The sequence below is a fragment of the Elephas maximus genome, chromosome 1 (genome assembly GCF_024166365.1).
Source record: "Elephas maximus indicus isolate mEleMax1 chromosome 1, mEleMax1 primary haplotype, whole genome shotgun sequence".
Classification (NCBI taxonomy): Eukaryota; Metazoa; Chordata; class Mammalia; order Proboscidea; family Elephantidae; genus Elephas; species Elephas maximus.
In genome coordinates, this window is record NC_064819.1 from 83649469 (window position 1) to 83721557 (window position 72089).

General features: G+C 40.0%; 3 non-coding genes across 3 annotated transcripts; 2 read left to right on the forward strand and 1 right to left on the reverse strand.

The window, feature by feature from the left end:
• Window positions 1–762: 762 nt before the first annotated feature.
• Window positions 763–834, forward strand: TRNAA-UGC (transfer RNA alanine (anticodon UGC)). The gene has a single exon. It is a non-coding gene; the product is annotated as a tRNA-Ala (tRNA).
• Window positions 835–21137: 20303 nt separating this feature from the next.
• TRNAL-AAG (transfer RNA leucine (anticodon AAG)) lies at window positions 21138–21219 on the forward strand. The gene has a single exon. It is a non-coding gene; the product is annotated as a tRNA-Leu (tRNA).
• Window positions 21220–41295: 20076 nt separating this feature from the next.
• On the reverse strand, window positions 41296–41368 carry TRNAF-GAA (transfer RNA phenylalanine (anticodon GAA)). Its single transcript has one exon. It is a non-coding gene; the product is annotated as a tRNA-Phe (tRNA).
• Between the last annotated feature and the right edge of the window lie 30721 nt (window positions 41369–72089).

The following is a 72089-nucleotide window of genomic DNA, read 5'->3' on the forward strand; positions in this document are numbered from 1 at the left end:
ACTGGGTTGTCAGAGGGAAAGGAGTTTGACAGGTTTGCTTTGTTTTTGCTATGCAGTTCCTGACTGTGCATTTGACCTGTAGATTCTACCAGTCTAGAAAAAAGTCACTTCATGCAAAGCTGATGGAGTTTTGAAGTTTCCCCAACTTTAAAATCATTTGTGGACATGATCCTCAAGCGAGGGATAGAGATGGAGTGTGGAAGCAGATCTAAGGACCAGCTCAGAAGGTGTGAAGTGACAGGAGCAATGAGAGTCAGCTGGAAAGGATGGTGGCAGGGCACCGACCCAAGTCGAAAAAAAGTAGAAGTGAAGTTCAATTAACCATTTCCACTAACGTCTGCGGCTGCCAGTGATCTAAGGAGCTACCCATTTGGAGTCATTATCAGTGTGATAGATATTAAAGAGATGTGATTTTTGTAGGACTTTCCTGGTGGAGGCAAGTAACTTTCATTTAAAGAGTCTGCTGGCAAGTATACCTTGGAGAGGACTACCGGAGTGGAAAGATCCTAGGACCAGAAAAGGTTATTCAAACAATAATCCAGTTAACCTTCTCCATCTATCACCACTAGACAGTATCCACATTACTAATTCCAGAAAGTGTGGAATTTAACCCTGTCGTTTTATTTATTTATTTTAGTGGGTTGATCTTATTCTAGGGAACGTTTTGTTTTGTTTTGGGGGGATGCGAAGAAGGAACCACACAGAAAAATATCAGTATGCTTTTATGAAAAGAAAAGTCATCATCAAGCTAGTCAGTCTTCAGGGGGTGTAGCTCAGTGGTAGAGCATGTGCTTTGCATGTACAAGGTCCCTGGTTCAATTCCTGGCACCTCCACTTCACCATTTAGCAACCTCAACCTCTAATTTCTTTATCATGTTTGTTCTGCTCACAGGAAAAGAAAGCCAATGGTCCAAACAGTTGCTTTTAGTATTCTTCCATTTATACTTGTTGGGGCTTAACATCTCCCTGGGCAGGATGTCAGCAGAAGGAAGACAAGAAGGAAGAGACAGAGAAGGAACCAGCCCTTGCCCCAAAGCAAGAAGACTTTCACCACAACATGTAATCAATTAATATTCAGTTTTAGTTAGCATATCATGGATAATCAAGGTAGAAGAACAAGGACAGAGAGAAAGGAGAAAAGGAAATGGCCCTCCGAAAACCCCTTAATGCTTTTAATCATTGAAAGTCAGACTAGAGGAAAGTTTCCAGCTGATTTTCTTTTTTTAGTGGCACAGTGGTTAAGAGTTCGTCTGCTAACCAAAAGGTGGACAGTTCCAGTCCTTCAGCCTCTCCTTGGAAACCCTATGGGGCAGTTCTCTCTGCCCAATATGGACTTTAGGAGTCAGAATTGACTCAGTCCCAATGGGTTAAAATGGCCCTCTATTGCAATCTTTAACAGAGCTGTCAATGGGGGATGAGTGATTAGAGGACACTGGACAACCCAAACAACAGCTCTCAAGAAACACAGAGATATTCAACATGAACATTGCAACTTTAATCCAAATTTTAGCGACCAACAGTATCACTGGCCACAATAGTTCAATTTGGGAGTAGATTAGCTTTAAGGTCTTAAAAGTTTCTTGTGCCACTCCTGGTTTTAGCAGAGCAGTTATTCTTGTTCATCGTAAAATGACTTTCATTGGAGGATTTCAAACACCATGTTGTAGAAAATATCCCACACTGCACACACACCTAGCTGAATTAAAATGACATATGAGCATTGGCCAGTACCCTATTAAAATTCCTTCCCTTCTACATTTCTTATATTTGGCTACAGAATTCCACTTTCTTGTCTTTAGAACTTTAAATAAAGTCACATAACGTATTCATTTCACACCACACCAAAGATTTTGAGGGAGATGCATCCAAAGGACTATGTAGAGGGGTGAGGAGAAAGAGAGCAGAGAAGGGTAAAAATAGATAGATGCATCTCAGTTGCTTGTGTTTCCTATAACAAACACTCTCAATTGGAAGCCATTTCAAGAAGCTTCTACTTCTTGCCAAACCAGAAGTAAGGCACTAAGAAGGGGTTCCAACCCTCAATATCTGACCTGGAATCAGAGGCCTTATCCTTCAGGCCACAGGACTGATACACTAAAAAAGTAGTCCAAATCTGAAAGGAAAGTGTTGCTGGGGAGCATGTGGTTTCTGTTTTCAAATGCTTAACTTTGAAATTGAAAGAAAATTTAACGACATTCAAAAAGGAATCAAGTAGCAGCTGAAACCACTGAAAACAATTACATAGCATTAATAAACTTTGCAATGATCAGGAGTGATGTATTTCTTCCAGGGTGTTCTTCTCTAAGTCACTGATAATAATGATACTTTGGGTGGAGAAATACAAGCCAAGAAGTAAACTCTTTGAAAAAGGGGTGCAGATGACAGCATGAGGAGAAGGAGCTCCAAAGGTTAGTATGTTCAGGCCTCTCCTGCCTCAAAGATAAGATGGCAATGCCCCAAGGAGAATGGTCTGGAAGCTCAAACAAGAGCTTCCCCTCTCAGAAATGCCTATTTTTAAAGCCAGGAAAAAATTGTATTTTAATCCATTTGTAACATGGATTTTAACAACTTGATCCTCTATCAACAAGTAGAAGAATCACCTGACACGGAGGTAGAACTAAACAGTGGGTCCCTTACCTCACTTGGTGAGAGGTTTAGAGGTCTGATGTGCAATTGGGTGACTTCCAAGCTACTTCAAGTGGGAGAAGAGAGCCAAAATAGCTTGGAGGGGTCCTTCTCTCATTGAAATGCTAACCTCTGAGGTACTTTGCTTAAAAGTCATCCCTGAATTGTCTTGGTATTGACCTACAAAGGAATCCAAGGCACTTATGTGTGACCCACCCCCAACTATGCGTTATAAGGCCATAGACTAGGAGAAAAGAGAAATCCACAAATAACTAAAGTAGAGCAATTACAAATTCTCTCAGTTTTCAATATAGCCTTGGTTTCTTGGAAGTACTGAGATTTTTTTTTAGAAGTAAACAATACCCTTTTCCGAGAGGAAATACTCTGTCTTTCCTCCCCAGAGAGGTTAGTCATTCCTTCACAACAAAACTTCCCCATTTGTTCCCAGATTCCCTGCACATTATTTTCCCCAGGTTTAGGTCAAGACTAATGAACTGTCTTGGGTCATACTCTGGAAGACATGGAATAATGTACATTAATTCCTCAAGATAAATACCCTTTTTTCTTTGAATGTGGCAGCAAAAAGTGCATAAAGACGTGAAGAAGGAAGAGGAAGGAGAGAAAGAAACTGAGAAGGAGTGGCTCACATTGGTAGGCAAGGTGCATCATCAAGAAAGGCAAGTACAGAAATGTAGAATATTAAATCCAGGCTTCTTTGCATCTGCATCGTTATTGTACATTCTGGTAGGTCTTTGAATTCTCTCCACCTCTTTTCTCCTGTTTCCCAAAGCTGCAAGAAAGAGGTACAAGGCAATGCAGAGGGATAAGAAGAAGAGTAGCATTCATGTTGCTTTCAGAAAAATACGTGCAGGTGGGGAACTAAGAACAAAGGGATAAAATCACAGCATTTGGCAAGTAATGAAGTCCTCCTTGTCTAGCTGTATGATCATGAACTGGCAGTGATTTGTTTAGGGGTCACCACTCTGGTTATTAAAATCTAAAGAGATACAAGGCAAAGACAGAAGGAAGACCAATGATCCGATGAATGACAGCACCTCTTTCAAACAAAATATTCTTCCCAACAAAGAGAATTCAAAGAAAACTATCTGAACACTTGAAATAAGAAACCAATTGGCCACATATAACCAAAAAAACAAACCTGCTACCATCGAGTCAATTCTGACTCATAGAGAACCTGTAGCACAGAGAAGGCCACCACAGGATTACGAAAGAGCAGCTAGTGCATTGCAACTGCCATATAAAAGCCTAAAGGAGGTAGTCAGAAATACCATATACATAGGCCTGGGTAGCACAGTTGGTAGAGTAGGAGACTTTTAATCTGAGGGTTCAGGGTTCAAGTCCCTGTTCACGCAATCTTTATTCTACTCTCAATTATTTCTCTTACATAAAAGCCCTTCATTTTACCCTAGTTACCTATTCTGGAAGCTTTGCTTCTTCACTCCTCTCTTCCTGCTCTTAGCTCTGAAGAAAACCAGAACAGAAAAAGAAATGGTAGCCATTCCTAACTCTGTGTTTAAGTCTTTAATTCAAATCTGTAGATAAACATCAGCTTGAGAACAGAAGAACTAGATGTTGCCCAGCTACAACCAATAACTTCCCTAACAGGGAACACAACAGAGAATCCTTGAAGAAGTAGGAGAGAAGTGGGATGCAGACCTCAAATTCTCCTAAAAAGACCAGACTTAATGGTCTGGCTGAGACTAGAAGGACCCCACAGATCATGGTCTGCAGACCTGTTAGCCCAACACAGGAACCATTCCCAAAGCCAACTCTTCAGATAGGGATTGGACTGGAGTATAAGATAGAAAATGGTACTGGTGAGGAGTGAGCTTCCTGGATCAAGTAGACACATGAGACTATATGAGCAGCTCCTGTCTGAAGGGGAGATAAGAAGGCAGAGGGGGACAGAAGCTGACAGAATGGGTATGGAAATACAGGGGAGAAAGAAGGACTGTGCTGTCTCATTAAGGGGAAGAAAAACTAGGAGTATATAAAAAAAAAAACCCAGTGCCGAGTTGATTCCGACTCATAGCAACCCTACAGGACAGGGTAGAACTGCCCCATAGAGTTTCCAAGGAGCACCTGGCGGATTTGAACTGCTTACCCTTTGGTGTAGCAGCTGTAGTACTTACCATTATGCCACCAGAGTTTCCAGAGTATATAGCATGGTGTATATAAATTTTTATGAGAGACTGACTTGATTTGTAAACTTTCACTTACAGCACAATAAAATTTTTTTTTTTAAATGTGTAGATAAGTCAAAACAAGTGCCTATGGTTCTTATTTAGACTTCTTTTAGTGCAAGAAAAGGCTAGAAACCTTTTCAATGATTTAAAAGCTGTACATGCAGCATGTAAATGTGATTGTGGTGAAAAATTTGGTGGAGTAGGATTGACTCAGTCATTTCCAAGTGAGAGCAAATTTACCCAACACAAAAGGGCAAAAGGAGTTCTCCTGAAGTCAGAGGTGTATAACCTGGGGACTGCCTGTATAAGTTCTCTACAAAGAACTCATTTCATATATGTAACTATATTCCAAAACCAAACCTGCTGCCATCAAGTCGATTCCGACTCATAGCTAACCTATAGGACAGACTAGAACTACCCCATGGAGTTTCCAAGGAGTGCCTGGCAGATTTGAACTGCTGACCTCTTGGTTAGCAGCCGAAGCACTTAGCCACTACACAACCAGGGTTTCCCCGTGTAACTATATAGTTAGGTAGAAATTAAAGAGAATTTTTAAAAAGATATATCATACAAACAATCAAGAGAAAACACAAGTGGGTATATTTATATTAAATAATGAAAACTTCAGAACAAAAAATTAACAGGGACAGAGATAGCTTAATGATAAAAGGATCAATCCACAAAAGGAATAGGAAGTCATTATTTTTTACTGCTGTCATATTCCACTGAATTAGTACTGTCGTTGATGTTGTCAGTTGCCTATGTAAAGAATAGCTGCTTCCTCTGTTCCTTCACAGTCAATCTGATCACTTGGTAAACAGTGCTGAAAAGAACATGGGTGTGCATATGTCTGTTCGTGTACACGCTCTTATTTCTCTAGGGTGTATTCCAAGGAGTGTGACTGTTGGATCATATGGTAGTTCTATTTCTAGCTTTTTGAGGAAGCACCAAATTTATTTCCAAAGTGGTTGTACCATTTTAGGTTCCCATCAGCAGTGTATAAGTGTTCCAGCCTCTCCACAATCTCTCCAACATTTATTATTTTGTGTTTTCTGGATTAATGCCAGCCTTGTTGGAGTGAGATGGAAGCTCATTGTGGTTTTGATTTGCATTTCTCTAATCGCTAATGATCTTGAGCAATTCCCCATGTATCTCTTAGCTCCCTGAATGTCTTCTTTAGTGAAGTGCCTGTTCATATCCTTTCCACATTTTTTGACTGGGTTACTTGTCTTTTTGTTTTTGAGTTTTGGCAGTATCATGTAGATTTTAGAGATAAGGCGCTGATCAGAAATGTCATAGCTAAGAACTTTTTCCCAGTCTGTAGGTAATCTTTTTACTCTTTTGGTGAAGTCTTGGGTTGAGCATAGGTGTTTGATTTTCAGGAACTCCCAGTTATCTAGTTTCTCTTCTGCTGTTTTTGCGTTGTTAGTAATGATTTGTATACTGCTTATGCCATGCATTAGGGCTCCTAGCATAGTCCCTATTTTTTCTTCCAAGATCTTTATCATTTCAGATTTTATATTTAAGTCTCTGATCCATTTTGAGTTCATTTTTGTGGCTGGTGTGGGGTATGCATCTTCTTTCATTTTTTTGCAGATGGATATCCAGTTATGCCAGCACCATTTGTTAAGGAAACTGTCTTTTCCCCATTTAACTGACTTTGGGCCTTTGTCAAATGTCAGCTGCTCTTATGTGGATGGATTTATGTCTGGGTTCTCAATTCCGTTCCATCGGTCTATGTATCTGTTGTTGTAGCATTACCAGGCTGTTTTGACTACTGTGGTGGTGTAATAGGTTCTAAAATCAGGTAGTTCGAGGCCTCCCACTTTGTTCTTCTTTTTCAGTAAGACGTTACTTATCTGGAGCCTCTTTCCCTTCCATATGAAGTTGGTGATTTGTTTCTCCATCCCATTAAAAAATGCTGTTGGAATTGGGATCAGAATTGCATCGCATTTATACATCACTTTTGTCAGTATAGACATTTTTACAATGTTCAGTCTTCCTATCCATGAGCAGCGCATGTTTTTCCACTTATGTAGGTCTCTTTTGATTTCTTGCAGTAGTGTCTTCTAGTTTTCTTTCTATAGGTCTTTTACATTTCTGGTTAGATTTATTCTTAAGTATTTTATCTTCTTGGATGCTACTGTAAATGGTACCCATTTGGTGATTTCCTCTTCAATGTTCTTTTTGTTGGTGCAGAGAAATCCAACTGATTTTTGTATGTTTATCTTGTATCCTAATACTCTGCTGAACTCTTCTATTAGTCTCAGTAGTTTTCTTGAGGAAAACAGTAGTTTTCTGTGTATAAGATCATGTCATCTGCAAATAGAGATACTTTCACTACTTCCTTACCTATCTGGATTCCCTTTATTTCGTTATCTAGCCTAATTGCTCTGGCTGGAATCTCCAGCACAATGTTGAATAAGAGTGTTGATAAAGGGCATCATTGTCTGTTTCCTGATCCAAAGGGGAATGCTTTCAGACTCTCTCCATTTAGGATGATGTTGGCTGTTGGCTTTGTAGAAATAAATGCCCTTTATAATGTTCAGGAATTTTCCCTCTATTCCTATTTTGCTGAGAGTTTTTATCATGAACCCATGTTGGACTTTGTCAAATGCCTTTTCCACATCAATTGATAAGTTCATGTGGTTCTTGTCTTTTGTTTTATTTATATGATGGATCCCATTAATTGTTTTTCTCATACCTGGTATGAATCCCCCTTGGTCATGGTGAATTATTTTTTTGATATGTTGTTGAATCTATTGCCTAGAATTTTGTTGAGGATTTTTGCATCTAAATTCATGAGGGATATAGGTCTGTAATTTGTGTGTGTGTGTGTGTGTGTGTGTGTGTGTGGTGTTTTTACCTGGTTTTGGTATCAGGGGTATGCTGGCTTCCTAGAATGAGTGTGGCAGTATTCCGTCTTTTTCTATGCTCTGAAATACCTTCAGTAGAGGTAGTGTTAACTCTTCTCTGAAAGTTTGGTAGAAACCTGCAGTGACGCCATCAGGGCCAGGGTTTTTTTTTTTTTCCTGAGTGTTTCTTATTTACCTTTTCAATCTGTTCTTTCGTTATGGGTTTGTTTAGTTGTTCTACCTCTGTTTGTGTTAGTTTAGGTAGATAGTGTGTTTCTAGAAATTCATCCATTTTTTCTAGGTTTTCAAATTTGTTGAAGCACAGTTTTTCATAGTAATCTCATATGATTCTTTTAATTTCAGTTGAGTTCTGCTGTGATATTGCCATCTCATTTCTTATTCAGGTTATGTGCTTCCTCTCCTGTTTTTCTTTTCTCAGTTTGGCCAATGGCTTATAAGTTTTGTTAATTTTTTTAAAGAACCAGTTTTGGTCTTGTTAACTCTTTCAATTGTTTTTCTGTTTTCTATTTCATTGAATTCTGCTCTAATTTTTATTGCTTGCTTTCTCCTGGTGCCTGAGGGTTTCTTTTTTTTGCTCTCTTTCTATTTGTTCGGGTTGTAGGGACAATTCTTTGATTCTGACCCTTTCTTCTTCTTGCATGTGTGCATTTATTGATGTAAATTTACCTCTGAACTCTGCTTTTGCTGTGTCCCAAAGGTTCTGATAGGAAGTGTTTTCATCCTCATTGGATTCCATGAATTTCTTTATTTCATCCTTAATGTCTTCTACAACTCAGTGGTTTTTAAGCAGGATATCATTCAGTTTCCAAGTGTTTGATTTTTTTTCCTGCTTTTTCTTTTATTGATTTCTACTTTTACGGCCTTATTGTCAGAGAAAATGCTTTGTAATATTTCGATGTTTTGGATTCTGCCAAGGCTTGCTTTATGACCTAATATGTGGTCTATTCTAAGGAATGTTGCATGTGCACTGGAAAAGAAAGTATACTTGACTGCTGTTGGGTGGCAAATCTAGTACCGTTGAGCCAATTCCAACTCATAGCAACCCTATAGGACAGAGTAGAACTGCTCCATAGAGTTTCCAAGGAGCTTCTGGCAGATTTGAACTGCCAAACCTTTGGTTAGTAGCTGTAGCACTTAACCACTATGCCACCAGGGTTTCTGCTTTGGGCGGAGTGTTCAGTATATGTCTATGAGGTCAAGTTGGTTGATTGTGGGGTTTAGATCTCCCATGTCTTTACTGAGCTACTTTCTGGATATTCTGTCCTTCACTGAAAGTGGTGTATTGAAGTCTGCTACTATTATTGTGCTATTATTATTATTGTGGAGCTGTCTATCTCAATTTTCAATGCTGTTAGAGTTTGTTTTACATGTCTTGAAGCTCTGTCATTGGGTGCATAAATACGAAATAGGGTTTTATCCTCCTGGTATATTGTCCATTTAATCATTATATAGTGTCCTTCCTTATCCTGGGAAACCCTGGTGGTGTAGTGGTTAAGAGCTATGGCTGCTAACCAAAGGTTGGCAGTTCGAATCCACCAGGAGCCCCTCGGAAACTCTGTGGGACAGTTCTTCTCTGTTCTATAGGGCCGCTATGGGCTGGAATCAACTCAGTCGTAGTGGGTTTGGTTTGGTTTTCGTTTTCCTTATCCTTTGTGGGAGATTTAACTTTAAAGTCTATTTTGCCAGAAGTTAATATTGGCACTCCTGCTCTTTTTTGACTGTTGTTTGCTTGATATATTTTTTCCATCCTTTGAGTTTTTGTTTGTTTGTGTCTCTAAGTTTAAGGTGTGTCTCTTGTAGGCAATATATAGACAGATCATGTTTTTTCATCCATTCTGTCACTTTTTTGTCTCTTTGTTGGTGCATTTACTCCATTTACATTCAGCGTAATTATGGATAGGTGTGTGTTTAGTGGTGTCATTTTGATGTCTTTTTTTGTGTGTGTTGTTGACATTTTCTTTTTCCCACTTAATTTTTTGTGCTGAGTAGTTTATCTTTATATATTGTCTTTTCCTCTTATTTGTTGTTGTTGATTTTGATTTTGCTGCGACTTAATTTTTTTTCTATGTGTTTTATTTTTATGAGTAGGATTGTTAGTCTCCTTTGGGGTTACCTTAATATTTACCCCTATTTTTCTTAGTTTAACCCTAATTTTTATTGCTTTATGTCATCTTGACTTCCTCTCTGTATGAAAGATCTATGACTGCATTTCTTAATCCCTGTGTATTGATTTAACGCTGTCTTCTTCAACATAAATGACATAATTTTTTCCCTGTTTTGTGTATTTTTTTTTTATCTTGATTTATTTGTCTCATTTCCCTATCTGGGTTGACTACTGGATACTCTGTCCTGTGTTCTAGTCTTGGGTCGTTATCTGATATTATTGATTTTCTAACTGGAGATCTCCTTTTGTAGTTCTTGTAGTTTGGGTTTGGATTTTATAAATTCCCTAAACTTCTGTTTATCTAAAAATGTCCTAATTTCTCCTTCATATTTGAGAGACAGTTTTGCTGTCCCTCAAATTTTGATTCTTGGCTGACAATTTTTTTCCTTCAACACTTTGTATAAGTTATCCCTTTGACTTTGTGCCTGCGTGGTTTCTGCAGAGAAGGCTGAGCTTATTCCTATTGACTCTCCGTTTTTAGGTGAGTTTTCATTTATCCCTAGCCACTCTTAAAATTCTCTCTTTATCTCTGGTTTTGGCAAGTTTGATTATAATATGTCTTGGCAACTTTCTTTTGAGATCTACCTTACATGGAGTTTGATGAGCATCTTGGATAGATATCTTCTCATCTTTCACGATATCAGGGCAGTTTTCTGCCAACAAATCAGCTAAACAGGGAAGTAAAATAAATATTTATAAGTAATTTGAATTTCCATGTGGGAAACAAGGTTAGGAAGGCTAGAGAACCCAGAAGACATCTAGTGTATGTGCTAGAGTGTTGTAGTCTGAAAACAGGCCTTGGTGTGACTGAAAATAAAGACAATAGAGAACTAATAAAAGTGTTCATCTGGGTGACAGCTCATCTTTCAGAATTGGCCTCTCTGGAATGAATGAGGAAATTGCACCAACAGAGATCTCCCAATTTCTGTGTACGGATGTGGTAGGAGCAGAGTTGAGAGTAATATCAGATGACCCAGCTGCTTTGAGATTAATCACCACCACAACTGATGAAATTTGTTAGATTTTGCTTGAAATGCAAAGAGTAAAAAAACCAAATTCTTGTCTGTTTCTTCCACGTATTTCTACACTTAGATGAAATCTACTGAAAATGAACTTTTTCCTAAAGAATTCTTTCTGGCTCCTCTACACTTCACATACTGCTCTTAGCTCAAAAGGAGTCTAAAGAGGGAGACTGTAGCCACAGAAAGTCAGAGACTCTGTACAATCAATAATAACTACATACTCAGGCACCTTTTCCTCAGTCCTATTTTTTTTTTTTATCCCTGGTAGAGCAATGGTTAAGCCTTCAGTCTGCTAACCAAAAGGTCAGTAGTTCAAATCAATTACCCAATCCATTGAAACTTTTGGGAATAGTTCTACTCTATCCTGTAGGATCCCTATGAGTTGGAATTGATTCAAAGGCAACTTTTTTTAAAAAAAAAAAATATAGGTGTGGACCCGGTGTTGGTGGTTAATAGTTTGGCTGCTAACTGTAAGGACAGCAGTTTAAATCTATCAGTTTTTGGAAGGCCAATGGATAGGGTCGTTATAACTCGGAATTCACTTGACGGTATCAGGTCAGTTTTTTTGTTTGTTTTTGTTTTTTTTTGGTTAGTATAGGTGCAGAAGCAAAGTAGGTGAGTCCTTTGCAAGTCAAGTAGGTGACCTCAAAATGGGCTTAGGGGTGGCCTGTGACAGAAGGATAGAAGGTGGATAGTTGCAGCTTTTGGAAAGAAGAGAAAAGGGGATGATGCAGTATGAAAGGTTTCCAGTCTCTTGGATTCTCACCTCCAGTATCATAACCGATCCCCGCTTTCCTATGGACAAACTAGCCTTTTTTCACCTTTGAGCCTTCCTCTACAAGGTCTCTCTATAGGATTTTCTCCAAGTTTAGGTAAAAACACAAAGAAGCCTTTTAGTTCATCTTCTGGACTGCAGGATCAAATTTACATTGATTCATCAAGGTTATTTTTATTCTCAGCTCAACAATTGAAAATGTTTATAAGGAAACTAAGATCATTCAACAAGGATGTGGCAACTGTCCTGAAACAATGTAGACCTTATCTGAGGTCTTTGGGTTAATGTGACTGTTCTCTCTTCTTTTGACCCTTGAGTGTTTAGGATTTGTACTCCATTTCTGTTTTGTAGCTTCTTCAAAGATGGGACTCCCCCAACCACACCCAGACACTGAGTTCACTCAGGTCAGGTAGACAAAGAAGTTGCTATGCACTTCAATGGCTTATTTCTGCTCCATATCCATGACCATGAATGAGAGGTAGGCAAGACAGGGTGTTGAGTCTTTGCATCTCCAGCTCAAATCTGGGTTGGACATCTACTTCTCAACATCTTAGAACATGCCAGAAGACAAAATAGGATGAGAAAATGGCTCTCCTCTTTGGCAGGAATGAATTCTTCTTCACCTAACATTATTTCAGAATTTTCTGTTGTCCATCCCAAAGAAGGAACCATGGTATTTCCGAAGCGCTGGAACAGGTTTCGCTTCTTTCAAATTCTCTGTCTTCTTGACACTCGATGTTTCCCCAAATTGCCTTAACAGTCTGCTTAGTCTTTGGGATGTGCAGCTGGTGGCCCATGTACCACTGAGTAATGTGAGTGCTTGGAGAGAATGCATGAATAAGAATGACACCAAATAACTTTATGAGAGCACCAATGTCCCGACAAGTCAGTAAAGATTAAAACACCAAGGACAAAATGAGTCAGATTAAGAAAGAAGCAACTTTCTGAGACTAAGACGATGAATGACCAGGCTTTGACAGGAAAGAAGGATGGAGGTACTAGGGATCCGACCCAGGACCTCTTGCATGCTAAGCACGTGCTCTTCCACTGAGGTATACCCCGGGTAAAAACAATATTTCAGAGGAATCAGCATGACTGTTGGCCTAATCTTAGAGGACTGTTGTTAAGATAAAATTACCTCATGGTCAGCTTTCCTGTTTCCAAACTCCCTACACTGCACCCTCTCAGACACCGATACACCAAGAGAAGGATGTCTTAGTGCTAGAAAGAAAGACATTGTTCCTGGTCGGTGGTCCTCCACCAGACTGCCCGGAACCTGCTTCCATTCTTCCCATCACCTGGCTGAGTTCTGGGATATAACATTCTTTTGTAACTTGTCTGAATGTAACTTTCTGTATCCTTTTGAGTCTTGGAAACATATTAATGTTTCACAGGCAAATAAATAAATAAAACTAAGTCAAGTGTGTGTGCCAGAATGCTCTAAATATGAATGCAAATGGAACACATCTAAAATATTTCAAAGGAATTACATGTCCATATATGAGAAAAAAGAGAGAACTGATTCAAGAAAATGCTTTACACAATGTTTCATCCTCATTGTAAGAAAAAAAAACTCAAATATTAAACTCTACTTAGCTGAGTTTTGTTTTTGCTTTTAATAGTGCTATGGGTGTAACAATTCTGATATTACTTCGTGTAAGTTTTAGGCTTCAGTAAATGAGTACACATATTGAGGTTCTCGGAAACCAGGGCTCTCACTGTGGGAGATAGAAGGAAAACACGAAACTGGAATGGGGGAAGGTAAGAAATTCCGTTGTTGTTCTGGATGGGTGTTCCTGTTCCCATCAAGGTTGATTTTGACTCATGGAGACCCCACGTGTAAACAGAAGAGAACTGCTGCTCAGTAGGGTTTCCTAGGCTTCAGTCTTTATGGGGAAACCTGGTGGTACACTGGTTAAGCGCTCAGCTGCCAGCTAAAAAGATCTCTGGCTGGAACCCACCACTGCGCTCTGCGGGTGAAAGACTTGGCAGTCTACTTCTGCAAAGGTTACAGCTCTGAATAGACTCCAAGGTAGTGGGCGCGGTTTCTTGGATTTCACCTTTAATGGAACCAGAGGGGGAAAATTGCGCTAGAGTGCTAACCTAGATTGTTAGTTCCAGCGGTAGTAAAGGCCTGGTCTTCTGCTTATGTTAAGATTTCAGCCAACACATGGAGTCACCTTGAGTCGGTAACATCTCCATAAAGAAACCAAAACCAAACCCAGTGCAGTAAAATCGATTCCCACTCATAGGGACATGTGGATAAAAAAATAATAATAATTCATAAAGAAGCAGATGTCCAAGGTTTTTCTTCCACGGTGCCGCTGAGTGAATTCCAACTGGCCACCTTTCCATTACCAATAGGTACCGAGCCCAAACCTTCCGCGCCACGCAGAAACCTTCTTCGTACAGTGTACTGATTCTTTTTCTACACAACTTTCTCACATTTCTTATGATTAAAAACATTCCTCATCCCCCCCACACACACATAATACGTAATATCAAAGCAGAAATGGATCTTAAGTGCAAAAGCATGTAGCATAATGGAATTTATTCCAACAGTTCCTAGGTATTCTCACTGAATTTCAATTCCTTTTTTTTTGTTAATTTTAAATAAAATACACAAAACTTCTCTTAGCACTTCGTGTAAGACCTCAAAACCAAACCATACTCCTCGCTGTCCAGTCCGTTCCGACTCATAACGACCCAAGGAACAAGTAAATAAGGGAGGGGATGATAAAAATATGTATGCATACACCTTGATTGCATTTGCCAAAATAAGTAAAAAGTGTCAAAACCTACCATTTGCTGTCGAGTCCGTTCCGATTCATAAGGATTTGGAAGATTTACTCGGTAGGGTTTGCAGACCTGGCACAGCGGTTAAATCTATCGACCACTAACTGTAAAGCTCCGCGGCCCGAAACTGATACTGGCTTCCGCAGGAGGAAAAATGCGAAACTCTGCTTCTGTAAAGGTTGACCGTATTGGAAACCCTAGGGGGTAGCTATGAGTCGGACTTGACAGCAGTGAGTTTGCTTCTGTTGTTTTAATTTTTCCGGAAGCGCTGCCACCTTAATCACTGAGCCACCAGGGCTCCTAAACATAGATACAGACTTAAACAAAAACCACATAGTTCTGTGTTGTATAGATGTACTACTCTGTTCCATTAGAATCCTAAGCCTTGTAATGCACCTGTTTTATAAGAAAGTAATTATGCAAAACTAACAAAAGCCTCTGAAATCCAGGATCTTTAGATCTTCCAGTCCAATGGTCTGTCACTTCAGCACTTTCCTCTACCTGTAAAGGCTATTTCAGTCATTCCTAAAAATATTATCAAGGTTCCTGTGTTTTCAAATACTGTCTTAACTTATTCCATATTATCCACTCAGCCAAAATTATATGGATTCAGTTGCTATCCATGTCTGAAAATGGGATCCAATTTCAAGAGATGGTGAATGATTGGTAGAGTAGGAGAAGGGCAAGACATGGGAGGAATAGGTAAAACAGGAAGAAGCTTTGCTTCTTGGTAAACGCAGGTGGTTCCTTACGCTAAACACTGCTCATCAACCTAAAGAAATTTCCATTGAAATGATCCAGCCTGTTCTTTCTCCCTTCTTTCAATCTTTCTTTTTCTGTCTTGCTCTTCAATGACACTGGAAAGGGTAACAAGTGATTACTGAGCACACTGAAAACTTGGCATCAGGATTGGAGGAAGACTACTTAACAGCCTGAGATATGCAGATGAAACAACCTTGCTAGCTGAAAGCCAAAGGATTTTAAAGTACTTACTGATGAAGATCAAAGACTATAGCCTTCAGTATGAATTACCTCTCTATGTAAAGAAAACAAAAACCCTCAAAATTGAACCAGTAAGGCAAATCATGATAAATGGAGAAACTATTGAAGTTGTCAAGGACTTCATTTTACCTGGACCCACAACCAACACTGATGGAAGCAGCAATCAAGAAATCAAATGATGGATTGCACTGGGCAAAACTGCTACAAAGAAATTCTTTAAAGTGTTACAAAGCAAAAATGTCACCTTGAAGACCAAGGTGCACCTGACCCAAGCAGAGGTGTTTTCAGTCGCCTCCTATGCATACAAAAGCTGAACAATGTATAAGGAAGATCGAAGAAGAATTGAGGACTTTGATTATGGTGTTGGCCAAGAATATTGACTATACCATGGACTGCCAGAAGAAAGAACATATCTGTCTTGGAAAAACTACAGCCAGAATGCTCATTAGAAGGAAGGATGGCTAGATTCGGTCTCACATGCTTTAGACGTGTTATCAGGAGGGACCAGTTCCTGGAGAAGGACATCAGTCTTGATAAAATAGAGGGTCATTAAAAAAGAGGAAGACCCTCGATGGGATGGATTGACACAGTGGCTACAATATCGGGTTCAAGCATAACACTGATTGTGACGATGGCACAGGACCAGGCAGCTTTTCATTTTGTTTTGTATAGGGTCACTATGAGTCAAAATTAATTTGACAGCACCAAATAACAACAGTACATGATCTTGGTACTTCAAAAAACTATTTTCCCATTTTCTTTTTACAACGACTGGACCCAACCACCCCATGGTTTATCTGTATTACCTTCTCCAGTAAATTGCCCTTGGTTTGGAGTCATCTGGTAGATTATGCCACCACTCCATTTCCAGCAGCAGCTAATGACTGACTGGAGGGAATAGAAGGTGCAAAATTTCAAACCCCTTGACTCAAGGACAACTGTGCTATGGGATTTACATCCCAGCACCCCTGTCACATGGGTCGTGCTAACTCTAGGCTTCACCCAAGAGCACATTATTGTTTGGCTTCTTTCCTTCTCCCATCCTGAAGAGCACTCCCTTAATAAATCATGTACCCCTGAATTCCTGTAGCAGACTCCTAATATTCTATGGACAGGAAATAGGCTGATAAAACTACTCGGAAGCAAACACATGCTTTGTTGTTATTCTTGTTAGGTGCTGTCCAATCAGTTCCAACTCATAGCAACCCTAGTTATAACAGAAAGAAACACTTCCCAGACTTACACTATCTTCACAATGTTTAAGCCCATTGTTGCAGCCACTGTGTCAATCTATGTCATTGAGGGCCTTCTTTTTTTGTCTACCTGCTTTATCAAGCTAGATATCCTGCTCCAGCGATAAGTCCCTCCTGAAAACATGTCCAAAATATGTCAGATGAAGTCTTGCCATCCTTGCCTCTAAGGAACATTCTGCTTGTATTTCTTCCAAGACAGATTTGTTCTTTCTTCTGGCAGTCTATAGTATATTCAAAATTCTTCACCAACATCATACTTCAAAGGTATCAGTTCTTCTCCGCCTTCCTTACTCATTGTCCAGCTCTCACATGCTTATGAGGTAATTGAAAATACTATGGCTTGGGTCAGGTGCACCTCAGTCCTCCTCAAAGTGACATCATTGCTTTTTAACAGTTTAAAGAGGCCTTTTGCAGCAGATTTGCCCAACACAGTGCGTCTTTTGATTTCTTGACTGTTGTTTCCATGGGCGTTGATTGTGGATCCAAGTAAAATGAAATCCTTAACAGCTTCATTATTTTCTCACTTTTTCATGACTTCTCTTATTGGTCCGACTGTGAGGATTTGTCATTTCCTTATCTTGAGGTTTAATCCATACTGAAGGCTGTGGTCTTTGATTTTCATCAGTAAGTGCTTCAGATCCCCCCTCTCCTTTCAGCAAGCAAAGTTGTGTCATCTGCATATGGAAAGTCCTTAATGAGTCTTTCTTCAATCCTTATGCTCTGTGTTTCTTCATATAGTACATTTTCTGGTATTATTTGCTCAGCACTGAGTTTGAATAAGTATGGTGAAAGAATACAACCTTCATACACACTTCTTCTGATTTTAAAACACGCAGTATCCCCTTCTTCTGTTCAAACTACTGTCTGTTGGTCTATGCACAGGTTCTCCGTGAACACAGTTGAATGTTCCAGAATTCCCATTTTTCACAATGCCATCCATAATTTGTTATGATCCACACAGTTAAATGTCTTTGCATAGTTAATAAAACACAGGGGAACATCTTTCTGGTATTCTCTGGTTTCAGCCGAGATCCATCTAACATCAGCAATGATGTCCTTTGTTCCATGTCCTATTTTGAATCTGGCTTAAATTTCTGCTGGTTCCTTGTCGATGTACTGCTGCCACCATTTTAGAAATAGCTTCAGCAAAATTTTACTTTTGAGTGCTATTAATGATATTGCTCAATAATTTCTGCATTCTATTGGATCACCTTTCTTTGGAATGGGAACAAATATGGATCACTTCTAGGAGGTGGACCAGGTAACTGTCTTCCAAATTTTCTGGCAGAGATGAGTGAGTGCTTTCAGGGTTGCATCTGTTTTTCTTTTTTTTTTTTAAATATCTCTATTGGTATTCTGTCAGTTCTGGAGACTTGGTTTTTTTTTTTTTCAATATATTCAGAGCAGCTTAGACTTGTTCTTTCAATCTCCTTGGCTCTTGATCACATGCTACCTCCTGAAATGGTTGAAATTTGTACAATTTTCTTTGCTATACTGACTCTATGTATTCCTTCCATCTTCTTCTGATGCTTCCTGCATCAGTCAATATTTTGCCCATACAACCCTTCAATATTACAACTTGAGACTTGAATTTTTTCCTCAGTTCTTTCAGCTTGAGAAAAGCCAAGTGCGTTCTTCCCTTTTGGTTTTCTAACACCGGGACTTTGCACATTTCATCACAATACTTTGCTTTATCTCCCTGAGCTGCCCCTTGAAAACTTCTATTTAGATTTCACTTGAGTTCTTTTGCTTCATCATTTCCTCCATTCTCTTTAGCTAGTCAACATTCAAGGACAAGTTTCAGAGTCTCTTCTGGCATTCATTTTTGTCTTTCCTATCTTTTTAATGACTTCTTGCTTTCTTCACGTATGATGTCCTTGATGTCATCCCATAACTTTTCTGGTCCTTGGTCATTAGTGTTCAATGTGTCAAATCTATTCTTGAGATGGTTTCAAAATGTGGATAGGATATGCTCAAGGTCACACTTTGTTCTCATGGACTTGTTTTAATTTTCTTCAGCTTCACCTTGAACTTGCAAATAATAAATTCACCGATTATTCCTCCGTCTGCCCCGGCCTTGTTCTGACTGTTGATATTCAGCTTCTCCATCATTTCCTCCCACAGATTTATTCAGTTTGATTCCTATGTATTCCATCTGGTTAGTTTCATGTGTATGGTAACCATTTATGTTGGTGAAAAAAAGGTAAGTACAATGAAGAATTCTTTGGTCTTGCAAAATTCTGTCATGCGATCTTCAGCAGTATTTCTATCTCCAAGGCCATATGTTACAGCTACTTGTCCTTCTTCTTTGTTTCCAACTTTCACAATTCAATTACCAGTAAAAAACTTTTTTTCAAGGTACATTGATTGCATGTTCGATCGATTTCAGAATGCAGAAGTTGGTAAAAACATGTGCTCTTCACTTTTCATGTAAGTGGAAAGATGATTTTGGGAGGATGACTCTGATGGCAGAGCCATAAAACCACAGAGCATTAACTCCAAGCCTTGATAACTAATGTTATTTACCTGGCTGGATTTAGACACTTCTTGGGACCAGTGGCTCCTTTTTGTCTTTCAATTTCTTCCCTTCTTTAATCGAAATGTCTAAAACTCTTACTCTATGCCTGTCCCACACTGCATTTTGAGGAGCAGATAGTTTGTTTTTTGAATTTCACAGATTCACAGAAAAACAGTAATTGTATCTCAGGAGGGATTATACCAGAGCCTCACCCATACTTATTTAGAGGATATAGATAATAGAAGATTTAGGACTTTTGAGCTGATGAGATTTAGATGAGAATTTTGGTCTTTGAGTTGTTGCTGTAATGGGTTGCTATTTGGGGGGATGCTGGGATGAAGTGAATGTTTTTACATGTGGGACAGTTGTGAATCTTCGTAGACCAGAAGGAAGACTGTACCATGTGTAGTTATGTCCCCATAAACTATCCTCATCCTAGTATCCAAAAACTGTGAATCTGTTACCTTACATGGCAAAAGGTATTTTGCACACTTGATTAAGTGAAGGATGTTTAGATGGAAAAAAATGTCTGCATTTTCTGGGTGGGCCCAATATAGTCACAAGATCCTTATCAGAGGTAGACAGGTGGTTCACTGTTAGAAAAAGCAATGCGACAACAGAACCACAGATCAGCATAAAGTAGACTTGAGCAAAAGAGTGTGAGTGGAGTCAGATGCCGGGAACCACAAGGAGTGACTTCTCTACCATAGTCTCCAGAGACAATGCAACTCTGCCAATATTTTGAGTTTAGTTCCCTAGGACCCATTTCAGGCTTCTGACCTCCAGAACTGAAAATAATAATTTTGTGTATTTTGAAGCCACTAAATTTGTGATAATTTCCTACAGTAGCAATAGGTAACTAATCCAGAGTTTGGTATTAGGTTGTACTGTAGTCAGCGTATTGAAAAGCTGTCTGGCTACAAAAAGAAATTGATAAAGTTTTTTAAGGATTCCTTGGCAGAGTGTTAAAAATTACAGGTCCTGCTCCCTACCTATAATCACATCACTCAGGATTACTCGGAGATACTTCTGGAATCTGCGTTTTGTACTCAAAAACTTGATCAGTGTTACAATTTTTCTTACTACGTTTCTTTTTCAAAAGAGTTTAGTAGAAGAGACAAGAAAAACCTTGGTACTCTCTCTAAGGCTTGAAATCAGGATCCTCAGATTATGAGACTGACTGGCTACCTGCTGTGCTAAGAAGGCACCACTTAAATTCCTTTTAGTAAATTTCTCCACACTGGAAACATTTCAAGCATCAGTGAAATTACCGAAATATTAGACTTCCATATACCATGCTGCGACCAGTGGAACACTGATTGCCCAGTGATCGAGAGTTGGGTTAGTAACCAAAAGGCCAAGCAGTTGGAGTCCATCAGCTCCTCCTTGGGAGCCCTTTGGGTAGTCCTGCTCTGTCCTATAAGGTCCACTGGATGACAACGGCTTTCCTGTTTTTTTTTAATACGTCTCCATTCCCCAAAAGCAATCAATGCTAAGTCATACATAAGTTTGCTGTTGCTCTGTTTGTCACATAGCCTTCATCAAAATCATTTCAGAATTTTACCACCGACTGAATAAATATACAACACAGTGAAGTTTGCCACTACTGCTTTAAACATCACTTACAGCCGGGTGACATTCAGCAGGTTACTCATTATCTCTGTATCTCCTAATCTCCATCAGGAAAATGCAGATCATAGTAACAGTACCTATCACTGAGGCAGTTTATAGGACTGAATGACAGTAAATGTAAGGAAAGTGCATGGCACGTAATAAATTTCCAATAAATTTCAGTTTTGGACCAGTACCGTGTAGAAATGTTCTAGGAAAAGTATAACGTCATGGAAAACACTCTTGTATCTTTCTAAATATAATGATTTAAGAGTTTCTTGGTAGCATGGTAGCGTGGCCGAGCGGTCCAAGGCGCTGCATTAAGGTTCCAGTCTCTGCGCGGACGTGGGTTCGAATCCCACCGCTGCCAACTCTATTGGAAATGGAATCCATCAGAGAACGAAATTACCAAAAACTTGACCCGCTTTGATTCAGTCACTTCCGACTCGTAGCGAGCCTATACAGCACAGCGCGAAACTGCCCCATAAAGTTTCCAAGGAGCTGCTGCTGAATTTAGGCTTCTGTTTGGCAGCCGAGCCCTCAACCAGGGAGCCCTTGAAGAACATAAGCAAGACATTTATCTCCCTAATAATAGGTTGAGATCAATCTAAGAGCAGTAGTTCGTGTCCAAGGATTAAATCTTTATGGTTTTTAAAATGTTTATATATTTAAACAAATATAACTCATATATTTCCAAATTACAAAAACGTAAGACTTTATACACGGTGAAACTCTTCCACCACCTCCCCTCCCCATTCCACCTGCGTCGGATTCTGCCTACGCAAACCCAAAAAACCAATCCCATTGCCGCCGAGTCGATTGCGGCTCATAGCGCCCCTATAGGACAGTGTAGAACTGCCACCATGGAGTTTCCAAGGAGCGCCTGTTGGATTCGAACTGCCAAGCTTTTGGTGAGCAGCCATAGCACTTAACCGGTATGGCGCCAGCGCTCCCTTTACCTACCCGGGCAAGTAGCCTGGGGTTAGTCTGGGGTTACCTGCACCGAATATTATTTGCATAAGCAAGCTAATATGCAGTTGCCATGGAGTCAGCTCTGACTCCTGAAGACTCCCGGTACATCAGAGTTGAACTGTGCTCCCTAAGGTTTCCTTTCGTTTTTTTTTTTTTTTTTTTTTTTTTTTTTTTTACAGCGTTCTTTTCATAGGCTCTGTGCTTGGAGTAGCTGGGCCGGAAGTTTCTAGTTTAAAACAGCAACGAATACGAAGTCCTACCAATTGCTAAGGTTTTGATTACACAATCAGGGCCTCTGAAAAAGCTTCCACATAATAAAACAAGCAGGGCCAATGGGCTGGGTTTCAGTTTCTCCTTCTTTTTCCTCTACTGGAAGCCTCTGGGGGCAACGTGGCTCTCCTCCATTAGCCTGGAGAACCCGTGGTGGCCCTTCCCCTCTGGCTTTCTTGCTTAATCTGAAGATGGACTCATGTGACATAGCACTTCTTTTCAGAGTCTAAACCCATTGGTAATAATTCAAGTCCGCTTCAATGCCAGATTGATTTCATTACCTAATGCTAAGTAAAAATGAACAACTCGCCTGCCTGTTGAAGGCTGCGTATAGCAGCATCATTGGACAGGGTGTTTGGAGGTGAGTATTCCATATGGTTTTTGATGGCTGATTTTTTGAAAGTAGATGACCAGGGTTTTCTTCTGAGGTGCCTATGGGTGGACTCCAACTTCCATTCTTTCAGTTAACATCCCAGCCAATTAATAGTTTGCTCCACTCAGGGACAAATAAGCCAATAGGAATCTTTTTTTTTTTTTTTTCCCCCACATTTCGGACTTTCCAACCTACTCTATTGCACATTACACGTTAGGGAAACTAATATTTCCCAATTATGTAGTAGGGAAATTACAAATATTTTTTCCACGAGGTATTCTTTTTTTTTTTTTTTTTTCCAGTCTTCTTGTAGGTTGTTTGGATTTTTGGTTGTTGTTTCTTTTTGTCTCATCTTGTGTTTTTTTTTTTTTAAGAGAATGGAGGTGTATTCAGGCAGAATTTTTTTAACGTACTGAGTTATGTCAAGGTTCATTGTTTCTACGTTTTGTGTAAAAATTGGTTTTCTACCCAAAGCTGTGTAATCTCTCCAGTACTTATATTGTGTTTTATTTTTCTTTTTTTACCTTTAAATTTTATATGTGTTTTCAATTTAAGTATCATCGATGACATATTGATATAAACTTTTATCTTCCTAGACGGCTACCTAGTTAGTCCAACATCATTTATCTGAAGTTTGCATTTTGCTACATCAATTACACGTGGAACTTAAATAGCGATTTATTTTCCAATTTCTGGGTGGCTCCACTGGACCAAGTAAGATCAGGTGGATGAACAATGGCTTGTTTACTGTATGCTATACTATCTGAAAGTGTTATTTACCCAAAGAATCCACTTGACTGCAACTGGTTTGGATTGTTCCGTTTGTTTGTGTTATGTCGACATAAAGGTCTCTTAGTGACAAAAACGGTTTGCACTCAACTAGTACCCTAAAGATTAGTGGCTGGGACCCACACAGTGGCACTGCAGAAGAAAGGCCTGGCAATCTAACTCCATGAACATTAAAGCAACAGTTTGAAAGTGAAGTCTCCCACTACCGTTTTAAACATCACTTACTGCTGGATGACATTCAGCAAGTTACTTAACATCTCTGTTCCTCATATTCTTCATCAGGAAAATGGAAATCATAGTAAAAAGCACCTATCACTGTGGCAATTTAGAGGACTGAATGACAGTAAAAGTAACGACAATGCATGGCAGGTACTAAATTTCCAATAAGTTTTAGTTATTATTTGTTGGTGTTTTGGATGAGTACCATGTAGAAATATTCTAGGAAAAGAATAAGGTGGTGGATAACAATCTTGTGTCTTGGTAAATATGATTGAAACGTCCTGGGCATTATGGCAGTCTGTCTGAGAGGTCTAAGGCCTTGGATTAAGGCTCCAGTCTCTGTGGGACCATTCAGTTGGAATCCCACCGATGCCAAAACTATTGTAAATTGAATCTATCTGAGGACGAAATTTCCAGAAACTTAGCCCGTTGTGATCGAGTCCTCTAACTGGACGATAAAAAATCCAGGGGTTTGAACTTTTGGTTGGCAGCCAAGCTCTCAACTAGGGCACCCTTGGAGAACATAAGTGAGCTCTCAACTAGGGTGCCTTTGGAGAACATAAGCAAAGTAACTATCTCCCTAATAGTAGGTTAAGATCGATTATGGTCTATTAAAGAAAATGAGACTCTTGTCATTTCTGACTATTCTTTATATCTAAGAACGGTATTTCGTGTCCAAAGGATAAATCTTTATGGGCTAACCTAATGGTTACTGGTTTGGACCCACAGAGTCTCACACAAAAGAAAGGCAAGAAAGGCCTGACAATCTGCCTCTGTGAATGTTAAAGCCAAGAAAACCCTGTGGAGCAGTTCTACCCTGTAACACATGGGGTCACCGTGAGCCAGAATCAATCCAAGAGAATACAGTAGGTTTGCTATTATTATTATTATTATATTAATACAAAGTGGTTGCAATAGTGTGGGAAACCATTGTGGCATGTGGCATGCTGGTGGGAATGTATATTAGGCAAGATCCAACAGAATTACCATCACACTATCACATAGACTGCTTCAGCAATTCCATGAATAGAAAGTACTCACGCCCACTTGCCATGTCAGATAAGGAATATTATTTACTGGGGCTTGTTTGTATGGGCAAGATATATATTGTGAAACATCCAAAAACGAATTCTATGCCCTCAAGCAAGAAAGAAGCTCTTTCTGTATTGGTTTGGAAATCACTCCACCATACCTCAAGTGAAAATGCCCTACAATGGTTTGCAATTTCCTTATTTGTATAAAAAATGGAGGAAATAATATCTCCGAGAAACTATGTTTGCTATGCAAGGAGAAACTGGGGGACTGGGAAGGTTGAGGGAGAGTAAAGGATGAGACTTTCACATTTTTTCCAGCGGCGAAGAGTTTGATATTCGGTTCAAGCCGGGACACTGGAGACTTGAGTTTTCCTCCTTTGCTGTGTGCTTATGATACCCGGATATCATCAAGCGCGAAGACAGACGAATTAAAAAAAAAAAAAAAATCCATCAAATTCCAGGAGAGGAAAAAAAAATTCATCTTCGGAAAATTATTAAAACTCACTGCGTACGCACAGATGGGACTGTGACCAGGCGGAGGTGAAGCTTCTTGTCAGCTGTGTCTGGGGGTTGGGGGTGGGCAGCGGGATTTTATTCTCTGTGTCCGTAACCAGAGAACAGAGGAGCTCCCGTCTCGCCCACATGGACATCCAGTCATGGTTGTGTGCGAGTGTGTAAAGGTACGCATTTGTGAGAGAGTTTCCTTATTGTGGCAACAGATCTTCCAGTTTTTGCTGCATGTGTGGAGGGTCTTATTTCCCAGATCTCAGAGCAGACATCAGTTTGCAATTGACCCGTGCCTTGGCATCTTCCCCAGGAGCTGAGAGGATGCATTCTGCCAGTTCTCACACCCCCAAGGAGACTAGGGCGAGGTCGCTGGAACTCGCCTCCCCTGTCGACCTCCCTTACTCATCCCCTCAGGCGTTTCAGTACCCGCGAGTCCTAGGGACCCGGGGCCCCTGGAGCCTCACTTCGAATTCCCCGGCCCTTCTACAATCCCACGCGGGACCTTCTCTGTGGCGCAGAGCTGCGGGCACGTTCACAGCTACCCGATCCAGCCCTCTGAGCTTTGAGAGGATGGGGCATGCAACTAGGGTGGATGGGTGGGTGGGGCGATCCCCGCAGGGTGCAAGTGCGGGATTGAAACCAGATGAGTGGGTGACCTAATGTGCCTCAAACCAGGCTTAGGTGAGTAGAAGGCATTGTGGGGTTTCGCAGGAGCCATAGGGCTCTTCACTTTAGGAGGACTGTACCTGGATCCAGGAACCCCATGTGGCCAGCAGGCCTCACTTCCCCTTCCCTTCCCCCAAGAGGCTCTGCACTTCTGGATTTCTGATTAGAGTCATTATAGCGCTGGATTTTGCCCCTGTGGGATCTTAGGGGAGCTAGGGTTTTGAGGGAGATTCAGTACCTGAATTCAACCCTCTCAGCCTTTTCTTCTCCTCCATTCCCTCCCCTCCAAATCACTGCTTCTTGTGAGTGCAAGTGATGATCACTTGGCAGTCTGAGTCTCAGTGGAATTCCTTCAGTTAGAGACCCTCACTTAGGGCATCCTAATGAAGAGCCTAAATTACAAAAGATGAGGCGAAAAACAGCGAAGTTGATTTTTTGAAACCTGTATCCCATTTGGAACCATTGGGCTGCCTCTGCTTTTGCTGGTGGTTATCCTTGGACTAATTGAATTACTGGCACTGATGCTCAAGCAGCTCGAAACTTTTCCTGCTTTAGTAGTTCTACAGCACATGTGAGTGAGCAAAATGTCTTCTTGTGTTTGTCCGTATTCTCACAGTAAACTGGTCTGGATTGTGTAGATTTTGTAGCAAAAGTATTTTGTCTAATCAGACAGGAGAAAAACAGTACTAAGCCATGCCTTTGTACAAGCACTATGGCTTATTGGTTCAAAGTCTTCTCTTGTAAATAACAGATCCTGGGTTCCAGTCCTAGTAGGACCTTGATTTTTTCCTCTCCATGGAAAACCAGTCTCCTCTCTATCACCCCACCCCTAAATTCTCTACCTCACTTACTATACTATAAGTTCTGATTCTATTCATCAAAACCACTTGTGAATCCAGGATTCTCACTCCCAAAACAAACGTGATAAGCCCTAAGTAACTTTTCATGAGTTTGCATTAAATTATGCCAGTTCTTTTTCTCCAACATACGTTCACTGAGCTTCTATTATGTGATATGCACAGATTCAAAACTTACACAGCTGTAGCTAGAAAAATATTATTTGCATTTATCCTCCCAACCAGCAAGCCTTTTGTTAGCAATCAATTCAAAATACACATGGGTAAAAATACAAGATGAAATATGATCATGCCTAATCTTTTTAAATTTTATAATAGAAAAAGTAAAAAAATAAACCAGAGGTTGGTTAATCGGGAAGTGTTTCAATAATCTCCGGTATATACACACAGCTGTGTTATGGATTCAGTTGTGTACCCCCCAAAAAGATAAGTTGAAGCCCTAACTCCCAGTATCTGTGAATGTGATCTTGTTTGGAAATCGGTTCTTCGAAGATGTGATCAGCTAACTTGATGTGACATCATATTGGATTAGTGTGAGCCCTAATCCCATCTGAGTGGTATCCTTACAAAAGAGGGGAAAAGACAGAGACACAGACAGAGAAAAGACTGCCACAGAGTTATGCTACGGATATAAACCAAGGGACAACTGTGTTTACAAGAACCTGGAAGAAATAAAAAAGGATCTTCCCCTGAAGCCTCTATGAAAATATAGCCCTGCTGTCACAGTGGTTAAGCGCTCAGCAGCTAACCAGAAGATTGGTGGTTGGAACCCACCAGCCACTGTGGGGAGAAAGATGTGGCACTCTGCTGCCATAAATATTAAACCCCCCATTGGATCAAGTGGATTCTGACTCACAGTGAACCTATAAGATAAGAGTAGAACTGCCCCACAGGGTTTCCAAGGCTGGAAGTATTTAAGGAAGCAAACTGCTGCAACTTTCTCTAGCTGAGCTGCTGGTGGGTTCCAACAAGCACCCAACCTCTTAAACACCATCAGCGTTCCCCCTGTAAAGCATACAGCCTTGAAAGCCCTATGGGGCAGTTCTAGTCTGTCCTATAGGGTCATTATGAGTCAACTATGAGTCAGAATTCACTTGATGGCAATGAGTTTTTGACACCCTGAATTTGGACTACTGGTCTTCAGGGGCAGAAAGATATTAAAAGGTAATATAATAAACCCGAATGAGCCTCTAACACAAAGACATAAGGGTCATATGTGCTATAGTGTGGATTTCAGTGGCACCAAAGTTTGGGAATAAAAGCCTGAGAATGTTATAAAAATATGGATCCCTAGGTCCACTTACCAGTTCCTGATTGGATTGAAATAAGGTGGAGCATATAGTTTAGAATTGTCACCAGGTAATTCATACCATCAGATAGGTTTGGGAACCACTAGCCTAGAAATTTGAATGGGGAATAAGGAACCTGGGGAAACGTCACCCCAGAAGAGGGGCAGTAAACACAAAGAAAGTGGGAGGGGAAAAATGGGTAGAAGGGGCAGTGTGATGTGTCCACTGATAAAGAAATGGAGGCTGCAGATGCTGGGAAGGAACATAGATGGCTGCTGCACAGATAAGAAAAAAGGAGAGAAGTGTGTGGAAGAGGGCTTGGACCTTGTAACTGTGTGGATGAAAGGATTCCGGATCATCGAGGAGGTGGAATATTTCTGAGCTCTCCGTCTGTCTTGTGCTTCCTTTAAGTTCACAAGTAGTAAGAAGGCTCTCTCTAAGGAAAGTGGGCTGAGATCATTTATTCTGCAGAAAACTCCAGGTCCTTTCATCTGAAACTCTGGATATGAGAGTTCAGAACTGGTCTTGTGGTCCCAGGATAAACAGCACACTTTGAAGGGCACACATGAGGTGTTTTTCTTTGTACTACAGAAGCCCAGATCTTGGTGACTTCTGAGAGAACCGAAAGAAATTTCATTGCTGGTGGTAGGGAGCAATGCTTAATGTAGAAGGGGGACATGCCTGAAGATTTTGCCTTGACTTTATCAAATATTAGTGGTTTTGCTTATAAAGTAAATAACACAAAGAATGGCTAGAGAATAAAACCAAAAAAAACAAACCTGTTGCCCTTGAGTCGATTCCAACTCATAGCCACCATATAGGACAAAGTAGAACTGCCACACAGAGCTTCCAAGAAGTGCCTGGTGGATTCGAACTGTTGAGCTTTTGGTTAGCAGCCAAAGCTCTTAACGACTAAGTCACCAGGGTTTTCACCAGGAAGTATTTCACAGTAATTGTCAGGAAAAGTTGAATCCCTGAGCTAGGATAACTCAATGGATGTACAACAGACTCTAAATGAGGGTCCAGATTTCAAGAGCAGGTTCAGGCTTAATAACCACATCACCATCACGCACACACGTATTTCTAACTTTTCCTTAGAAGACCTTTGAAACCGAGCATTCTCCAGAGAAGCTTATTCCATCATTTACAGTGGGCTATTTTATTTGTCACATCTTTTTCTTGACCACCATCTCCCATTCCTAAAGCAAGTCTGTGAGCCAGGAAAACCAGGGTCACTATAATGTCAATACCAACTCTTTATACAGTGCATTTAGTGGTTTGTTGCCAGTGACATAATACAAATTATTGACCAAATCTAGTAGAATGGCAATTAGTGGGTACATAAGTTAGCTCATTGTCTTCTTGAGACTTGGCCCATTTTTTGTTTTTGAAACTCTTTAATGTTAACTGTTCATCTTTGTGGAGCCATGGTGGTACAATGGTAAAGCAGTTTGTGGTGGAACCCGAGAGCCATCCTGAGGGAGAAAGATGGATAGTTGGCTTCCATAAAGATTTACAACCTTAGAAACCTTATGGGGCAGTTCTACTCTGCCCTGCAGGATCACTATGAATGGGAATGCAGTGGACCCCAACAGGTTTAATCTTTATGGTATTGACTAAACCTCAATGGCAACGGGTTTGGTTTGAGTTTTTGGTTTGTTTACTGATCTCTGACAGGAGACACAACCCATTCTCCAACCCTCCGCTCCAGCAAGAACTCTAGAGCCAACCGCTGGATGTCAATTCAAGAAGCTTCCACTTCTTGCCCAACAATAAACAAGGGAACAAGTATGGACTGGAAACTTCTATCTTCTGATCCGGAATCAGAGGCCTATCCATCAGGCCACGTGACCAATACACTAAAGAAGTAGCCCAAACCTCAAAGTGAAAAAGTTGCTACGGAGCATTCAGTTTCTGTCTTCGAATTTTTAACTTTGTAATTGGAAGAAAATTTAACACCATTCAAAAAGGAAATCAAATATCACCTGAAAGCTCTGAACAGAATTACTTAGAATTAATAAACTGATTGTGAGATAAACAGAAGTGACATATTTCTTCGAGGGCTCACTGGTCTAATTCAGTGACAATAATGGTGCACTTGGGTCGAAAAATAAGAGCCAATAACTAAACTCTGCAATAAAGGAGAACTGATGACAGCATGAGAGGGAGTGCCATAGGCTGGTATGATCAGATCTTTTCTGTCTCAAAGATAAGATGGTGCTGGCCCATGGAGCTTGCAAGCTCAAACAGGAGCTCTCCTTGTCAGAAATGCCAGCTTTTAACCTCAGGAAAATATTTTATTAGAATCCATTCATTATGTAGGTTTTTACAACTTGATCCTGTACCAACAAGTAGAAGAATCACCTGATATGCAGGTGGGTCACGGTTGTGGCTCCCAAACCTCCCTGTGAGAGTGGTCCTGATGTCTGAGGTGCAGTTTGGAGATTTCCAAGCTACTTCAAGCAGGGAGAAGAGAGCCAAAAAAGTTTGGAGGAACGGTTGTGTCATTGAAATGCTAACCTCCTAGGTATTTTCCTTAGAATTTTTCTCTAACTTCCTTGTGGATTGACAGACAAATCAATCCAAGGTGATTTTGTGGGACCCACCACCAACTCTGCATTTCATATTTGTAAGTGAGGAGAGATGAGAAATCCACAAATTCCTAAAGTAAAGCAATTACATATCCTCTCTGTTTTCACATACTCTTGGCTTCTTGGAAGTGACAAATTATTTGTGAGAAATAAACAATAGTTTTATCCCATCTCCCATGCCATCTTTCCTCCCTAGATAGCTAGTTCTTCCTTCATCCCAAAACTTCCCTTTTGTTCCTGGATTACCTGTACAGTATTTTTCCAGGTTTAGGTCAAAGTCACAAACATTCTTAGATCATATTATGGATGGATATGCTAATGTGCAAATGTCATCAAGATAATTATCCTATTCCTTTGGATGTAAGCAGTAAACAGTGAATAAGGCATAAAAAAGGAAGAGAAGGAGAAAGAAGGGGAGGGAGATTAGAAACAAAATGCATAGAAGGAGTCGTCACTCATTCATTGTAGGCAAGTTGCAACATTGAGAAGAGCAAGCATAGAGATGTGGAAGATTAAACTCCCTCCCCACAAAAAGGGAAGTAAGGTTGTGTGATCATTAAGGTTGGGTGTCAACTTAGCTGGTCCATGATTCTCAGTGGTTTGGCAGCTTCCTTGTAGTTTGGCAGTTGTATGATGAAGTGATCACTTCCATGATGAGATTTGATATGTGATCGCCTGCATGATGGGATCTGCCATGAGTAGCCAATCAGATGAAAAGGATTTCCTTGGGGATGTGGCCTGCATCCAGTATAGGTGGACTCTTTGGCAAGGATCTTAAGCTTTAGCTTCCTCTGGATCCTGCAGCTGGCTTCTGTTCCTCTGACTTCTGGTTCTTTGGACTTGAGCTAGCAGCTTACCTGCCATCTTGCCTACTGGTCTTGGGATCTGTCAGTCTTCAAAGCCTGTGAGGAAGAGCCCTGCTGTCTGGCCTACCAATCTTGGCTGTGCCAGCCCATGGCTATGTGAATCAGAAGAAGTCTCTACCCTAACCCATAGCCTTTGGACATTCCAGCCTCTACAACCACAGGAGCCATTTCCTTGATGTAACTACCTCTCTCCATATATATTTTTATATGCTTGACTGGTCTTGCTTCTCTAGAGAAGCCAGCCTAAGCAGGTTGCTACACTTAATTTGAACTGGTAATATGATGACACACTGTGATTTATGTATACACACATACTTACATACATACATATATATATACTCTTTTACCACGAAAAAAAATCTATGCAAAGAGATACACTCAAAAACCCAATAAATTAACATGAATTTGTAAAAAGTTCAAGTAATCCATAAAAAAACAGCAAAAAAAGAAATAAAGAGAGAGAACATACAAACAGAAAACAAAAAATAAAATGCCAAACCTAAGCTCTGGAATAATCAACAATTGCATTGAATGTAAATGCTCTAAATAAACCAATTAAAGTACAGAAATTGGCAAGTGGATTCTAACATATGGCCGTAGGCCTTCCCCCGGTTATGAAACAGATCTCTTCCTGACAGTGTCTTTAAGTCGAATTTGTAAATACGTCAAAACAGGTGCATATGGTTCTTATTTAGCCTTCCTTTAGGTCAAAAAAGGCTGGGAGTCTTTTCAGCGATTCAAAAGCTGCGCATGCAGCATGTAAAAGTGATTGTCCTGAAGAATTTGTTGGAGTAGGGTTGGTTGAATCATTTCAAAGTGCGGGTGAATTTTTGGTTTTGCTCATTTTGTAATGTTACTATATACTGTTCATTGTGGAACATTCCCTGGACTCAAACAGATATGGCTGTGGCAGCATGCATGTCTGTTTTTTTATTTCTGACTCTTCTATAATATTCTTTGACTTGGATAGACATGGCTCTAGCAGCATATTTGTCCATTTCCTACTTCTGTGTCTTTGCATACATGCCAAATAAAACTTTATTTTTGCTGTACTAAATTTTGTGGTGTTTCTATGCTAGGACAAAGCTCACCCATACTTTTGCAGTGGACTTCTATACTGCTTACATCTGGTTCTTGGAAGAGTGAAGAATCCGGAAAGCCAAGGTTGCCATACAACTGAAGTTCCTTACAAGAGTCCAAGAGAAAGAAAGCAGTGGCTTAGGAAACAAGAATGCATATGGGGGCATAAAGAAGAAAGTGTGTAGCGGCACAATTTCCTCCAAGGAGGAAGAGGAATGGCCTGTTAGCCACAAAGAAGCCTCTTTCAGATCACAGGCCTGCCTAATGCCAAGAATAGTTGCAATTCCCTTATGTTATAGGTTTAACAACTTGATCCTAGACCAGAAGATTGGCCTAATCACACTGTGGCACCTGGAGAAGCAGCAGGGTCCAGACTGCCAAGTCTTTCTGTGAGGACAGAGATAAAGATTACAGTCTCTGTTTTGGAACTTGCAGCCTTTTTAGCTTGGATTTCAAATTGAGGACCACTACTCTGTCTTACTTATCTAGTGCTGCTATAAGAGAAATACCACAAGTGAACACCATTAATTAACAGAGGCTATAAAGATTTTTATTTTTTTTTATAAGTTTTATAGGACACTAGCTCTAGAGGATGGCTTCCTCTCTGTGTCAGCTCTGGGGGAAGTTCCTTTTCTCTTCAGCTTTTGTTCCCTGGTTCCTTGGAGATCTCCATGTGCCATGGCATCTATCTTATGCCATCTCTGCTTGCTTAATTGCTCCGTTTATATCTTCTGAATGGTTGACTCCAGATATACCCAACACTAATCCTGCCTCGTGAACATAACAAAGTCTACCCATTTCAAAATGTGATTGTAACCACAGGCATAGAGGTTAGGATTTACCACACTTGTTTGGTGGGACACAACTCAATGTATAACAGACACCCAAATAGCTTGACTGGACTTCAGGTTTTTTGACTAGAGAGCATCACTTTGCTTCCATTGTGAATTCATCCAGAAAAAACAAGGGATGTTTTCTGTGAACTCCAAAGTCAACTAATCTATTGGGGGTCTTGAAAAGATGAGAAAATCTTCATGTAAGGGAAATAGAGCAACCACTTGGGAATGGACAGCAAACCCCAGGAGCCAGTCTTTCTCCTCAGCACACACCTGGCCCTTAGCATTTCCTTCTCAAATGTACACAGCAGTGCTTCTGAAGTTTTGGCATCTGTATTACTTGGAGGGCTTGAACCACGGATTCAGTGGATCTAGAGTTGGGCCTTGAACTTGTAATTCTGCTCACAGCACCCTAATTTCTCCCCATTCCTTGCTCCCCTGTGCAATACTCACTGTGGAAAACATACTCGTGTTTGCTTAAAGGGTCTAGAGAGAACACATGGATAACAGAAAAAAAAAAAAAAGAGCGAATACATGGAATGACCACATTGCCTCTGTGCATAAAATACATCCTAAAGGATAAATATTTGACCTCAGAAACACAACCAACATGTGGCCAGTTAAAATTACAAGCCAGACAGTCTCTCTCCTGAGTAACTCCTGTGTATTTTTGTGTTGAAAGAGAAAATCGAGAAGTAAAGGCATCCCAGCTTGATAAAGGGACAGACTGGAGAGCTGGGAACAAACATCTCTTTCTGTCTTCCAAAGACCTTTGATTCAAGGAAATACAGTCTTAGAGGTAGTTTTGAAACCATTAAGCATTCGAAATCTTCAAAAGGTACAACCAATGGACCAGAAATTCTGAAAAGTTTCTTGGTCATACAAAGCAGATGTGATCAGATTGACTGTGAAGGAAGAGAGGCTGCCTATCTTCTTTATAAAGGAAGCATACCTGTGATCCCCAAAAAACAAATACAAAAATTCGCTGCCATGGATTCGATTCCTACCCATAAGGATCCTGTAGGACAGAGTAGAACTGCCCTGCAGTGTTTCCGAGGAGTGCTGGTGGACTCTAACTGCTGTTCTTTTGGTTCGCAGATGTAGCTCTTAACCTCTACACCACCACCCATGACCCAGTCACCTTTTATTTGTAGTAGTCCCCCACTAATGACGGTGACCCAAGTCGATTCTTAATTCAAATATCTCTCTTTTTGTTTTTAGTTTGTATTACTGTTGCAATTTCTTGCTAATATTTTAAAGAATTCGATCTTTATTTATTTTGCAGAGTTAGCACGACAATGATAAACATAAGCAACCTTATGTGTAGGACATATTACTAACGATCAGATGTAGAAAAAAGGGTGATGGTAAGTGTAGTTCACTTTAACTTAAATACGGCCTAAGTCGTAAATACTTGGATCTGTATTCCATTTTGGGAGAAAAACCTTTCCCTGCTTATTCACATCTATCTACCTCCTTTTGATGTTAACAGAGGTTTCCAGTGGATTTTGTATTAAAGACTTAAAATAAGGAGGAAATACAAGAAAATTGATATTATGGATTATCAATTGGGAATGTGTTGATTCTGCCCTTTCTTGTACTTTTGTTTTAGGAAGCCTTCAAATTTCCATAGTCTTCGGTTTCCATTTTCAAATGTTGAACTTTGAAATTGGAAGAAAATTTAACACCATTCAAAAAGGAATCAACTAACAGCTGAAACCACTGAAAACAATTACATAGAATTAATAAACTGTGCTGTGATCAAAAGTGACGTATTTCTTCGATGGCACTCTTCTCTAAGTCACAGATGATAATGATGCTTTTGGATGGAGAAATACAAGTCAAGAAGTAAACTCTTCAATACAGATGTGCAGATGACAGCATGAGGAGAGGGAGTTCCAGAGGTTGGTATGTTCAGGCCTTTCCTGTCTCAAAGATAAGATGGCATTCCTCCAAGGAGAAAGGTCTGGAATCTCAGACAAGAGCTCCTCTTGTCAGAAGTGCCTATTTTTAACACCAGCAAAATATTTTATCAGAATTCATTCATAGCATAGATTTTAACAACTTGATCCTCTATCACCTGATACGGAGGTGGAACAAGGTAGTGGGTCCCAAACCTCCCTTGGTGAGTTTGCCAGTGGTCCGATGTGCAATTTGGTGACTTCCAAACTACTTCATGTGAGGAGAGGAGAACCAAAATACCTTGGAAGGGCACTTCTCTTATTGAAATGCTAACTCTTAGGTATTTTGCTTAAAAGTTAGCTCTTTTTCTATTGATTCACAAATGACTCCAAGCAATTTTGTGTGACCCAACCCCAACTATGCCTTATATATTCATAGGGAAGGAGCGAATAAATCCACAAATTCCTAAAGTACAGCAATTGCAAATTCTCTCAGTTTTCACATAGCCTTGGTTTCTTGGAAGCACAGAGTTTTCTTCAGAAATAAACAACACTCTTTTCCCAGAAGACATACTCTGTCTTTCCTCCTCATAGAGGCTAGTCTCCTTCACACCAAAACTTCCCCATTTGTTCCCAGATTCCCTGTACAGTATTTTCTCAAGTTTTAGATCAAGACTCATGAACTATCTTGGATCATACTCGAGATGGTATGTCCTAATGTACATTAATTCATCAGGATGATTCTCCTCTTCCTTTGGGTGTGGCAGCAAACAGTGAATAAAGACAGGAAGAAGGAAGAGAAGAAAGAAAAGGAAGAGGAAGAGGAGAAAGAAAGTGAGAAGGAGTGGCTCACATTGGTAGACAAATTGCATCATTAAGAAAGGTAAGCACAGAGATTTAGAAGATTAAACCCAGGCTCCTTGACATCCCCATCATTACGGTATAAGTTCATAAGTCTTCAAATTCTCTCCAACTCTTTTCTCCTGTTTCTCAAGGCTGCAAGAAAAATGTACAAGACAATGCAGAGGGATATGAAGAAGAGTAGCATTCGTGTTGCTTCCAGAAAAGTAAGTGCGGGTGGGGAATAAGAAGCAAAGGGACAAATCAGCACATTTGGCAAGTAATGAAGTCCTTCACATCTAGCTGTATGCTCAGAAACCCAGCAGTGCTTTCTGTATGGGTCGTTAAAATCTCAGGAGATACAAGGAAAGAGAGAAGGAAGGGAAATGATCTAACTGAAGACAGCACCTCTTTCAAACAAAGTATTCTTGGCAACAAAGAGAATTCAAGAGAACTATCTGAACACATGAAGTATGAAACCAATTAGCCACATATAACCAAAAACCAAACCCGTTGCCATCAAGTCGATTCCGACTCACAGAGAACCTGTAGGACAGAGAAGAACGGACCCTAGAGGGGAACCAAAGAGTGGCTAGAGGATTGCAACTGCAGTATAGAAACCTAAAAGTTATGCTCAAGAAAACATACATAAGCTGGTCTGTGAGCTCAGTAGGTACAGCATCAGACTTTTAATCTCAGGGTACAGGATTCAAGTCCCTTTTCAGGGGATTTTATTTACTCTTCATTATTTTTCTTACATAGAAGCCCTTCATTTTACCCTAAGTACTCCTCTTAGAAGCTCTGTTTCTTCACTCCTCTCTTTTCACTCTTTGCTCTACAGGAATCTGAAGAAAAGCAGCCTTGAAAAAGAAATAGTAGCCATTCCTAACTCTGTGTTTAATTCTTTAATTCAGATCTGTAGATAAACATCAGCCTGAGACCAGAAGAACTAGATGGTGCCCGGCTATAACCGATGACTTTCCTGACAAGGAAAACAACAGAGAATCCCTGAAGGAACAGGAGAGAAGTGGGATGCAGACCTCAAATTCTCCTAAAAAGACCAGACTTAATGGTCTGACCGAGACTAGAAGGATCCCAGGGGTCATGGTCCTTCTGTTATCCCAACATAAGAACCATTCCCAAAGCCAACTTTTCAGACAGGGATTGGACTGGAGTACAAGATAGAAAATGATACTGGTGAGGAGTGAGCTTCTTGGATCAAGTAGACACATGAGACTATGTGGGCAGCTCCTGTCTGGAGGGAAGATGAGAAGGCAGAGGGCGAGAGAAGCTGGCTGAATAGACACGGAAATACAGGGTAGAGAGAAGAAGTGTGCTGTCTCATTAGGGGAGAGTGACTAGGCGTATATAGCAAGATGTATATAAATTTTTGTATGAGAGACTGACTTGATTTCTAAGCTTTCATTTAAAGCACAATAAAAAATTTTTTGTTTTGTTTTAATTTGTAGAAAAGTCAAAGCAAGCACATATGTTTCTTATTTAGCCTTCCTTTACTGCAAGAAAGGCTGGAAGCCTTTTCAATGATTTAAAAGCTGTCATGCAGCATGTAACAGTGGTTGTGATGAACAATTTGGTGGAGTAGGGTTGGCTCAATTATTTCAAAGTTAGGGCAAATTTACCTACCATTAAAGGGCAAAAGCAGTTGTCCTGAAGTCAGACTTTTGTAACGTGGGAACTGCCTGTATAAGTTGTCTACAAGGAACTCATTGCATATATGTAACTATATGGTCAGGTAGAAATCTAAGAGAATTTTTGAAAAGATATATCATGCAAACATTAACGAAAAGAAAACTCAATTGGCTATATTTACATCAAATAATGAAAGCTTCAGAAAAAAAGTGAATAAGGACAGAGATAGATACCACTTAATGATAAAAGGATCGATCCACCAAAAGGAACAAGAAGTCACCAACTTACAACAGGGTTCCGTTCTAACGATTCCTTCCTAAGTTGGTTCTGCTGTAAGTCAAATACCTCTTCTCTTCTTTTCAGTTTTCATTATTATTAGTAGTATCTTTATAAATCCAAGCTTCATTTGCCTTGGGAGGTTGGAAAAATTACATACAATCTTATAGATATGGTGACAGTAACAAATTACACACTATATTACGTATTACTAATGATGGGGAAAAAAAAACAGTTGTGTGTTTCTTTGTGACACTAACATGAGACAATTGGGACTACCTGAATAGAAGGGTTAAATGTATATGCACCAAATAACAGAGGTGAGAACTATGTGGAAAAAAAAACTGATTGAATCAAAAGGAGATGGAGGAAAATCCACAATTATCGTTGGAGACTTCGACACCTATCTCTAAATAATTGAAAAGCAACGAAACAGAAAATCAACAAACATATACAAGGACTAAAAAACTCCATCAGTCAACAGACCTAATCAACATTTATATAAAACTTCACCAAACAAGAGCAGAATGCACATTCTTTCAACCCCCCAAGGAACGTGTATCAAGATAGAGCATATACTCCTGGCCACCAAACAACCTCAACGAATTTAAAAGAATTGAATCATACAGAGTGGGTTCTCTGACCACAATGGAATCAAACTAAAAATCAGTCACAGAAACATAAAGCATATTTTGCAAGTTGCAAACTAAGCCACGCACTTCTATACAATCTATAAGTCAAAGAGGAAGTCTCAAGAATATAAAAATAAAAACACAGCATGTCAAAATTTATGGGACACCCTGAAGCAGTACTAAGAATTTTATAGCACTAAATGCATGCAGAAGAAAAAAGCTTCATATCAATTATCTACACTCTATCTTCAAGAATCTAAAAATTTTTAAAAAAGAGGGGTACAGAAGAGCAAAATAAACTCAAAACAAGCAGAACAAAGGAAATAGTAAAAATAAGAGCAGAAATAAATTAAATTCAAAGTAAACAAAATAAAGAAAATCAGTGAAACAATAAGTAGGTTCTCTGAAAAGATGAAGAAAATTAACAGACCTCTAGGAAGACTGAAAACAAAAAAAAGCAACCAAAAAAAGGGGGGACAACCCAAAGTGTCAGAATCAGGAATGAAAGAGGGGATATCATTATAGACTACAGACAAGGAAAGAACAGTAAGGAAATAGTATAATCAATGCCACACAGATGATTTTGACAACATAGTTGAAATGGACCAGTTGATCAAGAAACTCAAACTGCCACTACTCACTCAATATGAATATGTATTTTGAATAGCACTATATTAAGGATATATGATTTAGCAATTTTAAAACACCTCCACCCAATAAAAGAATCACCAGGCCCAGAAAGATTAATTAGAATATTGCAACAAATATTGAAAGAGTTAACACAGACTATCCACAATCGTTTCCAGAAAATAAAAGAGGAGGGAATACTTCCTAGTTCATTGTACAAGCCAGTATTACCCTCCCCAAACTCTCCTTTCAATTTTTCCTACCGTGTTCCTAAAGTGCCTGGAGAGAACAAGTGGATAACAGGAAAAGGAGATAACACATGAAATGATCACGTTACCTCTGTTGATAAAATCCTTCCTAAAATAAATAAATAATTGACCCCAGGAACATGACCAACTTGAGGCCAATCAGACTTGGAAGCCAAGCAGTCTCTCTCCTGACTATCTGCTATGGATATTTTTGAGGGGGAAGAAAATTGAGAAATAATGACATCCCAGAAGGCAGTGGTGGGAGCAAACATCAAATTCTGTGTCTTCCTAAAGATGCTCTGACTCAACAGAAATACATACCGAAATACAGGCATTTTTCAATCCATAATGCATTAGAAAGTTAGCAGCAGTGCACTAGAAATTCCTGGAACTTTACTGGTCATACAAAGCAGATGTGATAAGATTGACTGTGAAGGAACAGAGTCGGCTGCTGTTCTTTACAGAGGAAGTGTTCAGCATACCTGTGACACGTTCACCCTTTATTTGTAGTAGTCCCCCACTAAGGCCAGTGTCCCAAGGCAATTCTCAAGTTACTCGAATATCTTTTTTTTTTTTTTAAGTTTTCCTTATTGTTGCCTTCTTTGTCAATATTTTAAAAAATTCGTTCTTTACTTATTTTGCGTGCTTGGCATGCGAACGATAACATAACAAAGATTGTATGCAGAACATACTACTAACGACAAGATGGACAGCCAAAAAAAACATGAGGGTCTTAAGTGTGGTTCATTGTAACTCAAATATGGCCTAAGTCGGAAACTACCTGTATCTATTTTCCGTTTTTATAGAAAAATCTTTCCCTGCTTCTTCACATGGGTCTACCTCTTTTTGATGTTAACTGAGGTTCCCAGTAAAAGTTTTATTTAAAGATTTAAAATAAGGAGGAAAATGGAGTAAGGAAATACAGGAAAATTGATATTATGGAATATCAATTGGGAATGTGTTAGTTCTAGTTATTTCTTCTCCTTTCGTATTAGGAAAGCTTCTAATTCCCTGACAGTCTTCGTTACCTTGCCCAGAGTCCACGCCGCTCGCTCATCTAAAAAGACTCAGGGCCTACAGCCGTCCATCTCTCATTTTTAGACGGAGCACCGGTACAGAAATCCGTGGGCATTAAGGGGGCTTCTCTGCTTTTGCTCCATCCTTTGTCCCAGAAAACACAGTGAACTAAAGAAAACTTTCCGGGGGACCCTTCCCCCATCCCTTTTTCTGCCTGTCTGCCTCTTTAATGATAGTACAAATGGGAGCCAAAGTGAACCACCTGTTAACGTGCAGGCTTTTCTGCCTGGTGTTTCAAGTGATTCCGTTGGGATCCGGTTCTTCATTTCTTTTCTTTATTAACGTCTTCCTTGGGTTGTCACAGTCAAATTAGGGGATGTAGAGGCTCACAGCCTGTGAATGGAAGAGCACTCAAGGGAATCCACCGGGTTATATTTTTCCTTTGTATGTGTGCAGGAATGATATGGAAAATATTAGGAGAACTACATCGGTATTCCTTCAGGGGAAAAATTAAATAAAACTGTTGCTGTTGAGTGGATTCCGACGCATAGGAACAATATAGGACAAGATAAAACTGCTCCATAGTGTTTCCTAGAATCTGCCAGTTGCCCTTTGGTTGGTAGCCCAGTTCTCAACTAGTGGACGACCCGGGGGCTCTTTCTTTCCTGAAAGAATGACTTTAAACAGTGTTTAAACAGAGGAAAACTCTGGACGTGCTGGGGATCCATCCCTAAACCTCTTACATACAAAGCATGCGGTCTACCACTGAGCTGCGCCCTCCTTCCGTACAAGTTTTTGCTTAACTTTATTTACAGTTAGTTTTTATTAGAATCCTAAAGCCTTGGAATGCAACTGTTATTAAAAAAAAAAAAAAGATAATAATAATTATGCATATGTCAACAGAACTGCCGAAACCCGGGATTGAACCAGGGACCTTTAGATCTTCAGTCTAACGCTCTCCCAACTGAGCTATTTCGGCTACCGGGTGAGGGAGGGGGCGCGGGGTGCCAGTTTAGTTATACCTGAAAGTATTGTTTACAGGACTTGTACGTTTGTAAATGTAAATCTCATGCAATATTACCTACTCACAAACCTGAAATTCTGTGAGGTCTGTTGCCATCCACGTCTGAAAAGTGTTTTCCAATTTTTGAAGACTATGGATGGGTTGGTAGAGGAGGAGTGCCAAGAATGGAAGGTAAAACAGGAAGAAGCTTCTCTGCTTGGTAACCTCAGGCTGTCCCACGCTCCAAACACTACTCAGAAAACTAAGGAAATTCCTAAAGAAATGATCGAGACTGTTCTTTCTCTCCTCTTTCAGTCCTTCTTTTTCTGTGTTGTTCTTAGTGACACTGTAATGGGGAACAGAGGGTTATTGAGCACATTAGTGTGAAGGGCTTCTTATTCTGGAGTAGAAATGGGGAAACATAATCCATCAAACAATGTGTTTATTTCCATACGAATACGCAAAAAGTGTTTTCGAAAGGAGAAAAGAACGGAAACGTTGGGAATTATAAAAAGCAGATGAGTTGCATGGTTTGCTGAGCGATTATTCTGGTTAATCATAAAAGGACTTTCACTAAGGGTTTTCAAACACCATGTTGTAGAAAACACCCCACACCACACACATACACCCAGCTGAATTAAAATCACAAGAGTACTGGCAAGTACATTTCTTACATATGCCAACAGAATTCCAGTTCCTTCTCTTTAGAACTTTATATAACGTCATAAGGTGGTCATTTAATATCACATCAGATTCCTGAGGGAGATGCATGCAGCCAAAGGGCTATGGGCGGGTGTGAGGAGAGGGAGGGGAGAGAAGGATAAGGATACACAGATACATCTGAGTTACTTACATTTCCTAAAATAAACACTGGCCATTGGAGGTCAATTCAAGGGGCTTCTACTGCTTGCCAAACCAGAAACAAGGCACCAAGAAGGGACTCAAACTTTCAGTCTTCTGATCCAGAATCAGAGGCGTTGTCCATCAGGCCACTGGAGCAATACACTAAAGAAGTAGTCCAAACCTAAAAGTGAAAATGTTGTTAGGGAGCATTGGGTTTGTTTTCAAACTTTTCACTTTGCAAAAGGAAGAAACTTCAACCACATTCAAAACAGAAATCAAATAGCAGCTGAAACCCGTGAAGATCACAATTACTTAGAATTAGTAAATTGTGAGATTATAAGAAATGACATATTTCTTGAAAGGCACTCTCCTCTAGTCACTGATAATAATGGTGCATTTGGGTAGAGAAACATGAGCCAAGAACTGAACTCTGAAATAAAGGCGTGCAGATGACAGCACGAGGAAAGGGGGAGCCATAAAAAAAATGCTATATTTAGACCTTTCCTGTCTTAAAAATAAGGTGGCATTACTTGAGGGAGAAAGGTCTGGAAGCCTAAACAATAGTACACCTTGTCGGAAATGCCTGCATTTAATGCCAGGAAAATATTTTATTATAATCCATTCATAACATAGGCTTTAACAACTTGATTCTCTACCAACAAGTAGAAGAATCACCCGATATGCAGGTGGCCCAGGGTTAAACCAAAAACCAAACCCACGGCCGGAGCGTTGATTCTGACTCATAGCGACCCTATAAGACAGAGTAGAACTGCCCCCTAGAGTTTCCAAGGAGGCCTGGTGGATTTGAACTGCTGACCATTTGTTTGGCAGCCATAACACTTAACCACTACACCACCCAGGGCTATGGATTCTAAATTGGTCCCTGGAGCACTGGTCCAATTGGCAGATCCCCAATCGATGCCTTATATATTCGTAGGGTAGGAGAGATGAGAAATACATAAATTCCTAAAGAAAAGCAATTACAAATTCTCTCAATTTTCACAGTCTTCCATTCTTAGAATTGCCGAGATATTTGCAGAAATAAACAATACTCTTTTTCCATGACAGGCTTAGTCTTTCCTTCCCAGAGAGGTTAATCTTTTCTTCTCACCAAAAGTCTTCCCTTTTGTTTGTTCCCAGATTCCCTGTACCTTATTTTCTCCAAGTGTAGGTCAAAAGGAACGAACTGTCTTGGATCATATTCTAGGTAGTATGTTCTAAGGTACATTTCTTCATCAAGGTAATTATCCTTTTTCCTTGGATGTGGGCAGCAAACAGTGAATAAAGACAGAAAGAGGGAAGAGAAGAAGAAGAAAAAGGTGGAGAAGGGGGAGAAAAAATGAGAAGAAGAAGTGGCTCACACTTGATAGGGAAGTGCTTCATGAAGAAAAGCAAACCTAGAGATGTAGAGGATTAAACTAGGCTGCCTTGTTTACCCACCTTTATGGAATGTTCCCTTCATCTTCAAATTCTCTCTTTCAACTCCTTTCTCCTCTGCTTCCCAAGACTGCAAGGATGATGTACAAGACAGTGCAGAGGGATACAAAGAGTAGCATGAGTGTTGCTTCCAGAAAAATAGGTGCATAGAGGGAAATGAGAAACTGGGATAAAATCACAACACTTGGCAAGTAATGAAGTCCTTCACCAGTATGGTCAGAAACTTGGCAGTGCTTTTCTAGGGGAAGCCATTCTGGTTCCAAAAATCTAAAGTGATACAAGGCAAAGAGAGAAAAAAGGAAATGATCTGAGAGATGACAACGTCTCTTTCGAACAAAATCTTCTTGGCAATGAAGAGAATTCAAGAAAAGCTATTTGAAAACACTCAATATGAAAGCAACTGGTCACATATAACCAAAAAAGCAAACCTGTTGTCATCAATTCCAACTTATAGAGAACCTAAAGGACAGAGTAGAAGGGCCCCATAGGATTTCCAAGCCGTGGCTGGTGGATTGGAACTTCCATAAATTAACCAAAAAAGACAGGCTCCAGAAAAAAACACCCCCACACACACACACACACACAAAAAAAAAAAACACAGAAAAGGGCCTGTGTAACTCAGTTGGTATAGCATTGGAGTTTTCATCTCAATGTCCAGGGGTCAAGTCCCTGTTTAGGCAATCTTTATATTAATCTAATTATTTCTCTTAGGCTGAAGCCTTTCATTTTGCCCTAGTTACTTCTGATAGAAGCTTTGCTTCTTCACTCCTCTCTCCCCTCTCTTTGCTCTACAGGAATATGAAGAGAATCATAATGGAAAAAGAAACGATAGCACTTTCCCTAGCCACAGTCTGCTTTGTCCCACTCTAGGTAGAAATGCAAAGCTTTCAGTAATTCAGAGGAAAAAGATAGGGATGACAAAAAGCAGAGATAGCAAGGAGAAAGAAAAAGGCAGGATTCAGGGATATTTTGGATTTGGGGAGCTAGAAAATATGTAATGCCTTTCACTGAGCACAGAAAGAGGTTTGTATAGTTCTGCTTGTACACTGATTGAAACACTGTTTACTTTTTGCCCCATGGAATGTTTACATGATGAATTTGCCAGCCCTAAGAGACAGCCTTGTGAAGTCCTTTTCTAAACACTGGAATACCTAAGTCTGAAACTCTATAGTCTGCTGACCTGGAGATTTGGGTTTTTATGTGGTTTTTGGAGGAAAAGCACCTGTCAGTTGAATGGCAGTGAGGGTGGTGGTTGGAAACCTAATCAAAACTTCTGAACTCTAAAAGCAAAGCAAACAAAAAGAGACCTTGAAAGGAGTAAGAGAAATGGCACCTTACTTTTTGGGAAAAAAACAATTTGAATGAGAGTGGATATCACATCAAAAACCACGGAGGCCAGAATGAAGAGGCACATTTTTCAAGTGCTGAAAGACAAGAATTGTCAATCCAGAAAAAACAAAAAATTCTTTTGGAATGAAGGAGAAAGCAAGACATTCTCAGTCAGAGGAAAGTTAAGAGAGTTTGCCACCAGAAGAACTACCCTAAAAGAATGGTTAAAGTCTGTTTTCCAGAAAAGAAGGAAATAATAAAGGATGGAATTTTGGAATATCGGGAAGGAAGAAAGAGTATGGTAAGCAAAAATAGAAGTAAATACAATAAGCTTTTCTTGTCCTCTTGAGTTTCCTCAAAAGTTTGCCATGAGAGAATTATTCTGACCTCACTTATACGAAATATCTACAACCGGCAAGTGTATAGAGACCTAAGTTTATCAGTGGTTACCGGGGTGGGTGGAAGACTCACTGCAGAGGGGATACTGAGCTTCTCGTTAAAGGGTGATGGGAAAATTTTAAAATTGATAGATGGTTGAGCAACATAATAAGCATGATCAGTGTCACTAAATTGTACATGTAAAACACCTTAAAATGGAATTTTTTTTTTTACATATAATACTTAAGACAATTTAAAAAAAAACGCTGTCATAATTACAAACAGCAAATGCTGTGATTTATTTGCGTATCAATCAACCCCTCTGGAAAAAAATGTTACCACTATTTTTTTTGTTCACCCATGTGAATATACACTCCAATTGCCTAAACAAGGCATGGCACATAGTAGGTGCTCAATAAGGTTTACTAAATAAATTGTATAACCAAACAGCCCAGGCCCTCAGAGCTCTCACCCTGGCTACTCTCAGTTTCCAGTCCTTACCCCCAGAAAACCATACTGCTCCTAGCCACCAGGGGGCTCTTCCTACAACATAATCATAACCATGCCACCAAACAGCTCAATTCCCGTTCACCAGCTTCCAGAGCAAACCAAAAAACCAAAACCAAACCCCCTGCCTTCAAGTCAATTCTGACTCATAGCGACCCTACAGGATGGAGTATTTTGAAAAATTTGATCTTTATTTATTTTGCGGGGTTGGTATGAGAATGATAACATAAATAACAGGTACATAGGAGATATTACTGATGACAAGATGTACAAAAAAAAAAAAAGGACAGGTGGTAAGATTGTTCATTATAATTCAAATACGATGTAAGTCGGAAACTACATGTACCTATTTTCCTTTTTGACAGAAAAACCTTTCCCTGCTTCTTCACATACGTGTACCTCCTTTTGATGTTAACTGCGATTTCCAGTAAATGTTTTATTTAAAGATTGAAATAAGCAGGAAAAGGGAATGAGTGAGAAAATATAGGAAAACTGATATTATGGAGTATCAATTGGGAGTGTGCTGATTCTAGTTATTTTTTATCCTTGCATATTAGGAAGGCTTCTAATTCCCTTACAGTCTTCGTTCCCTTGTCCAGGATCCAAGCCACTCCTTCACCTAAAAAGACTTGGAACTTACAGCCATCTATCTCTCATATTTAGACAGAACACACATAGAGAAATCGTGGGCATAAGATGGGCTCCTCTGCCTCTGCTCAGACTTTTGACCCAGAAAACACAAAACACTAAAGAAAACTGTTGGCAATGTCCTTCCTCACCTCTTTTTCTCTCTTTCTGTCTCTTAATAGTAATACAAATGGGAGCCAAGGTAAACTGCCTGTAAACATGCATGCTTTTGTTTTGGTGTTTGAAGTGATTCTGTTGAGATCCAGTTCTTCTTTTCCCCCCTTTCTGAAGGTCTTACTTCCATTGTCACAGTCACCTAAGTGGACGTAGAGGCTCACAGCCTGCGAATGGAAGAGAATTCAAGGCAATCTACGGGGTTATGCTTTTACTTTCTATATGTGCAGGAATAGTATGAAAATATTAGGAGAAATAAATGTGTATAACTTCGGGATTGGATTTAGGTAGTGTTGAATGAGAGAAAAAGGGTGGAGATGCCAGGGATGGAACCCACAGCCTCATACATGCGAAGTATGCACTCTACCACTGAGCTATACCACCCTGGTGGATAGTAACTAGTCAAATTTATCTAAAAAAAAAAATATTAGTGGAGATCAAATGATAGAATTTTTCAAGATCACTGACAGATTCATTGGAAATACCTTTTTTCAACAACATAAAGGGCAACTATACACATGGACCACAACAGATGGAATACACAGGAATCAAATCAACTGCATCTGTGCAAATTGTGATGGAGAAGCTCAATATCAAGGGTCAGAACCAGACCAGGAGCTGACAACACAACAGACCATCAATTTCTCTTTTCCAAGTTCAACTAGAAGATGAGGAAAATTAAAACACGGCCACCAGAGCCAAACATGAACTTGAGTATATTCCTCCTGAATTTCGAGACCATCTCAAGAGATTTCATGAATTGAACACTAGTGACTCAAGAAGACTAGATGACTTGTCAGATGACATCAAGGACATCATACATGAAGAAAACAAAATGCCATTAAAGACAGGAAAGAAAGAAAAGATGAAAATGGAATCAGAAGAGACTCTGAAACTTGCTCTTAAAAGTTGAGTAGTTAAAGGGAATGGAAGAAATAATGAAGTCAAAGAGCTGAAAAGAAGATTTTGAAGAGAGGCTTGAGAAGACAAAGTAAAGTATGAAAATGAAATATGCAAAGACCTGGAGTTAGAAAACCAAAGGGAAGAACACACTTGGTATTTCTCAAGCTAAAGGAAACAGAAAAAAAAAAAATTCAAGTTATGAGTTGCAACGTTGTAGGATTCTATGGGGGAAATAATAAACAAGGTAGGAAGAATCAAAAGTAGATGGAGGCATTCACAGAATCACTGTGCCAAAGAGAATTGGTCTATGTTCAACCATTGCAGGAGGTAGCATAGGATCAAGAAATGATGGTACCGAAGGAACAAGTCCAAGCTGCACCGAAGTCATTGGCAAAAAACAAGGCTCAAGGAATAGATGGAATACCAGTTGAGATGTTTGAACAAATGGATGCTGTGCTGGAGGTGCTGTCATCATCTACACCAAAAAATTTGAAAGACAGCTACCTGGCCATCTGACTAGAAAAGATCCATATTTGTGCTCATTCCAAAGAAAAGTGACCCAAGAGAATGTGGAAATTATCGAACACTGTCATTAATATCACTCACAAGCAAAATTTGCTGAAGAGAATTCAAAAGTGCTTGTAGCAGTGTACTGATGAGGAACTGCCAGAAATTCAAGCCAGATTCAGAACAGAACATGGAACCAGAGATATCATTGCTGGTGTCAGATGGATCTTGGCTGAATGCAGAGAATACCAGAAAGGTATTTATCTGTGTTTTACTGGCTATGCAAAGGCAGTCAACTGTGCGGATCATAACAAATTACAGATAACATTTCAAAGAATGGGAATTCCAGAACACTTACTCGTGCTCGAGAGGATCCTGTACACAGACAAAAAGGAAGTCAGTTGAACAGAACAAGGGAATACTGTGTGGTATAAAATCAGAAAAATTACGTGTCAGGGTTGTATTCTTTCACCATACTTATTCAATCTGTATGCTAAGCAAATAATCTGAGACGCTGGACAATTCGAAGAAGAAGGCACCATCAGGACCACAGAAAGAGTCATTTAGAAATTGTGATCTGCAGATGACACAATTTTCCTTGCTGAAAATGAGGAGGACTTGAAGCACTTACTTATAAAGATCAAAGACTACATCCTCCAGTAGGAATTACACCTCAACATAAAGAAAGCAAAAGTCCTCACAACTGGACCAATGGCAACATCATAATAAATGGAGAAATGATTGAAGTTGTCAAGGATTTCATTTCACTTAGAGGCATGATTAACACCCATGGAAGGAACAGTCAAGAAATCAAAGAACATATTGCATTGGGCAAATCTCCTCAAAAGACCTCTTTAAAGTGTTAAAAAGCAAAGCTGTCACTGTGAGGTCTAAGGTGTGCCTGACCCAAGCCATGGTATTTTCAATTATCTCATATACATGCATAAGCTGGACGGTGAATTGGGAAGACCAAAAATGAATTTATGCCTTTGAATTATGCTTTTGGTGAAGAATATTGAATATACCACAGACTGAGAGAAGAATGAACAAATATGTCTGGTAGAAGTACAAACAGAACACTCCTTAGAAGCTAGAATGACGAGACTTTGTCTTATGTATCTGGTTGCAGCAGGGGGTCACACTCTGAACAAGGCAGGGGGCTGACAACAGTCCCTCAATATCTGTGAGGAAAGCTCATTGCTGTTCCCAACAGTGCACAGGTGGGTGGGCTCTGCAGGTGGCCCATGGGCCCACAATGCTTTTTTTTTAAGGACTGGGATGTACCACTTATCCTTGGAGCACTGTTGTGGGTGGCCAGGTGACCTGGGTGGAGCCCCCAGTCCTTTGGCCCTGGATGTGTGTAGGTGAGGACCCTGTTTAATAGACAAAGTAGTGTCAAACATCAAACACCCACCTCTCCACCACACAGCTGACATAGTTGCAGTCTGCCAACAAGGGCCTATTCTCCTGAAATGGGCCCACACAGGTCCTTGCAGGGGTGAAAGGTATTCAAAGTCCATGGACCATTTGTGCCTGGACAGGAGCCCCTTTTGTCCTGAGCTCCCCAGCTTAGTGGAGCTGGCAGAAAATCATTTCCCCCAATTGTGAATTTATTCCTTCTGCAAGGCTGGGAGAATGACTCAGAACACGCAGCAGGGCTTACCTCGGGCTCAGGGAAAAGGACAGCCACTGAAGTCGGCTTGCCGGGTGAGGGCACTGTAAAATATACCCAAGTACTTAGCTCTTGCCCAGAGCACCGTTCTTCTCTGGTTCTGGACGTGTGAGTGGGTTGTGCAGCTTGCTGTCTCTCCTTGAGGAGACCACCTCGGGAACACTACTTCCAGCCCCGCAGTGCCCCTCCAGGGAATGGTGCCTGAGGGTTTCTGGCAAATCAGCTCTGGCAACTCTTCGCAGCTTCTGAACCACCTCTCCATCCCCATGCAGCTGAGTCCATTTTCCAACTTGGCCTTTGATATTCAGGGCTCCTACGTTGTCATATACATAATTATTTAACTTGTTTTTTTGTGTCTTTGTTGTAAAAGGAATCACCTGAAGCGTCTGACTACTCTGCCATCTTGGCCCTGGCTCCTTATCATTTATTTTTATAATTTGTTACTTTAACATATTAATCTTAATAAAGCCTGCTTTCTATATTTATAGTTTTCCATTATAAGCTTTAAAAAAAAAAAGTTGCTTTTCTCAACCAATTCTGATAAATGGTGACCCTATGTATATCAGAGTACAATTGTCCTCCATAGGAGTATCAAAGGCTGATTTTCTTCAGATATAGATGGCACGGCCGTTCTTCCCATGCCCTCTGGGTGGACTCCAATCTCCAGCGTTTTGGTTATCAGACCAACTTGTTAACCATCTGCAAAATCCGGGGACTCCATCAGCTAAACAGGGAGGTAAAATTAGTATTATTCATTTGTAACTCTAATGAACATTTGGGAAACAAGGTTAGGAAGACTGAGAAGCCAGAAGATACCTAGTGTATGTGCAAGAGTGTTGTGGCCTGAAAACAGGCCAAGGCGTGACTAAAAATAAAGAGGAGGATGGAAAATTAATAAACATAGTCCATTCGATGACAGCTCATCTTTCAGAATTGGCCTCTGGAATGAATGAGGAAATCGCTCCAACAGAGATTTCCCAATGTCTGTGCATGGATGTGGCAGGAGCAGTGTTGAGAGTAATATCATGATGAGCCAACAGCTTTGAGATTAATCACCACTGTGACTGGGGAAATTTGCTAGATTTTCCTTGAAATGCAGAGTAAAAAAATCAAATCCCTCTTTGTTAGTTCCACGTATTTCTACACTTAGACGAAATCTACTGAAAATGAACATTTTCCTAAAAAATTGTATCTGGCTCCTCTACACTTCACATACTGCTCTTAGCTCAGAAGGAGTCTAAAGAGGGGGACTGAACCACAGCAAGTCAGAGACTCTGTACAACCAATAATAACTGCATACTCAGCCACCTTTTCCTCAGTCCTGCCCTGGTGGTGCAGTGGTTAAGCATTCAGGCTGCTAACTAGAAGGTCAGCAGTTTGAATCATTAGTCGATCCATTGAAACTTTATGGGGCAGTTCTACTCTATCCTATAGGATCCCCATAAGTCAGAGTAGATTCAAAGGCAACTTTGTTTTTTCTTTAGCATAGGTATGGACCCTAGTGTCAGAGGTTAAGAGTTGGCTGCTAACCAAAAGGTCAGCAGTTCAAATCCATCATTTTGGGAAGCCCAATGGATAAGGTTGTTATAACTCAAAATCCACTTAATCCACGTACATTGCGAAGGTAATATACATGAGTCCTTTGCAAGTCAATAGGTGACCTCAAATTTGGCTTAGGGATGGCCTGTGCTAGAATGGTAGGAGGAGGATAGCTGCAGCTTTTAGAAAGAAGAGAAAAGGTGATGATGCATTATGAAGGATCTCCAGTCTCTAGGATTTTCACCTCCTCTATCATAATCAGTCCCCTCTTTCCTATGGATAAAATGGCCTTTTCTCACCTTCAAGCCTTCCTTTACAAGGTCTTCCTCTACAAGATCTCTCTACAGGATTTTCTGCTGGTTTAGGTCAAAATACAAAAAACCTTTTAGTTCGTGTTCTAGATTACATGATCAAATTCACATTGACTCATCAAGGTTATTTTTATTCTCAGTTCAATAATGGAAAATATTTACAGGGAAACTAGAACCATTCAATAAGGATGTGGCAACTGTCCTGAAACGATGCAGACCTTACCCAAGGTCTTTGGGTTACTGTGAATATTCTCTCCTCTTTTGACTCTTGAGTGCTTAGGGGTTATACTCCGTTTCTCCTTTCACAGCATCTTCAAAGATGGGACTCTCCCAACCACACTCAGACACTGGGTTCATTCAGGTCAGGTAGACAAAGAAGTTACTATGCACTTTGATGGCTTCTTTCTGCTCCATATCCATGACTGTGAATGAGAGGTAGGCAAGACACGGTGGTGAGTCTTTGCATCCCCGGCGCATATCTGGGTTGAACATCTACTTCTCAATGTCTTAGAACATCCCAGAGGACAAAATGAGATGAGAAAATGGCTCTCCTCTTTTGCAGGAATAAATTCTTCTTCACCTAACATGATTTCAGAATTGTGTTCTCCATCCCAAAGAAGGAAAAATGATGTTTCCCAAGCATTGGAGCAGGTTTTTCTTCTTTCAGATTTTCTAGCCTCTTTCTGCTCAACTTTTCCCCACATTGTCTTAAACAGTCTGCTTAGTCTTTGGGACATGCAGCTGGTGGCCCATGTACTGGTGAGTAATGAGAGTGCTTGGAGAGAATGTATGAATAAGAATGATATCAAGTAACTGTACGTGAACACCAGTGTCCCACAAGTCAATTAAGAAAGAAACACCAAGGCCAAAACAAGTCAGATTAAGAAAGAATTAAGTTTCTGAGACTAAGAAGATCTATGAATGCGCTTTGAGAGGAAAGAAAATTGGAGAGACTGGGGATGGAACCGAGAGCCTCGTGCTTGCTAAGCGTGCGCTCTTCCACTGAGCTATACCTCAGTAAGAAGCCATTTCGGCGGAATCATCATAGCTGTTCTTCTAGTCTTGAAGGACTGTTGTCGAGACAAAATTACCTTACGTTCAATTTCGCTGTTTCCAAACTCCCTCCACTGCACTCTCTCAGACACGAATACACCAAGAGAAGGATACCTTAGTGCTAGAAAGAAAGGCATTGTTCCTGATCAGTAGTCTTCCACCAGACTGCCCGGAACTTGCTTCCACTCATTCCATCACCTGACTGAGTCCCGGGATATAACATTCTTTTGTAACTTGTCTGAATGTAACTTTCTGTATTCTTTTGACTATTGGAAACATATTAATATTTCACACAGGCAAATAAATAAAACTAAGTCAAGTGTGTGTATGAGAACGCTCTAAATATGATTAAGAATGGAAACAAATAAATCTAACGTATTTCAGGAAAAAAACTTATCCACATTGGAGAAAAAAGAGAGAACTAATTCAAGAAAATGTTTTACAGAATGCTTTACCCTCATTGTAAGACAAAAAGAATCACAAACAAATATTAAACTCTACGTAGCTGAGTTTTGTTTTTGTGTTTTAAATAGTGCTATGGGTGTAGCAATTCTGACATTACTTCCTGTAAGATTTCGGCTTGAGTAAATGAGTACATACATGGAGGTTGTTGGAAACCAGGGCTCTCACTGTGTGAAATAGAAGGAAAACACGAAACTGGAATGGGGGAAGGTAAGAAATTCCCTTTTGGTGCTAGATGTTGTATTCCCGTTGCCATCTAGGTTGATTTCCACTCATAGAGATCCCACGTGTAAACAGAAGAGACCTGCTCAATAGGGTTTCCTAGGCTTCAATCTTTATGGGGAATCCTGGTGGCACAGTGGTTAAGCGCTCAGCTCTTAACCAAAAGATGTTCAGCTGGCACCCACCACTGCGCTTTGCAGGGGAAGAATTTGGCAGTCTACTTCTATAAAGGTTACAGCTATCAATCTGTATGGACTCCAAGGTAGTGCGTTCCTCTTTGCAGGAAGCCAAGGGGCGCAATTGCATTTGACTGCTAGCCTAGATTGTAAGTTCCCGTGGTAGTAAATGCCTAGCCGTCCTCTTCCGTTGAGACGATGGCCAAAGCATGGCTTGCTTTGAGTCGGAATCATCTTCATAGCAAGACACAATTTTTAAGGAAGTAGGTGGCTAGAACTTTTCTTCCACGGCGCAGCTGAGTGAGTTCCAACTGCCAACCTTTCCATTACTGTTAGGTTACCCAGCCGAAACCCTTTGCACCACGCAGAAGCCTTGCTCATATATTGTAGTGATTCTTTTTCTACAGAACTTCTTTCACATTTGTTGTGATTAAAAACATTCATCTCCGCCCTCACACACAAAACTTAATATCAGAGTAGAAATGAATAATAAGTGCAAAAGCATATAGCATAATGGAATTTCTTACCCCATGAGTTCCTTGTTTTTCTCACTGAATTTCAGTTCCTTTTCTTTGTTTTTAATTTTATATAAAGTGTACAAAATGTCTGCTAAGACTTCGTGGAAGACCTCAAAACCAAACCAAACTCATTGCGGCCAGTCCATTTTGACTCATAACGACCCAAGGAACGTGTAGATAAGGAAAGGATGATCAAAACATGGATATATACAATTTGATTGCATTTGCCAAAATCAGTAAAAAGTGTCAAAAGCTACCATTTCCTGATGAGTCCGTTCTGATTCATAAAAACTGGCAAGAGTTACTCCCTAGGGTCTCCAGGCCTGGCACAGTGGTTAAAACTATTGACAACTAACTGTAAAGGTCACAGGACTTTTCAGCTGATGAGAATTTTGGTCTAGGAGTTGATACTGTAATGGGTTGAGATCTGGGGGGATGCCGAGATGAAGTGAATGTTTTTACATGTGGGACAGTTGTGAATCTTTGTAGACCAGAGGGAAGACAGTAGCATGTGTAGTTATGTCCCCCTAAAACTATCCTTGTCCTAATATCCAAAAGCTGTGAATATGTTACCTTACATGGAAAAACGTATTTTGCAGACTTGATTAAGTTAAGGATGTTTCCATGGAAAAAATTTTCTGCATTTGCTGGTTGGACCCAATGTAATCACAAGACCCATATAAGAGGCAGACAGGTGGCCAAGAGTCAGAAAAGGAAATGAGACAACAGACGCAGAGATCAGCCTGATGCAGCCATGAACCAAAGAACGTGGGTATTCTCAGATGCTAGGAAGCACAAGGAATGAATTCTGCACCATAGTCTCCAGAAACAACACAACTCTGCCAATATTTTGAGTTTAGTTCCCTAGGACCCATTTCAGGCTTCTGATCTCTAAAACTGAAAGTAATAAATTTGTGTTTTTTGAAGCCATTGAATTTGTGATAATTTGCTACAGTAGCAATAGGCAACTAAACGAGAGTTTGGTATTAGGTTGTACTGTAGTCAGCGTATTGAAAAACTGTCTGGATACCAAAAGAAATTCAAAAAGTTTTGTAAGGATTCCTTGGCAAAGTGTTAAAAATTACAGATCCCTCACCCTACTATAATCACATCACTCAAGATTACTGGGTGTTGCTTCTGGAATCTGCGTTTTGTACTAAACAACTTGATGAGTGCTAAAATTTTCCCTCCTACTACCTTTCTTTTTCAAGAGAGTTTAATTTAGAAGAGACAAGAAAAACCTTTGTGCCCTCTCTGAGGCTCCAACTCGTGACCTTCAGCTTATGAGACTGACCCGCTGCCTACTGTGCTAAGAACGTACGCGCTTAAATTCCTTTTAGTAAATTCTCAATTGGAAACATTTCAAGCATCAGTGAAATTACTGAAATATTAGACTCTCATATACCACAGTCTGCCAGTGGAGGCCTGGTTGCACAGGGGTTGATAGTTGGGTTAGTAACCAGTTCGAGTCCATCAGCTCCTCCTTGGGAACCTTTGGCCAGTCCTGCTCTGTCCTATAAGGTCCACTGGATGACAAGGGCTTCCTTGTTTGTTTGTTTGTTTGTTTGTTTGTTTGTTTGTTTGTTTTACCATAGGTCTCCATGCTCCAAAAGGAATTGGTGCTACGTTATACATGTTTGCTGTTGCTCTCAGTTTGTCACATAGCCTTGATCAAAATTATTTCAGGATTTTGCCACCGACTAAGCAGTGGGTTTTTTTTAAGTAAATATATAACACAGTGAAGTTTTCCACTACCGCTTTAAACATCAATTACAGCTGGGTGACATTCATCAGGTTAGTTTTTTTTTATCTCTGTGCCTCACATTCTTCATCAGGAAAATGGAGATCTTAGTAACAGTACCTATCATTGAGGCAGTTTATAGGACTGAATGACAATAAATGTAAGGACGGTGCATGGCACGTAATAAATTTCCAATATATTTTAGTTTTGACTATTACTGTGTAGAAATCTAGGAAATGTAAAACGTGGTGGAAGACAATCGTCTATCATGGCACACATACTGATATGAATCATGCAAAAGTGCAGGGTAGCGTGGTCAAGCGGTCTAAGGCGCTCGATTAAGGCGCCAGTCTCTATGAAGGCTGGGTTCGAATCCCACCCCTGCCAGTTCTATTGTAAAATGGAGTAAAATGGATCCATCAGTGAACGGAATTATCAAAAATCCAATCCCTTGGGATCCAGTGGCTTCCGACTCATAGCGAGCCTATATGAATCTGCCCCGTAATGTTTCCAACGAGTGGAGGTTGAATTTCAACCTTTGTTTGGCAGCTCAGCTCTCAACTAGGGCGCCCTTGGAGAACAAAAGCAACGCATTTATGTCCTTAAGAGTAAGCCAAGATCAATTACGGTCTTTTAAAGAAAATGAGACTATTGTCGTTTCTGACTATTCTTTATATCTAAGAACAGTATTTCGTGTCCAAGTGGTAAATCTTCATGGTTTTTAAAATGTTTATATTGAAACAAATATATATTTCCAAATTACAAAAACCTAAGACTTTATACACAGTGAAAACCTTCCCTTCCACCACCTCCCCTCCACATTCCACCTGCACTGGATTCTGCCTATCCACGCAACTCTATTAGTCTGGGGTTACCTGCAACAAATATTATTTGCATAAGCAAGCCAGTACATAGTTGCCACGGAGTCAACTCTGACTCTTGGAGACTCCACTTCTATCAGAGTTGAACTGCGCTCCATAAGGTTTTCTTTTTTTTTTTTCTTACGGCGTTCTTTTTTTCATAGGTTCTGTGCTTGAAATAGCTGGGTTGGAAGTTTCTAGTTTAAAACACCAGTGAATACAAAGTTCCACCTACTGCGAAGGTTTTAATTACACAGATCCTCTAAAAAAGACCCCCCCACCACCCCCTACCCCCACTCCAAAATAAAGCAAGCAGGGCCTGTGGGTTGGGTTTCTGTTTCTCCTCCTTTTTCCTCCACCAGAAGCCTCTGGGGAAATGTGGCTCTGCTCCTTTAGCCTGGAGAACCAGTGGTGGTCCTTCTGCTCCGGCTTTCTTGCTTAATCTGAAGATGGAATCATGTGACATAGCACTTCTTTTCAGAGTATAAGCCAATTGGTAAAAATCAAAGTCCGTCTCAATGCCAGATTCATTTCATTACCTAATGCTAAGTCAAATGAACAACTCGTCTCACTTTCCAATGCTGTGTATAGCAGAATCATTGGACATGGTGTTTGGAAGGGAGTATTCCATAGGGATTTTGATGGCTGAAGTAGATTACCAGGCTTTTCTTCTGAGGTGCCTATGGGTGGACTCCAACTTCCATTCTTCTGGTTAACAGCCCAGCCAATTAACAGTTTGCTCCACTCAGGGGCAAATAAGCCAATAGGAATCTATTATTTTTTCCACATTTCACACTTTCCAAACCTATTCTATTGCACAGTACATATTAAGGAAACCAATACTTTTCTATTGTGTAGTAGGGAAATTACAAATATTTTTTCCACAATTTACTCTATTTTCTTTTTTTCAGTCTTCTTGCGTGTTTTTTGTTTGGGTGTTTGGTTGTTGTTGTTTAATTTTGTCTCAGCTTTTTTTTTTTTTTTAAATGGAGGTGTATTCAGACAGAATTTTTTTCATTGTACTGCGTTATGTCGAGGTTTCATTGTGTCTAAGTATTGTGTAAGAATTGGTTTTCTGCCCAAAGTTATGTAAACTTTCCAGTAATTATATTTGGTTTTGTTTTTCATTTTTACCTTTTAATTTTATATGTATTTTTACTTTATTTAAGTATCATAAATGACATATTGATATAAACTTTATATTCCTTGATGACTACCCAGTTAGCCCAACATCATTTATCTGAACTTTCCATTTTGCTACATCAATTACAAGTGGAACTATTTATTTTCCAAATTCTGGGTGGCTCCATAAGACCAAATAATTCCAGGTGGACTAACAATGTCTTGTTTACTCTATGTTTATATCTGAAAGTGTCATTAACACAAGGAATCCCCTTGACTGCAACTAGATCGGATTTTTTGTTTGTTTTATGTCGACATAAAGGTCCCTTGGTGACAAAAACAGTTTGCATTCAACTAGTAACCAAAAGGTTAATGATTTGGACCCACATGGTGGCACTGAAGAAGAAAGGCCTGAGGATCTAACTCCATGAACACTAAATCCAAAAAAAAAAAAAAAACCCTGTGGAACACTTCTACTCTGCAACATATGGGGTCACCATGAGTCGGTATCAATCTAATAGAATGCAATAATAGTTGCTATTATTGTTATGGACATTAATGTATTAACACAAAGTGGTGGCAATAGTGTGGGAAACCAGACCATTGTGGCATGCTGGCAGGAATGTATATTAGGCAAAATCCATCAGAATTAGCATGGTACATCACGTAGACTGCTCTACCAAGTCCATGCATAGAAAGCACTCATGTCCACTTGACATGTCAGATACAAAGTATTACTTACTGCACCAAGGTGTATATTATGACATATCCATAAAACGAATTCTATGCTATCAAGCAAAGAAACAGCTCTTTCTGTATTGATTTGGAAATCATTGCAACATACCTGATGTGAAAAACCCAAAATGGCCTAGAAGGGTTTGCAATTTCCTTATTTGTATTTAAAAAATGGAGGAAATAATACCCCCGAGAGACTAGGTTTGCTGTACAAGGAGGAACTAGGGGACTGAGAGGGTTGGGGGAGAGTGAACGACGAGACATTAACATTTTTTACACTGGCGACAAGTTTGATCTTTGGTTGGTCAAGCAGGGACACTAGACTTGAGTTCGCCTCCTTTGCTGTCTCTTTATGATACCCGGATATCACAAAGTGCAAAGACAGGCAAAAAAAAAAAAAAAAATCATTAAGTTCCAGGAGAAAAAAATCACCTTCAGAAAATTATTAAAAATGACACGGCTGACAAGGCGCCCAGACCGTGACCAGGCTGAGGTGAAGTCTCTTCTCAGCTGCGTCTGGGTGTCCGGTGTGGGCCTCGGGAAGTTATTCTTTATGTCCCCAACTAGAGAATAGAGGAGCTCCTGCCTTACCCACCTGGAAATCCAGTCACGGTTGTGTATCAGTGTGTGTGTTGTGTGTAAATATATGAGTTTGTGAGAGAGTTTCCTTGTTGGCAGCAGGTCTTTCAGTTTTTGATGCAAGTGTGGATGGTCTTATTTCCCAGATCTGAAAGCCTGCGTCAGTTTGGAATTGACGTGTGCCTTGGCGTCTTCCCCATGACCTGAGAAGACCCAACCTGCCAGCTCTCATCCCATTAACGCAACTTGGGAGAGGTCCCTGGATCTCCCCTCCCCTGTCGGCCTCCCCTACTCATCCCCTCAGGTGTTTCAGTCCCCGCGTGTCCTAGGGAACCCGGGCCCTATAGCCTCACCTCGACTTCCAAGGCCCTTCTATAATCGCGGGTGTCACCTTCTCCCAGGCACAGACCTGAAGTCTGGTTCACTGCTACCCGACCCCGCCTTCTGAGCATCTGGGTGGTAGGGGATGCAACACGGGACCAGAGCGGGGGTCACTGCTGTGTGCAAGGGCCAGGTTAGAGAGCAGAAGACTTGACTTTCTTTGCTGTTGAATGACCTACTGTGCTTGAAACCAGCCTTAGGTGAGTAGAAGACACTGCGGGGTTTCACTGGAGCCATAGGGTTCTTCACTGTAGGAGGAATGTACCTGGATCCAGGAACCCAGTGTGGCCAGCAGGCCCCTCTTTGCTTCCCCCCTTCTCCCAAGAGGCTCTACACCTCTGATTTTCTGATTAGAGTCATTACAGCGCTGAGTTTTGGCATTGTGGGATTTAAGGGAGCTACGATTTGGGGGAGGATTCAATAGCTAAATTCAACCCTCCCAGCCTTCTCTTCCCTTCAGTCCTGTTCCGTCCAAATCACTGCTTGATGTAAGTGCAAGTGACCATCACTTGGCAGTCTGAGTCTCACTGGAATTCCTTTGTTAGAGACCCTCACTTAGATCATCCTAACGAAGAATCTAAATTACGAAAGATGAGGCCCAAAGACAGAGAAGTTTGTTTTTCGAAACCTATATCCCATTTGGAACAATCGGGCTACCTCGAATTTACTGAGGGTTATCTTTGGACTAATTGAATGATTGGTTCTGACACTCAAGCAGATCGAAACCTTTCCTACTTTATTACTTCTACAGCACATGTGAGTAAGCAAAATGTCTTCCTGTTTTTGCCCATGTTCTCATTGTAAACTGATATGGATCGTGCAGATTTTGTAGCAAACATCTAATTAGACAGGACAAAAAGAGTACTAAGCCACACATTTGTATGAGCTCTATAGCTTAGTTGTTTAGAGGTCTTGTCATGTGAATGACAGATCCTGGGTTCGAGTCCTAATAAGACCTTAGTGTTTTCCTCTCCATGGAAAACCAATATCCTCTCCATCCCCCCACCCCTAAATTCTCTACCTCAGTTATTGTACTGTAAGTTCTGATTCTATTGAACAAAAGCATTTGTGGCTGCAGAATTCTCACTCCGATAAGAAAAGTGATAGGCCTAAGTAACTTTTCATGTAAGTTTTTGCATTAAATTATGCCAGTTCCTTTTCTCCAACATATGTTCATTGAGCTTCTACTATATGATATGCACAGATTCAAAACTTACACAGCTGTAGCTACCAATATTTGCATTTATCCTCACATCTGCAAGACTTTTTTTAGCAATCACTTCCAAACACACATAGGTAAAAATGCAAAATAAAATAAGACCATGGCTAATCTTTTAAATTTTATAATAGAAGAAGTCTAAAAATATACCACATGTCCATGAATTGGGAACTCTTTGAATAATCTATGGTATATACATACAGCTGTGTTATGGATTTAACTGTGTCCCCTTTCCCAAAAGAGATGTTGAAGCCCTAACTCCCAGTATCTGTGAATGTGATCTTGTTTGGAAATAGGTTGTTTGGAATGTGATCAGCTAACTTGACATGACTTCATATTGGATTAGTGTGGGTCCTAATCCCATCTGAGTGGTGTCCTTGTAAAAGAGGGGAAAAGACAGAGACGCACACAGAGGAAAGATGGCCATGGAGTTATGCTACAGGTATAAACCAAGGGACACATGGGTTTACCAGAACTTGGAAGAAATTAAAAATGATCTTCTCCTAGAGCCTGCTGTCACAGTTGTTAAGGGCTCAGCGGCTAACCAGAAGGTCAGTGGTTGGAACCAAGCAGGCACTGTGGGCAGAAAGATGTGTCAGTCTGCTCCCATAAAGATTAAACCCCCCATTGGAGTCAAGTCGATTCTGACTCACAGTGACCCTATAAGAGAGAGTAGGACTGCCCCACAGGGTTTCCAAGGCTTGAAGTATTTATGGAAGCAAACTGCCACATCTTTCTCTAGCTGAGCTGCTAGTAGGTTCCATCAAGCTGCCAAAGTCTTAAACACTGTGCCATCAAGTTTCCCTCTGTAAGGATTACAGCCTTGGAAACACTATGGGGCAGTTCTACTCTGTCCTATAGGGTCATCATGAGTCAACTCTGAGTCAGAATCAACTTGATGGCAAAAAGTTTTTTGACATCTTATATTTGGACTATGAGCCTTCAGAACTGTAAAGCCAGGGGCAGAAAGATATTAAAAGGTAATATAATAACCCTAATTATCCTCCTACACAAAGACATAACAGTCATACATGCTATAGGGTGGATTTCAGTGGCACCAAAGCCTGAGAATAATAGCCTGAGAACATTAAAAAATGTGGATTCCTAGGTCCACTTCCCAGTTCGTGACTGGATTGAAATAAGGTGGGGCATAAATTTATATAGTTTAGAATTATCCCCAAGTAATTCTTACCATCAAGTAGGCTTGGGAATCACAGGCCTAGAAACTAAATGGGGAATAAGGAACCTGGGGAAACTTCACCCAGAAAGAGGGGCAGTAGACACAAAGAGAGTGGGAGGCAAAAGGTGGGTAGGAGGGGCAGAGTGATGTGTCCACTGTTGAAGAAAGGGAGGCTGCAGATGCTGGGAAGGAACATAGATGGCTGCTGCACAGATAAGAAAAAAGAAGAGAAGTGGGTGGAAGAGGGCTTGGACCTGGATCTCCGTGGATGCAAAGGATTCTGGACCACCAAAGAGACAGAACATTCCTGAGCTCTCTCTCACTCTTGTGCTTCCTTTAATTTCACAGGTAGTAAAAAAAAAAAATTTTTTTTTTTTTTTTTTTTTTTTAAGAAGGCTCTCTCTAAGGAATGTGGGCTGAGATCATATATTCTGTAGAAAACTCCAGCTCCTTTCATCCGAAACTCTGGCTATGAGAGTTCAGAACTGGTCTTCCAGACACAGGTTAGACAAACTGCACACTTTGGAGGGCACACAAGAGTTTGTTTTGTTTGCAGTTAAAAAGCTCCGATCCTAGGGACTTCTGAGAGAACTGACAGAAATTCCATTGGTGGTGGTAGGGAGCAATGGTGAATGTAAAAGGGGGATCTACCTGAAGATTTGGCCTCGAGTTTCTCAAATATTGGTGTATTTTGCTTACAAAGCAAGGCAAATAACAGAAAGAATGGTTAAAGGATAAAACCAGAAAACCAAACATGTTGCCCTCTAGTCGATACCGACTCATAGCCACCATATAGGACAAAGTAGAACTGCAACATAGAGCTGCCAAAAAGCAGCCGATGAATTCAAACTGCTGACCTTTTTGTTAGCAGCCTTAGCTCTTAAACACTAAGCCACCAGGGTTTTCACCAGGGAGTGGTTGACAGTAATTGTCAGGAAAAGTTGAATCCCTGAGCTAGGATAGCTCAGTAGATGCACAACTGACTTTGTGTGAGGGTCCAGATTTCGAGAGCAGGCTCAGGATTAATAACCACATCACCACCACGCACACACGTACTTCTAGCTTTTCCTTAGAAGCCATTGGAAACCTAGCATTCTCCAGAGAAAATTTTTCCATCTCTTACGGTGGGCTCTTCTGCTCCTCACATCTTTTTCTTGGCCACCATCTTACCAGCCCTAGAGCAAGACTGTGTGAGTCAGAAAAACCAGGGTCACTCTAATGGTCATGACAACTCTTTATACAGTAGTTTTAGTGGTTACTGCAAGTGACATAATGCAAGTTATTGACCAAATCTAGTATGATAACAATTAGCGGGTACATAGGTTTGCTCACTGTTGGCCCATTTTTGGTTTTGAAAACTCTTTAATGTTAACTACTGATCTTTGAGGAGCCATGGTGATGCAGTGTTTAAGCACTTTGTGGTGGAACCCACCAGCCATTCTGTTGGAAAAAGATGGGGCAATTGGCTTCCATAAAGATCTTCAGCCTTAGAAACCCTATGGGGCAGTTCTACTCTGTCCTATAGGGTCACTATGAGTGGGAATGCACTGGAGCGCAACAGGTTTAATCTTTATGGAACCGACTCAACCTCAATGGCAAAGGTTTTCGTTTGAGTTTTTCGTTTGTTTATTGACTTGTGAGAAGAGACACACCCCAAACTCCACCCCACCCCTCCAGCAACAAGTGTACAACCAACCACTGGAAGTCAATTCAAGAAGCTTCCACTTCTTGCCTAACAATAAACAAAGGACCAAATATGGACTGGAAACTTCGATCTTCTGATCTGGAATCAGAAGTCTATACATCAGGCCATGTGACCAATACACTAAAGAAGTATCCCGAACCTGAAAGTGAAAGAGTTCCTAGGGCGCATTCAGTTTCTGTTCTCAAATTTTTAACTTTGCAATTGGAAGGAAATTTAACAACCTTCGAAAAAGAAATCAAATATCACCAGAAAATAATTATTTAGAATTAATAAACTGTGAGATTGTGAGATGATCAGAAGTCACATATTTCTTCAAGGGCTCACTGGTCTAAGTCACTGAGAATAATGACAGGCAAGGGTGGAGAAATACAAGCCAGGAACTACACTCTGCAATAAAGGAGAGCAGATGATAGCCCGAGAGGGAACGCCATACGTTGGTATGTTCAGACCTTTTCTGTCTCAAAGATAAAATGGTGCTGCTCAAGGGAGAAGAGTTTACAAGCTCAAACAGGAGCTCCCCTTGTCAGAAACACCAGCTTTTAACATCAGGAAAATATTTTATTATCATCCACTCATAACATCAGTTTTAACAAGTTGATTCTCTACCAACAAGTAGAAGAATCACCTGATATGCAGGTGGGCCAGGTTTGTTGGCCCCGATGTCTGAAGTGCAGTTGGAGACTTCCAAGCTTCTTCAAGTAGGGAGAAGAGAGCCAAAATAGCTTGCAGGGATGCTTGTGTCATCGAAATGCTAACTTCCCAGGTATTTTGCTTAGACTTTTTCTCTAACTTCCTTGTGGATTGACACACAAACCAATCTAAAATGATTTGGTGTGACCCACCACCAACTATGCCTCATATATTCATAAGGTAGAAAAGATGAGAAATCCACAGATTCCTCATGTAAAGCAATTATATACTCTCCCAGTTTTCACATAGTCTTCGTTTCTTGGAAGGGCTAAATTATTTGGAAGAAATAAACAATAGCCTTATCCTATGTCCCATGCCATCTTTCCTTTCCAGAAAGCTTAGTCTTTTCTTCACCCCAAAACTTCCTTTTTGCCCCTGGATCACCTGTAAAGTTTTTTTTTTCCAGGTTTAGGTCATATTATGGATGGATGTCCTAATGTACAAACTTCATCAAGATAATTATCCTTTTCCTTTGCATATGAGCAACAAACAGTGAATAAGGCGTAAAAAAGGAAGAGAAGAAGGAGAAGGAAGAGGAGTGGGATTAGAAAGAAAATGAAAAGAAGGAGTGACTCACTGATGGTAGACAGGTTGCATCATTAAGAAAAGCAAGCATGGAATTGCAGAAGATTAAACCATCACCCAAAAAAAAAGGGAAGTAAGGTCGTGTGATCATTAAGGTTGTGTGTCAGCTTGGATGGGCCATGATTCTCAGTGGTTTGGTAGTTTTGATGTAGTTTGGCAGTGGTATGATGATGTGATCACTTCCATGATGAGATTTGATACCGGATCACCTCCATGATGGGATCTGCTGTGAGTAGCCAATCAGGTGAAAGAGAATGTCCTTGGGGATGTGGCCTGCATCCAGTATAGGTCCACTCTTTGGCAAGAATCTGAAGCTTTCGCTTGCTCTGGAACCTACAGCTGGCTTCTGGTTCTTCAGACTTGAGTTAGCAGCTTACCTGCTGTCTTGCCTACTGAACTTGGGATTTGTCAGACGTCAAAGCCTGTGAGCAAGAGCCCTGCTGTGTGAACTGCCAATATTGGGTTTGCCAGCCTATGGCTACTTGAATCAAGAGAAGTCTCCAGCCTTACCCAGAGGCTTAGGACATTCCATCCTCTACAGCCAAGTCAGCCATCTCCTTGATATAGCTCTCTCTCTTTCTTTCTCTCTCTCTCTATTTATACACTTGACAGGTCTTGCTTGTCTAGAGAACCCAGCCTAAGACAGGTTGCTACACTTAATCTGAGCGGGTAATATGATGACACACTGTGATTTATACATACATGCATACTTACATATGTGTGTATATATATACACATGCTGTTTTACCACTAAAAAATCTATGCAAAGAGATACACTTGAAAGCTCTATCTATTCACTTGAATTTTTAATAAGTTCAAGTAATCCACAGAAAGACAGCAAAAAAGAAATAAAAAAGAGAGAAAGTAGAAACAGAAAAGAAAAATAAAATGCCAGATATAAGCTCTGGACTAATCAACAATTACAATGAATATAAATGGTCTAAATATACTTATTAAAACTCAAATTGGCAAGTGGTTTGAAAAATATGACTAGAGGTCATGCCTAGGTTATAAACAGATCTCTCCCTGTAGGTGTCTTTAAGTCGAATTCGTAGGTAAGTCCAAACAGGTGCACATGGTTCTGATTTAGCCTTCATTTAGTGCAAAAAAGGCTGGAAGTCTTTTGAATGATTTAAAAGCTCTCCAGGCAGCATGTAAAAGTGATTGTCATGAAGAATTTTTTTTTTTTTCAATAACTTGTATTAAGCTTCAAGTGAACGTTTACAAATCCAATCAGTCTGTCACATATAAGTTTACATACATCTCACTCCCTACTCCCACTTGCTCTCCCCCTCTTGAGTCAGCCCTTTCAGTCTCTCCTTTCTTGACAATTTTGCCGGCTTCCCTCTCTCTCTATCCTCCCATCCCCCCTCCAGACAAGAGTTGGCAACACAATCTCAAGTGTCCACCTGATATAATTAGCTCACTCTTCATCAGCGTCTCTCTCCCACCCGCTGACCAGTCCCTTTCATTTCTGATGAGTTGCCTTCGGGGATGGCTCCTGTCCTGTGTCAACAGAAGGTCTGGGGAGCATGGCCGCTGGGATTCCTCCAGTCTCAGTCAGACCATTAAGTTTGGTCTTTTTATGAGAATTTGGGGTCTGCATCCCACTGATCTCCTGTTCCCTCAAGGGTCCTCTGCTGTGCTCCCTGTCAGGGCAGTCATCGATTGTGGCCGGGCACCAACTAGTTCTTCTGGTCTCAGGATGATGTAGGTCTCTGGTTCATGTGGCCCTTTCTGTCTCTTGGGCTCACAGTTACCGTATGACCTTGGTGTTCTTCATTTTCCTTTGCTCCAGGTGGGTTGAGACCAATTGATGCATCTTAGATGGCTGCTTGTTAGCATTTAAGACCCCAGACGCCACATTTCAAAGTGGGATGCAGAATGATTTCATAATAGAATTATTTTGCCAATTGACTTAGAAGTCCCCGCAAACCATGTTCCCCAGACCCCCGCGCTTGCTCCGCTGACCTTTGAAGCATTCATTTTATCCCTGAAACTTCTTTGCTTTTGGTCCAGTCCAATTGACCTGACCTTCCATGTATTGAGTGTTGTCTTTCCCTTCACCTAAAGCAGTTCTTATCTACTGAATAATCAATAAAAAACCCTCTCCCACCCTCCCTCCCTCCCCCCCTCCTCGTAACCACAAAAGTATGTGTTCTTCTCAGGTTTACTATTTCTCAAGATTTTATAATAGTGGTCTTATACAATATTTGTCCTTTTGCCTCTGACTAATTTCGCTCAGCATAATGCCTTCCAGGTTCCTCCATGTTATGAAATGTTTCAGAGATTCGTCACTGTTCTTTATCGATGCGTAGTATTCCATTGTGTGAATATACCACAATTGATTTACCCATTCATCCGTTGATGGACACCTTGGTTGCTTCCAGCTTTTTGCTATTGTAAACAGAGCTGCAATAAACATGGGTGTGCATATATCTGTTTGTATGAAGGCTCTTGTATCTCTAGGGTATATTCCCAGGAGTGGGATTTCTGGGTTGTATGGTAGTTCTATTTCTAACTGTTTAAGATAACGCCAGATGGATTTCCAAAGTGGTTGTACCATTTGACATTCCCACCAGCAGTGTATGAGAGTTCCAATCTCTCCGCAGCCTCTCCAACATTTATTGTTTTGTGTTTTTTGGATTAATGCCAGCCTTGCTGGTGTGAGATGGAATCTCATGGTAGTTTTAATTTGCATTTCCCTAATGGCTAATGATGGAGAGCATTTTCTCATGTATCTGTTGGCTGCCTGAATATCTTCTTTAGTGAAATGTGTGTTCATATCCTTTGCCCACTTCTTGATTGGGTTGTTTGCCTTTTTGTGGTTGAGTTTTGACAGAATCATGTAGATTTTAGAGATCAGGCGCTGGTCGGAGATGTCATAGCTGAAAATTCTTTCCCAGTCTGTAGGTGGTCTTTTTACTCTTTTGGAGAAGTCTTTAAATGAGCATAGGTATTTGATTTTTAGGAGCTCCCAGTTATCGGGTTTCTCTTCATCATTTTTGGTAATGTTTTGTATTCTGTTTATACCTTGTATTAGGGCTCCTAGGGTTGTCCCAATTTTTTCTTCCATGATCTGTATCGTTTTAGTCTTTATGTTTCGGTCTTTGATCCACTTGGAGTTAGTTTTTGTGCATGGTGTGAGGTATGGGTCCTGTTTCATTTTTTTGCAAATGTTATGCCAGCACCATTTGTTAAAAAGGCTGTCTTTTCCCCAGTTAATTGACACTGGTCCTTTGTCAAATATCAGCTGCTCATACGTGGATGGATCTATGTCTGGGTTCTCAATTCTGTTCCATTGGTCTATGTGTCTGTTGTTGTACCAATACCAGGCTGTTTTGACTACTGTGGCTGTATAATAGGTTCTGAAGTCAGGTAAGGTGAGGCCTCCCACTTTTTTCTTCTTTTTCAGTAGTGCTTCGCTTATCCGGGGCTTCTTTCCCTTCCATATGAAATTGGTGATTTGTTTCTCTATCCCCTTAAAATATGACATTGGAATTTGGATCAGAAGTGCGTTATATGTATAGATGGCTTTTGGTAGAATAGACATTTTTACTATGTTAAGTCTTCCTATCCATGAGCAGGGTATGTTTTTCCACTTAAGTATGTCCTTTTGAATTTCTTGTAGTAGAGCTTTGTAGTTTTCTTTGTATAGGTCTTTTACATCCTTTGTAAGATTTATCCCTAAGTATCTTATCTTCTTGGGGGCTACTGTGAATGGTATTAATTTGGTTATTTCCTCTTCGGTGTTCTTTTTGTTGATGTAGAGGAATCCAAGTGATTTTTGTATGTTTATTTTATAACCTGAGACTCTGCCAAACTCTTCTATTAGTTTCAGTAGTTTTCTGGAGGATTCCTTAGGGTTTTCTGTGTATATAATCATGTCATCTGCAAATAGTGATAACTTTACTTCTTCCTTGCCAATCCGGATACCTTTTATTTCTTTGTCTAGCCTAATTGCCCTGGCTAAGACTTCCAACACGATGTTGAATAAGAGCGGTGATAAAGGGCATCCTTGTCTGGTTCCCGTTCTCAAGGGAAATGTTTTCAGGTTCTCTCCATTTAGAGTGATATTGGCTGTTGGCTTTGCATAGATGCCCCTTATTATGTTGAGGAATTTTCCTTCAATTCCTATTTTGGTAAGAGTTTTTATAATGAATGGGTGTTGGACTTTGTCAAATGCCTTTTCTGCATCAATTGATAAGATCATGTGGTTTTTGTCTTTTGTTTTATTTATGTGATGGATTACATTAATGGTTTTTCTGATATTAAACCAGCCTTGCATACCTGGTATAAATCCCACTTGATCAGGGTGAATTATTTTTTTGATGTGCTGTTGGATTCTATTGCCTAGAATTTTGCTGAGGATTTTTGCATCAATGTTCGTGAGGGATATAGGTCTATAATTTTCTTTTTTTGTAATGTCTTTACCTGGTTTTGGTATCAGAGAGATGGTGGCTTCATAGAATGAGTTGGGTAGTATTCCATCATTTTCTATGCTTTGGAATACCTTTAGTAGTAGTGGTGTTAACTCTTCTCTGAAAGTTTGGTAGAACTCTGCAGTGAAGCCGTCCGGGCCAGGGCTTTTTTTTGTTGGGAGATTTTTGATTACCATTTCAATCTCTTTTTTTGTTATGGGTCTATTTAGTTGTTCTACTTCTGAATGTGTTAGTTTAGGTAGGTAGTGTTTTTCCAGGAATTCATCCATTTCTTCTAGGTTTTCAAATTTGTTAGAGTACATTTTTTCATAATAATCTGAAATGATTCTTTTAATTTCATTTGGTTCTGTTGTGATGTGGTCCTTCTCATTTCTTATTCCGGTTATTTGTTTCCTTTCCTGTATTTCTTTAGTCAGTCTAGCCAATGGTTTATCAATTTTGTTAATTTTTTCAAAGAACTAGCTTTTGGCTTTGTTAATTCTTTCAACTGTTTTCCTGTTCTCTAATTCATTTAGTTCAGCTCTCATTTTTATTATTTGTTTTCTTCTGGTGCCTGATGGATTCTTTTGTTGCTCACTTTCTATTTGTTCAAGTTGTAGGGACAGTTCTCTGCTTTTGGATCTTTCTTCTTTTTGTACGTGTGCATTTATTGATATAAATTGGCCTCTGAGCACTGCTTTTGCTGTGTCCCAGAGGTTTTGATAGGAAGTATTTTCATTCTCGTTGCTTTCTATGAATTTCCTTATTTCCTCCTTGATGTCTTCTATAACCCAGTCTTTTTTCAGGAGGGTGTTGTTCATTTTCCAAGTATTTGATTTCTTTTCCCTAGTTTTTCTGTTATTGATCTCTAGTTTTATTGCCTTTTGGTCTGAGAAGATGCTTTGTAATATTTCGATGTTTTGGACTCTGCAAAGGTTTGTTTTATGACCTAATATGTGGTCTATTCTAGAGAATGTTCCATGTGCGCTAGAAAAAAAAAGTATATTTTGCAGCAGTTGGGTGGAGAGTTCTGTATAAGTCAATGAGGTCAAGTTGGTTGATTGTTGTAATTAGATCTTCCGTGTCTCTGTTGAGCTTCTTACTGGATGTCCTGTCCTTCTCCGAAAGTGGTGTGTTGAAGTCTCCTACTATAATTGTGGAGGTATCTATCTCGCTTTTCAATTCTGTTAAAATTTGATTTATGTATCTTGCAGCCCTGTCATTGGGTGCATAAATATTTAATATGGTTATGTCTTCCTGATCAATTGTCCATTTTATCATTATATAGTGTCCTTCTTTATCCTTTGTGGTGGATTTAAGTCTAAAGTCTATTTTGTCAGAAATTAATATTGCTACTCCTCTTCTTTTTTGCTTATTGTTTGCTTGATATACTTTTTTCCATCCTTTGAGTTTTAGTTTGTTTGTGTCTCTAAGTCTAAGGTGTGTCTCTTGTAGGCAGCATATAGATGGATCGTATTTCTTTATCCAGTCCGTGACTCTCTGTCTCTTTATTGGTGCATTTAGTCCATTTACATTCAGGGTAATTATAGATAAATAAGTTTTTGGTGCTGTCATTTTGATGCCTTTTTATGTGTGTTGTTGATAATTTCATTTTTCCACATACTTTTTTGTGCTGAGGCGTTTTTCTTGGTAAATTGTGAGATCCTCATTTTCATAGTGCTTGACTTTATGTTAGTTGAGTCGTTACGTTTTTCTTGGTTTTTATCTTGAGTTATAGAGTTGTTATACCTTTTTGTGGTTACCTTATTATTTACCCCTATTTTTCTAAGTAAAAACCTAACTTGTATTGTTCTATATCGCCTTGTATCACTCTCCATATGGCAGTTCAATGCCTCCTGTATTTAGTCCCTCTTTTTGATTATTGTGATCTTTTACCTATTGACTTCCATGATTCCCTGTTATGTGTATTTTTTTTTAATTAATCTTAATTTGTTTGTTTTTGTGATTTCCCTATTTGAGTTGATATCAGGACGTTCTGTTTTGTGACCTTGTGTTGTGCTGATATCTGATATTATTGGTTCTCTGACCAAACAATATCCTTTAGCATTTCTTGTAGCTTTGGTTTGGTTTTTGTAAATTCTCTAAACTTGTGTTTGTCTGTGAATATCTTAATTTCGCCTTCATATTTGAGAGAGAGTTTTGCTGGATATATGATCCTTGGCTGGCAGTTTTTCTCCTTCAGTGTTCTGTATATGTCGTCCCATTCCCTTCTTGCCTGCATGGTTTCTGCTGAGTAGTCTGAACTTATTCTTATTGATTCTCCCTTGAAGGAAACCTTTCTTTTCTCCCTGGCTGCTTTTAAAATTTTCTGTTTATCTTTGGTTTTGGTGAGTTTGATGATAATATGTCTTGGTGTTTTTCTTTTTGGATCAATCTTAAATGGGGTTCGATGAGCATCTTGGATAGATATCCTTTCGTCTTTCATGATGTCAGGGAAGTTTTGTGTCAGGAGTTCTTCAACTATTTTCTCTGTGTTTTCTGTCCCCCCTCCCTGTTCTGGGACTCCAATCACCCGCAGGTTATCCTTCTTGATAGAGTCCCACATAATTCTTAGGGTTTCTTCATTTTTTTTAATTCTTTTATCTGATTTTTTTTCAGCTATGTTGGTGTTGATTCCCTGGTCCTCCAGATGTCCCAGTCTGCATTCTAATTGCTCGAGTCTGCTCCTCTGACTTCCTAGTGCGTTGTCTAATCCTGTTATTTTATTTTTAATCTTTTGGATTTCTACATGTTGTCTCTCTATGGATTCTTGCAACTTATTAATTTTTCCAGTATGTTCTTGAATAATCTTTTTGAGTTC